Raw genomic sequence first — 71,942 nt, forward strand, 5'->3', positions numbered from 1 at the left:
CTTGGGTAATGATGCAACAGACAAGGCAGAGAGTTTAGGCCCAGTTCAGACAGAGACCAAGGGAAGGTTCTGCTGTCTCAGCAATGCAGGTAGTGCTGTTTGAGGTTCCTTCAGGAGCTAGAGGCATCTGGCTGATGCTGGCAAGCATGGCATAGCACATAGGGAAGGTATTCAGTTTCTTGAGCAGCAGTTGAAAGGCCAGGCAGTGTAGGGTAGGGCATCTCTGCCATTTTTTAGGCAGCTGAGTCACACCTTATCTGTCCTTTGTTCTGTTGTGTAGTTCAGATGTTATGAAGGGATGGAAAGTAGTTTTTCAAATTCATTTTCTGTGCTAGTTTGCCAAATATTGGCCCATGACTTCTTGGCTTCTGTGTGGAGAATGTGGGAGTTTGTGAGGACCTGACTAAACTCAGGGCTGCTTTCCCCTGAGACCAGATGGAGTCTTCCAGTGTGCAGAGGTGTAGATGTTAAAGGAGAGGCCTGAGCCTTTCAGTTCAATATCCTGTTCTTCAGGCTGGATCTGTTCTGCAGAGGCTGCATGACAGTGCTCTGACTGGTATGTATGGGTGATGTACATAGCGTCCATGCTTTTCGATCTGAACCAGATTTGCATGGTTCCAAAGAGTAAACCCATCGCATATTTTTACTCTCTTTCTGTAAACCCACCTCACCAAATCAAAGAGGAGTCTCTCCTGTACTTTCTTGTGAAGTAATTTGAGACTGCTTGACCGCCTCCCCAGAATATAAGAACCTGCACATGAGTGGTCTGTAAAGCTATTTGCCTCTTCACCTGCATATGGCAAAGTTGGACCAGATTTGTTAGTTGCACAGTTTGGTCATGGTGAGCTTGCTGAATGAGCCTGCAAATGAGATTAATCCTGGTAAGGGTAGCCTATTAGATGCACTTAAGGGAATGTACTTGATGTAAACTTTTCATGCCTGTCTTCGTGAGACATTTTTATTTTTCCCTCTTGGGTACCTTTGCTTCCATTTATCTTTTGTTAGGGTTTTGTGTGTGTGTGTGTGTGTCTCACTGTGCTTTTTTTGTCTAAGCCAGTTTGAGATTTCTTGATCATTATTTAACTAATGAAGGTTAAGAAGATTGTTCCTCTCTGTGTCTTTAACCCTTTTGGGGGATTAAGTGAAGAATCCTCAATAAGAAAACTCTTTTGAATTTTTGTCTTTAGAAGCAAGTGTGGTTTTGTCAAAGAATGAACTGTGGCCTCTGTGCAGGTCTGCCATCAAGAAGGGAAAATGATTATTTAAGAAAGTACCAAGAGATTCAGGAATGGAAGGGAGAAAATTGGAGTATAAAATATGCAAAAAGCCCTTAGTGTGCCCTGTTGCTTTGAAGGGAAATGGGAGACAGTTGCTAACAAATCTGTAATAAAAATAATTTTACAGAAATGAAGATTGGCTCTATAACCCATTGATCTTTTCAGCCTCTACACTTTGTTTCTGAAGTCACATGAAATAATTATTTCAGTAGTCTCCTCCTTTTTCTGAAACTGTGCCCTGTTAGAGTTTTGTCACTTGTGAGATTTCCTTCTCATACATTTTGCCTCCACTGCATGTTAACATGGTTATGCTTGAATTAGCTCTAAGAGACCCTAGGGACTGGCAAGAGTCTAATGGTGGTAGGATGGATCTTGGTGCTGAGTAATTTATTAGTTTTTTTTGTCAGGCTCAGATGTGAATGTGATCTTTATGTGGTCAGGATATGTGTAAAAACTTGAATAATGCTGTTCGGCCAGGAGGTCAGGGTTCCAATTGTTATGGCTGTGCATGCGTGTCGTGGTTTAACCCCAGCCAGCAACTAAGCACCACATAACTGCTCACTGTGCCATCTCAAATTTCATAGCAGGCACCTGAAACCGTTTCAGGATAGAATCATTGGAGCCTACCTACCACGCCAGTAACTTGCTAGATTTGCTTGAAATTGTTATTGTTAATTCATTTTCTTTGACAAGTGTTTTAATTCAAGACTGCTGTAAAATCAGATTTGAGAGTGGAAGAGCAAGAGTAGGAGGAAGAACCAACAAATGGTAAGGAGTGAGAAAAGACAGTCTTCTTTGGCAGCATTTATTCTGCTCCTTTTTGGAGGATTAGAATCTGTTATTTCCATGGGGTGCTTTTGTCATTCTGATTCCCTTTTAAGATTTTTCTCTTTTGGTGCAATTAATAGTTGTGCATGTTGATGATAGTAATGCTGCAGCAGCCTCAGGGAATACATACTTACAGTTCCTATGCAATATTATTTCTCTCTTTAATATTTTCATAACAGCTTTACTAGTATATTTGCATTTGTTTAAAAGAAAATATTTGCTAAGTCATTCAATACAAAGTTGCATCAAATACTAATAAGAAATGGGGTTTTTTTACCTTTACAATTTTTCTGTGGTATATCGTCATATTATCACGACTGTGTCTGCAGTTTAGGTATTGGGAGACAGCTACACAGTCTTGCAAGCTAGAAGGTATGCAAGTGGATGACTGACTGTTGGAGCAGCTGGCACATTTAAATAAGTAAATATAGTGGTGATTGGTTTTCCTTTTTTTTTTTTTTCCTTTTCTTAAAAGAACAGAAACAAAAACATTTTTTGAGGTGAAGATAAGATGAGGTGGAAGGATTGTTATCAGATCAATGACAATAGAAGAATGGAAAAGGACAGACAACTGCGGTTGGGTTGTCCAGCTGTACTGTTAGGAAGATTTGGGGGAAAGAAGAGAAGAAACTCCTGAAATATGGCTAAGGGATTATGCTATAGGGAGAGAAAAAGAGGAAAGCAAAGTCTAGTCACATCAATGTCTGGGAGCTTTGTTATAGTCTTATTTGAGGTCTGGACTCTTCCTTTGGGTTTAAAGGAAGTGGGAAGGGAGAAGGGAAAAGAAAAGTAGGCTTAGAGGGATGTAGGAAAGTACTGTATGATCTCAGTGTAGTGGTAGTCTGGAAGTGGCAAAAGATGCAACAAAACTTGGAGGAGGCCAGTGACTGTGACTCTGAAGTAACTCACTGGTAGGTAAATGCTGTGTTGCCACTAAATTAAGTAGTTAATATATGTACAAGGTTTTCTGTTCCTTCCCATGACAGGAATGTGATTTGCGTGAAGTTTAGCCTTGGGAGATGTGCTAAATGAAGTGTGGAGCATCCTGGTCGCTAGTTCTTGGACATCTAAGTATTGAACACATTTTCCTACTCTCAAAAAAGCAATTTTTGTCAAATGTCATATTCACTTGAAAGTGGCAGTTAGGAAAAAGGAACCAGATGGGAACAGTTCATCTCTAACTCAAGCATTTGGTGAGGCATGAATAACTTTGAAGCTTAAGATGATACAAATCTCATGGCAGTTCCACATATATTTTTTCTCTTGTTCTGTTCTGGAGAGACTGTAGAGAGAAGGAATAACTGAAATTACTATGTGAAAACAGGAGGAGCAGGCAGGTTAAAAACTGCAAATGGATGCAGTGATATTGTGAATAAAGGAGTGAAGAGGAAGAGAAAAACTGGAAAATGAAATCTAGCATCATGGCAATCTTTATAAAGCTTTATTTTTGCAAGGGATCCACTTAATAAAAGAGAGTTTAATAACAGAACTTCAGGGATGGGGAAAACTGTGCCATTGACTGAGGAAGAACATACTTTGCAGACTCAATTTCGTCAGCCCTAAATAATTAATAAAATCTGGAATTATCTAAAGTCCTATTACTATCCTAGAGATGACATATGAGATGGGGAGGCTATCTCTCTAGAGCAGACTGAAGTATTTAATTTTTCAAGCAGGACACTTACTATGTATTGTTACTTCTGCTTCCCAGATCACCAGCATGGAAGTTAAAACCAGCAAAGGTCATTTGAAAGTCCATAAAATGAAGAAGAAGGTATTGAGGAAGCAAGTCAGAGCTCAGCATACATTGATGAGACATGAGGGCATTGAATGTATCTCCCATGCCACACAGGTGAGTGGTAGTTCTGATTTTGATGGTAGTGTGAAAATGCTTCTTATCTGTGTTCTATTATTCTCACATATGCTTTGTCTAAACTGCAGTTCATGAGATTGAGGGTTTTCTGTGCCTCTTTGATTTCAAAGCCGAACTGTACTTAAGCAGTTTAATATCTGTGGAGAGACTTTGATAGCCTTTGGATAAGGTGTTTAGTTTTTGTGGGGTTTATGTTGTTTTTTTAAAATCTGAAACAGTAGTTCCTTGGGTTGGGGAGGAGGAGGAAGCATGGGAAATGTTACCTTGTTAGAAGTAGATAAACTTTTCTTCTCTGCCTCTTCGTGATTTCTTTTCTTCTATGGCTTTCAGCTTTTGTATCTTTCTTTCCTCTGTACTTCTCTGTCAAGTGTAATTTGACTTGTCTAAACTCCCTGTTAAAAACATGTCTATCTTAAAAATCTTTTCCACATTGTTTTCTTCACCTAATTTGATTTAGGCTGTGGTTCTGTGGGAGTTGAACTGATTGACTGACTTGCAGCTCTTGAAAAGGGGACAACTTTCTCTTCCCTTGCACAAAATGGGGCAAGATAGGAGGGAATTCTGCTTTCTTACGATGCTCAATGAACTTTACGATAAGCCGCTTTATTCCCTAACCTAACAGAAAACTACTTGGCTTTTTGATTTGTACTTTTCTGCCACAGTAGAGAGTTACAGCAGATCAGAGGGTGACCTAGCAGATACTGGGGTAGCAAAAAGTGACAGGAACTTGTAGACAGAAAAGGAAGAAGTTAGAGTTTATAATTTCCCTCCGTCAATTGTAGGGAGAAGCTAATGGCTTGAAGCACTGTAGAGCAGTGTCATTTACTCTAGCCTTGTTCATCTTGATCCTGCAAGTTCTTCCTGTTCAACTATGGAAACATCAGTTAGATCTTTATACTTTTTTGTAACAAAATTGGGCTTAGTCTTCACTCAGATTTCACACCATGTGGACATACGCTAAAATGACCCAGCAATCTTGTATATATTGTAAGCTCTTTGGAGCAGGGACTGTGTTTTTCTAGTGTAGCTTGGAAATGGGTCTGTAATCCAGGACTTGTTCCCCTCGACACCGTCCCACATACCGAATTATCCATCTAATCTGGGTCCAGCAAGATCCTTGTGAATGACAGAACATTTGAGTAAGTGATGTATGAAACAAAATCATAGTGCTAGTGATGAACTTGTGTCAAAAATACAGAAAATGCTTTCAGGCTTTGTGCAAGAGTCTAATTATATTGAAATTGTTCAGTCAGGAGAACAGGATCAGTTGCTGTACATGCTGCTGTTGTGTAGTGGTGGTCTTTGTAGATGAAGTGCCTTCATGGAGCCAGTGAAATAACTGGTTTAAGTCTCTGCATTTCCTTTACACACATGGGCTTCTCCATTAATAACATTCTAGAAAATAATAAGAATTATTAATGTGGTCACCTTTGAAAAATGTCATCATGGACAGCCTGATGCAGTGCTAAGAAAAAGTGTTAGTAGAGCCATTGCAATAGGTATAATCACAGCAGTACTCACTATATAAATTATTTTTTAAATAATCCTTTTCTTCCATTTTAAACCTAATTTTCTGTCTTTTAGAGGAGTGAAAAGCTATCATTTGAAACAATTGAACGCTTTACCAGCTGCCTTCAGAAAAGGTCATAGAACATTTATAGACTTTAAGGAAAAGATTGAAAGCTTTCTGGAAAGGTATTACATGAAGTCAATCTGAGTAAATTGTTGCTAGCTGTTTGGAGTCACTTAAGCTCAAACAAAACTTTAAGACTGCATCTTCATTTGGTCTTAAAAAGGGACTTAAACTTCTTTCAACCACCGTGATTAGATTGAACATCTAGTTATGGCATATAGCTATTTAGGTGTCAAAATAACTTGTTAATTTATTTTGAAAAGGCCTATGTATTTTCAAAGTCTATTTCTTGAATAATAGTCCTTTGAAAGGTTCTGTTTTGTTGTTTTTTCTAATACTTGACAAACCAGCAACAGTCCTCAGAAACTGCATACTCCTTGATAATTTTGGACATAAATCACTGTGAAAGCGTAGAATGAAGCATTGTGCATGAAGTAATCTGTGTTAACTAAGGATGGGACATAAATCCCTTTTGTTTATAAAAACAAGAGGGAGAATTTTCAGGTAAGAGTGTTGGAGCAGAACTAGATGCTCTGTTTCTAGAGGCTGCTGCTTTTATTTGGTGATCTTGATGTATGGGGGACATGACGTAGGACTGGGCATATCAATCTCTATGCTTGGAGAGACTCCTTGGCAAAGATGAGAAAACCTTTCTTAAAAAAAAAAAAATCAGTCTTCAAAGGTTTTTCTGTTTGTTTTTGTTAGTGGTAATGGGTTTCTGGAAAAATTCCATTTTGGAAACCTCCAAAATTATGATTGCCAAGTGTCACTGTTTGCCTGCAGTACACTTGATGCACACATGCTGGTTCAAAGCTTAAATGCTCTTGTAATAGTAAATACATACATTAATTGAGGAGGTATCTCTGATAGAGTTTGCAAGCCTTTCTGCCAGAATATGTGCTGGGCGAATAAAGGTTGTCTTAGCCTCATATACCAAGCTCACTGAAATGTAAATATCTTGGGTGGAATACATAAAAGAGTACTTATGGGCTTAATTTTTCTTTATAGAGCTGCTCTCTTGGTAGAGGGTTAGTTTTAAATGAACCAACAGTAATCACTAATTCTCCATTTTATTTTTTTTAATTCTTCTTCAATCAGAGCCTGGTTATTGCCAATGCTGGTCTTGGTAATGGGATGAGTAGACAGCAGCTGCTCAGAATAGTAGAGGAATATGGATTGGTGGAAACACTCTTAATGCCACCGAATAAACCATATTCATTTGTGAAATATGGGACAACAGAAGAAGCCAAGAAAGCCTTTGATGCCCTTAATGGAAAAGAAGTAACACTGGAAGACTTTGGCCAAAACATTGTTCTATATATTAATTTTGTGGAAAAAGGTATAATTTTTCTGCTCTCCTATATCTGACTTCCTGCAAACTGCTTCCCTTTGCTTTCACTTCCTAGGTTGTAAATACAGCTAAAAGCACACTAGTCTTTGTGAGTAGACACAGAAAATGAAAGCCAGAATCTAAGATTCAGGGTGTAAAATGATCTTTGCTCCGTGTATTTCATGATAGGATACTCTAATTTGAACTCGTTTACTTGGATGCAAAAGGAAAAAGGATTTAGGTAGTTTTCAGACCATTCAGTACTGCACATGAAGGTTTTGTGATTAAGGAACTAAATTGGGACCCAGGACATCTCTGGACAGTTCACTGGATTTCTTGTGTGACCTTAGTCTTGCAAATCTCTATCTCAACTCCAAGAAGGAAAATAGGCACAATAAGATTTCTGGCTTTTTTTTTCCTCTTCTCTCCAGGCTTTTTTTGTGGCTGACTTTAAGCTATTTAGTACAAGAACTGTTGCTCTTTCTGTGAGCTTTTATGGTGTCTAGTGAAAAGGGTTCCTGATGTTGGTCTGTACATTCTGCCAGCGAATAGCTTTTTTTTAAGCTGTTAGGATAGCAAACAATGTCCCTATGTCACCAACATTTTGTGTTCACCTAGGTATTGCATTATACATCTCCATATTTGATTACAGATTGCTTCTCTGGACAGAGTAAATTTGGTAAATCATCAAAGTTCTAGAAAATTAAAATGAAATGCAGGTAGAATCCTGAAGTGATCAGGAAATTCTTTTTACCATTATTTTGACAGGAGAATCACAAGTGGTTTTGCATTTGAACAGTGTGGGGTCTTGTTGCTCTTAGGCAGTAAAATTTTTAGAAAGTGCTTTGCATGATGCAAAACTTGGGCCTTATTCTGTTTTGTCATACCAAAAAGGGATCATTCATTCACCAGATAAGACCCCAATGAGGGCTCCATCGTATCATTAAAGTAAATATTTCTACAGCTGTACTATATTCTCATACATAGTAAATATCCCTGTAGGGAACATATGGTTTTGTTTTCTATAAACAGTGACAATATTCTCTTTTTCTATACACCTTAGTTTTCTGGCAGAATGCTGTTCCTACAAGCTTGCCTCCAGGCCTAATGGTCATTGAAAAGGTTATTTCTCCAGAGGAGGAAAGGAGGATGTTGGAAAGTATTGACTGGATAGGAGATGAAGATACTCAAAATGGTGGGCAAAACCATAAAATGTAGACCTTCCATATTTTTATGCTGTTTTTTTCCTACAGTTTAAGTTTACAAGAAGTCTACATCTTGGTAGATGTATTGTTTGAAATTATTCTGTATTTGTTCTTAGTATTTTAGAAATTGTGTCTTATATTACAAGTGATAAGCTCCTGGGGGCAAGCGGTCTGAATTGATATTCTGGTATGGATTTACTGGAATAATATTCCTGCATCCAGAAACAACTAAACTCTTTAAGTGTCTTATGCCAAGCACAAGACTGTTCTGGGAAGGTTACCGTTGTAATTTGATGTCTGAGGAGCTGTGTCTTCTCCTAAATCAAAAAGAAGTCAGTGAGACACACATTCCAGATACTTTTGTGCTTTCACTTGAACTCCATGGAGTTAACTCTTTTAGTAAATGAATTGTTCTTGGAATTCACTTCAAAGTTTCTGTGTAAAGTTTGTTCCTTGGAACAACACAAAGGGTTATATTGACCTTAGCCAACATGTAACTTGGTGATTGGTGAAAGTGAAGGATCCTGCTATATCCATAGGATGTTAATCAAGTGCAAGTTCACAGATCAGGACAAGAATAAAGATGCATTAAACATGGCTCAAGAAAATTGGTACTCTCCGCTTCTTACATATACAAAAACACCATCAGTTTGACTCAAACACCAGTGAATATGATGCTTGATGAAATACAAAAGGTCATAAGGGAGAAGTGTGTGCCATGAAGGACAAGGGTTTTACATTGTTTTAACTGTTAATTAAAGAATGTTTCTGTTTAACAGGTCAGATGGAATAGGGGAGCATAGCAAATTGCCTATACTGTTTTATGTAGTCTAATCTTTAAACTTGTGTGTTTTTACAGCCCAGAAGACTTTAAAGCATAGAAGAGTAAAACATTTTGGATATGAGTTTTGCTATGATAACAACAATGTTAATAAAGACAAACCTTTACCTGGAGGTGAGATCTTGCCTATTAAATCATACTTATGTTGCATTGATGTTTGAACCACTGTATAAAGCCTTTAAGCCTCACTGAGATAGGGATGTGAGATCCTAATTAAAGGAGAGGTGAGATCCTAATAAAAGGAGAGCCTTCACTGTATCTTAAGCACACACTGAACAGTGCTTTTAAATGAGATCCATTCCAAATTACTGCGAGTGCTTGAAGCTTGTTTTGCAATCACTTGCAGCCAGGAATTGCTGCCCTTTGTTGAGGTCCAGTCAAATAAGGTTTTTGGGACTTTAATTGTCATTCTTTTTTAGCTTTTGTTTCATAAAACAATTATGTGTTACAAATTACATATTCTTTGTTTGGGAGTTGTGCTGTATACTGTTATGTATATTTAACTTGATTAGCTTGAGGCTTGCTGGATGCACACCAAAATAAATTTTCCTTTGGACTGAAAGCAATTTTACAAAGGCTTGAATAACTCTTATTTGGAGTTGAGAGCTGTGAGTCAGAGCAAAGCGAGTGAGTCATCTTATAGTCTTAGATTTAAAAATGGTAAAATAGGGAGTTAACACCCAAGTTTTATAGGAATTTTAAGGTGATGCATGTGTACTGGGGTGGATGTAGCTTCCAACAGAAGGATTCTGGTTACATTGTGATTTTAACAGTGAAGCTATATAATCATAAAAGCATTGATATTTGGGCTGCTCTCTAGTCTCACAGCTAGACTATTTTGTGTGAGAGAAGCATAAACACTTCATTAGAGGAGAACAATTAAAAAATAAAAATCAATAGATTCATGGAAGGGCTGTTACTGACATGTTTGTGAGTGTTACCTCCAACAGAATTTTACAGTAAAGTCCTCAGGTAAAATAGCAAACCAAAGATTCAGTGGAAGCCTGTAACTTTCATTCCTGTTTCAAGACCAGTTTAACTTCAGCATGTTTTTTTGGTGATATTTAATCCAATTCAGTAACAGATTTTTAGGGGGTAAATTTTTTAGAGAGCTCTCTGCACAACTTCTGACTTTATGTATAATAATTTTGCTTCTTGACTGCAACTCTTTTACTGTAGTTGGTGGAAACTTTGCCTCTGATTTGATATGCTTTTATTTATGTGTAGAGATAGGGCACTTTGCATTTGTAAGGAGTGATCTGCTTCTGAATGCAGAGGCTTTGGAGGAATGGCCTTTCTAATGTTGAGGTGTTAAAAATACATCGACCTTGCAGATCAGGCCTCCAATTCTGATGTGTGTGTTACAGCAAATGCAGAGTGATCATTATTAAAGATGGACTTGCATATCTATGAAGCTGTTTCTATGTATTTTGTCCAGTTATTATGTTTATTGTAAAAAGAAAGGATAAAAATGTAAAAAGCTATCCTGTCTTGCTTACAGTTTTGTTTTGTATAACTAGGTCTTCCTGAAATTTGTGACCTGTTCTTGGAGAAGTGCTTGAAGCAGGGTTATATCAAACATAAACCTGATCAACTGACTGTAAATCAGTATGAACCTGGACAAGGTAAGTTTATTTGTCCTTCAAAAATTTTGAGCTCTTTACCTTACATTGTGGTTTAACCCTGGTAGGCAACTAAGCACCATACTTGCTCACTCCCCCCCCCATTGGGATAGGGGAGAGAACTGGAAAGATAAAAGTGAGAAAACTCATGGGCTGACATGAAGACAGTTTAATAAGTTTAAAAAAACCCCCAAAACCAAAAAAAACCCCCCCAAAACCCCAAAACAAAACAAAGAAAAAACAAGTGATGTAAAAAAAAACCCCAAACAGTTGATCACTACCAGCCAACCAATGCCCAACCAGTCCCTGAATAATGGCATTCCTGGTAAACTTCACCCCTAGTTTTATTACTGAGCATGATGTCATATGGTATGGAATATCCCTTTGGTTGATGTCCCAGCTGTGTCTCCTCCCAACTTTTCTTGTGCCTCCCTGGCTGACTTGCTGGCAGGGAAGCGTGAGAACTGGAAATTACCTTGATGCTGTGTAACTAAAACATGCCTGTATTATCAACACTGTTTTGATCACAAATCCAAAACATAGCCCATACTAGTTACTGTGAAGAAAATTAACTCTATCCCAGCCAAACCAGTACAACTTAACTGAAAATCAGAAGAGAGTAGCATCTAAATGTGACATGGTGTAGGGACAGGATTTAAGCACCTGCTTAAGTGTATTTCCTCTATGACCAGAAAGTCTTCATACTTATTTCTGAACCTGGGAGCTTGTGTTTAGAAGTACAGTTTTTGATACCACTGTTATGGAAATTGATGGTGTTTCAGAGTCCAAGGCTGTAGCATGGAAACTAACTGTAAAAAGACACAGGAATAAATAGTCATACTTGATTTTGTAGTCAAGTGCATTTTTTCACTTCAAACTCTTCTTGCTCCCTGTAATGTGCATACAGTCTCCAGGAAACCTCTTGCTGTTAGTACATGTAATGTAATGTTAGTATATGTGATATATGGACTCTTAAGTATGATCCAGGCAGTGTTCCCTTATCTGAGGAATAAGAAACTCCTCTGCTTCTGTAATCTTTCCCAAACTGGAGACATCTGAAGAGAAATTTGCTTCTAATCACAACTCTAGGGAATAAATCAAGTGCTGTGCTTTTTGCTAAGGTCAATCATCAAGGCTAAATATCTGGCTTGTTTTCTAGAGTGGATATCTCATTTGTCCATAGGAAGAAAGGACAACAGCCTTTTTTTTTTTTTTTTCCCTACTTTTTTCCCCAGAATTAATGTCTGACAGCTAATGCAGTATCTGCCAAACAAGGGTCTGAAAAGCTGATCCTATTTGTTTCTGTATCTGACAATCTGTTAAACTGATACAGTAATGTACTTCTGGCTGGGACATCAGAGGAGATTAGTTAGAATTGTAAATTTCTATCAAGAATAGAAGCAGAGTTTTTTTAAAAAAAACAAACCCAGAGAAAAATACCTTTTCTTAAGTGCAAATTGTTAGGATATGAATGAGCACAGAGTGCCATCAGATTAATACCTTTAGTATCTGTGTTCCGAGCCAGATTGTCGCTGGATGTTACACTTGAGATTTTAAGAAGTGACTGGTGACTTTGGGTATCTAAGCTGTAGGGGCCACACTTAAGACACATTAAATGAATTCCTTTTTGAGGGCACTTTTTTCATTCAGGGTCCTAATAATGCGTAAAGTTGTAGATTTATACCTGAAAGTTACCATCCACTTTTGAATGCTTAGGTGACTGTCTGTTACTATGTGCTGCATATATGGTATATAAACAGCAGGTAGGTAGGTTGGTGTGGTCTTGATTGAATTGTCTGGGTGATGCTGAAGAGATCAGTCAACGTTCTCCTGTTGCGCAGTGAATTATACTGACTTCAGTGTGCATCTGAAGGCAGAGTTGCAGTGCTTTATACTGAGGCAAATTTATGATAAGCAAACACAAACAGATGTGTGTCCTTGGTTTTCAATTTGTAAAAGGGAACTAGGCCTTAAGCCTCATTGTTTCTAAGACTAGTCATATCAGACATATAACTAATGATTAGAGATTTAGATGTGATTAATAGAATGCAGGTACTTATAAAACAATATGCATAAGTTGCTTATTTGTCCCTTGTGTAGCCCTCACCATGGCTGGCTTAAAACCCAGTCAAGCTGAATCAACAGAAAAAGGATCATACATCTTAGACCTAAGACATAAGAATAGGTAAGAGTAAGTGATTAACTTTAGAGTAAGATGAATTAATAAAACAACCTGAGAGATTCTCAGAAATTCAAAGGTGATCTTTGATGTGTAAGAAGATAAGTGGCTGTGGTGACCGGAGACTTCTGCCTATGACCACTAACTTCAGAAGAACCAGGACAAGACAATAAGAATCAGTGGAGACAGGAAAATGTATTGGACTTTTGAAACCACTGGAGAATAGAGAAGTGAGAGTTCATGGAAGAACACCTAGAACTTCTTTTGACAAATCATCAATTGCATATTGTTTGCTAAAATCATATAGGTGTTTTTGAGTTACCTTTTGCCATTCACTGCGGTGGTGGCCCAACTCTGAGTTGTTAACAAAGCAAACCTAGAGAAACCCATGACTGAAAATTCTTTAACACAAGTCTTGCTGATTTTTCTATCAGATTAAATGTTGACCTCATAAAACATTTGTATTGCTTTCACTGAACCTAATGGAATTCAGAATATTACATCTGGAGGTAGAATCTGGCATATAATAAGGATACTTTATAGGGCTGACTGACAGTGTTAGGAAAAAATGTTTTCAGCTCAGGAATTTGATAGTGTCCAAAATTAACGTAGGTAGAGTTTTTAATAAGCAAATATAACTGTTTTGGTTTGGGTCACATAAGAGTTACTCTATCTGTCTGTGCCTGCTATGGTGTCAAAGGAATGCATAGTTGCAGTTCTCCCAAGCTATCTGCTGACCTTGCTCTGCTGCTGACTACAGTTCCCCACCATGTGGTGAGATCTTTCTGTGGCATGCAAACTGCTGTTTCAGTGCTTGGTGTTAAAATGTGTGGCATGAGCTGCAGGAAATGGCAGTTTCTTTCCAATTAGCAGATCTGAAATAAAATAAAAAATTAAAAATTGCTGTCCCTTTGGCAATTCTCAACTGTGTGTGTCTACTCATACACATGCCAACAGATGTACTACCCAAGGGGTGGCCTAGCAATGGTGTGTGGAGTTCTCCTGGGAACTGCAAAGCAGTGCCTGCATTTATGGTAGTAGGTCCTAAGCACCTGAGACCCTTAGCACAGTCATTTGCTTAGCAATAGAGGGCGTATTTGGGATGATTCCTTCTCTGTGAAGAAAGTGAGGGAGAAATACATTATCACAGATGAACTAAGGCCCAAAATCACCTAACGTAGCATAACTGCTAGTGCTAACTGCTAAACTGCCTAAGAGGAGAAGATAGTGATTTCAGGCGCTCTCTGCAGCGAGGAAAGCAATTTGGTGTCTTCAGAGGGTGAGTGGGGCCTTTGGGTGCCCTGAACTGTCTTGTAGATATTTCCACTGATGATACAGGACACTTGTGTTAACTGTGTGCATCTAATCTGGGCATGTAAATCGGACAATTGTCCTGAATTCTTTTGGAAGGCAACTCCCTCATTTATGATTTTGTTTTTTTCAACTGTACATCCCAGCTTTCTATATGGACATCATAGAAACAGAGCTTGCTAATAGAGATAGAATTCTATTATTATTATACTGACTTTTTACTTTTTTGGTTTTTCTTATGCAGGAATTCCTCCTCATATTGATACACATTCTGCTTTTGAGGATAAAATAATCTCTCTCAGTTTAGGAGCTGAGGTAATCTTCATGTTTGTATGTGTTTTGATGATGCTTTACTGAGAGGTTTCATTTTTATATTGTTTAATACAAGTTAATTTGATTTTCCATGGTGTCTGTTCACACTCATCTGAGTTTAATATCAAGCATGTAAGGTAATGTGATATGCTAATTAAATAAGTAACTGCAATGAGATGTCACTGGAAGTTTTGCCAGTGATATTAGTGATACTCTATTTTTAAATCTTAGCATCCAGTTCTCCATCGACCTTCCTTCATTTTGTATTCATCTTAGAAAGCGTATCACTCCTGTTTATGTTCCTACTTCCATTTTTCCCTGCGTCATCCCCTGTTCCCTCTGGTCTGCATAAGCCTGCCATTATTTTTATATTCGGTACATCTACAGTAGGCTAATGTAGATGTATTACCTGTAGAAGGTCCAGTCAAAGTCTGAACCCTACTGAGATAGTTGTGGTGCAGGCAGAGATAGACTCTCATCTCAGCAGCATCCAACATATGCAGATGATGTAGAGAAGGAGTGGGAAGGGAAGCGGAAGAACAGTTGACTAGCATGAAGTCATGCAACATATCAAGAGTAGAGCTGAAAACAGTCCATATCATCTAGTCTCAGTGCTCTGATTAGTGTCTTTACTTTTACTCTATTTGGATTCATCTGCTGCATCTGTGCCCATCCATGTTTTACAAATTTAGTGTTACCTTCTCTCCCTTAAGCACTACTGCAGCAAGTCTTGGCTACTTGGCCTTCTCTATTGGGTTTGCGTGGCAAGGTTTTGGTAGCAGGGGCTACAGGGGTGCCTTGTGAGAAGCTGCTAGAAGCTTCCCCCCATGTCTGATAGAGTCAATACCAGCCAGCTCCAAGTTGGACCCACTGCTGGCCAAGGCTGAGCCCATCAGTAACAGTGGTAGTGCCTCTGGGATAACAGATTTAAGAAGGGGAAAAAAAACCCCAACCTGCACAACAGCAACTGCTGCTGGAGAGATGAGTGAGAATATGAGAGAAACAACCCTGCAGACACCCAGGTCAGTGAAGAAGGAGGGGGAGGAGATGCTCCATGCGCTGGAGCAGATTCTCCTGCAGCCTGTGGGGAAGACCATGGTGAGGCAGGCTGTCCCCCCGCAGCCCATGGAGGTCCACAGTGGAGCGGATATCCACCAGCAGCCCATGGAGGACCCCATGCCAGAGCAGGTGGTTGCCTGAAGGAGGCTGTGACCCTGTGGGAAGCCCGTGCTGGAGCAGGCTCCTGGCAGGACCTGTGGCCCTGTGGAGAGAGGAGCCCACACTGGAGCAAGCTTTCTGGCAGGACTTGTGACCCCGCAGGGGACCCACGCTGGAGCAGTGTGCTCCTGAAGGACTGCACACCATGGAAAGGACCCATGCTGGAGCAGTTTGTGAAGAACTGCAGCCTGTGGGAATGACTCATGTTGGAGAAGTTCATGAAGGACTGTACCCTGTGGGAGGGACACCATGCTGGAGCAGGGAAAGAGTGTGAGGAGCCCTCACTCTGAGGAGGAAGGAGCAGCAGAGACCACATGTGATGAACTGACTGCAACCCCCTGTCATGAAATGGAGTGGTTTGGACCACTTAAAGAATCACTTCCAATGGTATTAGTAAAAGAAAAATTATTTAATAAGAATTTATATAAAAGTGCGACTTCACAGAATGCGATGGCAAGGTTCACTCTATTACTTAATACATGGATGAAATGTACACGGGAAAATTAAGTTAGAATCAGACTAAAATTAGGTATACAGAGACCAAAAATGCAATAGGGTAAAAGAGAAATATACAAAGAAAAATGGAGTTAGAATTAATTTCTTGTGATTTTGTACAGAGATCAGGAATGTAAAAACGGAAGGGAGACCCTCCTGTTAAGTCACGAGGTTCAGAGAAGACCCACTTGTTTTCTAAACTCCTGTCAGAGTCTAGGTGCGGCTGGATCAACTCCTAGTCCCAGACTTGGTCAACGGTTTATATCTAAATGGATTATGAGTGTAATAACAGCCTGAGAGTCATTCAGTTGAATAAAGTTCATGACAGTAATTTAAGTATAGATTTGAAAAGTGTTAACTTGTAATATACTTGCTATAGTGTATTCAGGTTAGTACACATACATGCATAAAGGCACTAAGAGATACATAAGCAAGTAAAAGAGGTACACCTATTAAAAATTCCCCTTGAGTTCAGTGAAAATATTCATGTCAAATGCTTTGGCATCCTTCTCAGCAGGTGAAGGGTCAAGCCTCAAGGAGCAAAGAGTATCAGCCCAAGTCTTACTGGCTTTCGGTGACAGACCTCTGGTCTTCACAAACTTAAAAGTTTGCGAGCTCTGAGAGGTGTCTCGCTGAGAAGGAGATGCAGCCTGCTGCAGTCCAGGATAGCTGAAAGGGTCTCACTTAGTACTGCTGTTTTGAATCTTTATTCTGGGCTTTGGCATCGACTTCCTCTTTTCTTACAAGTTGTGTAGTGAATGTGGAGCTCCTGGGACTAGGGGTGAGTCTAAGGAAGGATCACTTTTTCATTAACATGTGTGGCAGTGGCACATGTGTGTTCTTGGTTGCTTGAAAATGGAGTGTCAGTGTTGCCAGTCCTCTCAGCCTGACCATGGATGTATTTGTCCACCATTCACAAAAGCATCCACTCTAGAGAGGAACGTCTGGGATTGGTTGTGAGGGTGGTATGCACAGTGGCAGTAGAGTTCTTACTACTTTTGGAATGTCCCAGTCTAGGGGCTACTTCCTCATGTGGCTTCTGCACTTAGCCTTGTCTTGGAGATCATGTATTCTCTTCTGTTCAACTGCAGTGTTGTCTGTAACAGTGTCAACACCTCCATGCTAGGTAGCACATGGGAACATCCATTTCTCTGATGCAGTTCCTCTAGGAGAAGGGCTCTAATTGATCTTCTGTGCAGTTTATCCATCCGAAGTTTAATTTTTCTAATACATGCTGAGCATTCAGAGCAGCACAGCAACAGCAGATGATCCCAACTTACAGCTCTTCCTATGTTGATCTTGTAAATAAAAAAAAGTTAGTTTACTTTATAAAAACTATATTGGTGCTGTCATTTCACATATTCTGCCTCAGTCTGCAGGCCCAGGCTTTCTTACCCTTTCAGTTTCAATTAAAAGGCTGACTCTGGCACAAATGCTCTGTTACATCATTGATGAGGCACCATAGGCAGTGCATTTCTATATGATTATATTACAGCACACCTTTGTTGTGGTCTTGGAGATGGGCAAAAGCAGAATGATTTTAATCACCTGAGAAGCACAAGCCTTTCTGGGAAGTGGACTGCCTGGAGCATTATGATGCTGTTAAAACTTGGAATGTGTACATTTCAATCAGGGAAACAGCCAGACTTGGGCCATTTGTAGGTATTTCAGGCATAAGCATTGGATACAGTCTGTTAGTTAGCTCCTAAGTTTCAGTGCCTTTTCATAATGGGCCATTAATGGGCTTTTCAGGTGCAGACAATCGAAGCACATGTGTAGTAAAACAGGCCAGTGGCCCATGAAATGCTGCATTATTTAATGGCTTTTCTTTCTGGTACTTTTACAACTTTTAATGATTTCTTTAATGTGTTTTTGTGCACTTAGCTCTTAATCTGATTCTAAAATGTAAGTATCAGTTGCAGTAATATGTGAGTTAGCTATTTTAGGAGTGAAGCCCCCTACTCTATTCCCATTAAAGCTTACCATGTACAAAATTTACATACTCTGATAATAAATAATTGGAGTTGCATATACAGCAGCAAACTTTAGTAATGTATCTTCTTCTCACTATAGCGTGATGTTATGGTTGGTTTTTTTTTCACCTGAACAGATTAGGCTGCAACATAATGGAAAACATACATAAACAAAGTTGTATGTCTTGTCCTCTCTTTATTCTCCTAAACAGTAAATGCATACATTTAAATAAAAAGTGCCATAAAGAAATAACCTTCCAACCCAACTGGTTCTGTATCCTATTTCAGAAGTTGGCTAACCAGACACTTCAGAGGAAGAAAAGAAAGCAGGATACCTCGTATAGTTTGTTCTTACGCTAAGTCATGAAAGAACTTTTATTTTGATTGTCTGTGCGCTTGTTGTGGTTTCACCCCAGCTGGCAACTAAGCACTACACAGCTGCTTGCTCACTCCTTCCTGCCCCCAGTGAGATGGGGGAGAGAATCAGAAGGAAAAAAAAAAAACAAAAGTAAAACTCGTGGACTGAGAGAAAGATAGTTTAATAGGACAGAAAAGAAAGGGAAAATAATAATAATAGAATATACAAAAAAAGTGATGCACAATACAATTGCTCACTGCCCACTGACTGATGCCTAGCCAATCCCTGAGCTGTGGTGGCCCCTGGCCAACTGCCCCCAGTTTATATACTGGGCATGATGTCATATGGTATGTGTCGTGGTTTCAGCCCAGCCGGTAACAAAGGACCACGCGGCCGCTCGCTCACTCCTCCCGCCCCCCTCCGGTGGGATGGGGGGAAGACGGAGGAGAGGAAAAAAAACAAACCTGGAACCTCGAGGGTTGAGATAAAGGCAGTTTACTGGAACAACACAAAGAAATTACAACAACAACAACGCTACTAATGAAAGGGTATACAAAAAGAGTGATGCACAGTGCAACTGCTCACCACCCGGGACCCGACGCTCTGCCACTTCCCCCACCGAAAAGAAGAGCCCACCCCCCGTCCAGCTCCCCATTTATATACTGAGCATGATGTGACATGGTATGGAATAGCTCCTTGGCCAGTTCAGGTCAGCTGCCCCGGCTATGCCCCCCACCTCCCAGGTTCCTGTAAAAAAAAATTAACTCTATCCCAGCTGAACCCAGGACAGTATGGAATATCCCTTTGGCTCAGTTGGGTCAGCTGTGCTTGCTGTGTCCCCTCTCAGCTTCTTGTGCACTCCCAGCCTCTGCTGGCAGGGCAGTTTGAGAAGCTAAGTCCTTGACTGAGTATAAACACTACGTAGCAAGAACTAAAACATCAGTGTGTTATCAACTTTATTGTCATCCTAAATCTAAAACGCAGCACTGTACCAACTAATAGGAAGAAAATTAACTTTATTCCAGCTGAAACCAGGACACTTGCCCTTCCAGGATTTGAGTTAGGCAGATTCTAGTAACTAGTAACTAAGGTAAATGCTTTGGTTTATGAAAAAGAAATCTGTGGCAGAGCAGGGGACTAAACACAAGTGCCTTCCTAGCCTAGTGCCTAGTTATCAGCATAGCTTCTCAAACTTCTTATGTTATCTTCACAGAACCACAGAATTGTTTAGATTGGAAGGGACCTCTTGAGGTCTCTGCTCGAGCAAGGTCAGCTAATGCAGGTTGTCCAAGACTGCGTCCAGTTGTGTTTTGAATATCTCTGCAGATGGAGACTACAGAACTTGTCTGGGCAACCTGTTGTAGTGTTTGACCTCTGTCACAGTAAAAAAACCCCTGTTTTCTTGTGTTTAGGTGGAGTCACATGGGTTTTAAATTGTGCCCATTGTCTCTTGTCCTGTTTGTGGACACTACTAGGAAGAGTCTGGCTCACTCTTCTTCATTCCCTCCCATCAGCTATTTCTACACATTGATAACAGCCATCTTAACTGAGCCTGAGCCATCTCTTCTCCAAGCTGATTGGTGCCAGCTCTCTCAGCATCTCCTCATATAAAGATATGCCTTAATCATCTTCATGGCCCTGTGCTGAACTTGCTCCAGTAAGTCCATATCTTTCTTGTAGTGGGAGGCCCAGTCCCAGCACTGGACACAGTACTCTAGATGCATCCTCACCAGTGCTGAGTAGAGAGGAAGGATCATCTCCTTTGACCTGCTGGCAGTGCTCTTCCTAATGTAACTGAGGAGACTGTTGGCCTTTTTTTCTGCAAGAATACGTTGATGGCTCATGTTCAACTTCTTGTCCACCAGGACCCCAAGGTCCTTTTTGACAAAGCTGCTTTCTAGCTGATAACCCCCCCTGCATGTAGTGATGCATGGGGTTATTCCTGACACGGTGCAGGACTTTGCACTCCCCTTGTCGAGCTTCATGAGGTTCATGTTGGCACCAGTTGTCCAGCCTGTCCAGGTCCCTCTGGAATGGTGGCACAACCATCTGGTATATCAGCCACTCATCCCAATTTTGCATTGTCTGTAAACTTGCTGAGGGTGCATGCTGCCCCATCATTCAGGTCATTAATGAAGATGTTAAACAGTATTAGCCCCAGTATCAACCCCTAGAGTACTCCACTAGTGACATGTCTCCAGCGGCACTTTGTGCCACCACCCTCTTCAGTGATACCTTGCAACTTAAATTGCGTTATTGCAAATCAGTCTTTTCCTCAATGGCGAATGACTTTATCCAGTAACAATATGCTTTGTACTATTTTGTTAGAGGAATTATTTTAAGTTTAATTTGTTTGTGCAAACTTGATTTATGTTGATTAGCCTGTGGTATATATGTTCATTTTAAATATGAACAAACAATCTTGAGAAGAAAATAAGGGCATGATTCTTCACAACACTGCATTTGTCTTGCACCAGATAACCCATGGCAATCCAAGTTCTTACACTTGTATGAAATGAGGTGGAAATGTAGGTATGAGAGTCTCTTCCCATGTTCAGTCACATGGAACAGCTTTGTCAAGAGGCACAGAGAAACCAAGTGGCTCAATTTTGTTCTAGTTGGTGCAAAACATTGTGTTTTGGGGAGTTTATAAGACAGATTAAACTTGATTTGAAGGAGAAAAATCTCACTATTACTTTGTACTTCTGCCTAGCTTATAAAAAACATTAAATAGTTTGAGGGCAAAGCAGCGATACGTCTTGTACCTTAATACTCCAGGAAAAGCGAGGGTCTCAGCCCAATCACTTCTCTGTTTTTGACCCATTTCTTTGGCATCTCCTGGGAAACTGCAGAATAAAGTGAGACTTCCAGAATGTCCTGTGGGCTTGTAATGGCATTTTATAAATCGCTACATTCACCCTTTCTTTATAGGAGCTGATACACTGAAAATGTTAATGAATATCAGTTTCAATGTTGTGTTATTGAATACAACTTTCTTTAATTCAGAAGTTGTCATAGTAGGAGAAGAAAGGCAATGGGGTAAATGTAGTTCAGAGTGATTTTTATTAAGCTTAATGGCAAACCATATGTCCTGTGTCCATGAATTTGAACAAAGTACTGCAAAACAGGGAACAGTCCTTTCTGTTGAGAATTTTTTGTTTTTATTTGAGTTAGGTGTTATTTTCAGTGCCTCCATTTGGTGTCTCTAAAGATATGTAATTTTACAGTACTTCATCTTAGGAACCTGGCCAAGTTTGCAGCTGTCTCAAAAAATCCTACTTAAAGCCTGTGCCAGATTTCCTTTTGTAGGTTTGCAGCAGGAGCTTGATCAATATTGAGATTTCTGTTTTTCAGCTTTTCCTAATTTGCCATTTTACATTCTGTCATGTAAGCCTTGATTCATTAGAATTTTAGAAATAGAGAGGTAGCATTTCTATAATGAGCTAGGTAGTGTTATGAGTGTATCCAACCCAGGAAAGAATTTTCCCTTCCTGGCTGCATATCTTACCCCCAGTAGACACCCTGCAGTCCCTCCTCATCAGCTCTGCCCCGTTCTGTCCAAGACTGCTGTGGGATACCCACTGCCCCATGCCAGAGGGTGAAGTGCAGTCATAGTTTTCCTGAAGGGTGCATTGTGTTGGCACCATACTATGATTTATGTTGTTCTGTCCCATTTTCCTAATATCCAGCCCTGATGTGGAAGCCCCAGGCTTGTTGTTGTCTTCTCCTTAGCTTCTGCTTTTCCTTCTTGAGTGCCTTACTCTGCTTCCTATCCCTGTGCCTTGGCCTGGCAGAAGGCTGGGATAAACACCGAGAACTGCTGTGACACGCTGGCTAGGACCCTGACCTAATGTCTGTGAAAGGGAAGCTTCAGGGTTTTGAGTCAGATCTGTGGCTCAGGGTTAAACAGTGGGGCTGTGTGTGGATCATCCTTGACCTCTGCCTAACTTCTGTTCATCTGAACACATATTCATCATGTCTTAGCTTGCAGATATTAAGTGCCTTGATCTGTAAAGAAAAGATGTGACTCTTTTAAGCCTTGAAAGCAGAGCAATGTTAGAAAGAAAAACTCCACCAGACCTTTTGAAATATGTGACTAATGGTTGTTCTAGAACTGATAGAGTGAGGTATGCTGCTATTACTCATCTCTCAGGCTGATAATTGACGATTTTTCCAACACTTTTGCTTCTTATCTGTTCTATTTCTAATCTGTCTTGGTTAATAAACAGAAACCTGTAGTTGTTACAGCAGGAGCTGTTTCTGTAATAGCTGCTTGAGAGACTACCAGAAGCCTTTAGAAAGTCTAGATTGTACCCAGCCTTTGACAGTTAGCACCTGTTTTGTGTCTTGTATGAGCTCTAACAAGGTAGGCAGGCACTGGATATTGTTGTGTTAACTTTGTGGTCCCAATCTTATTTTGCTTATCTTGGTTAGTTGCTGATTTAGTTTAATTTATTGTTTATACTTACATTGCTTTATTTTTCTTTTAAGGGAAGGCAGAGAGCATCTTACCTACTTAAAGAGTTACTCTGGTAGTGGCTACGCCAAAGTTTTTTCTCTGTCCATGCTAGCAGCATGATTGTAGTAGGTGAGAGCGGAGTAATAGCGATCAATATTTAAAGAGAGATTGGATTTGCAGAACCAAAATGTCTCTTAACCTAAATGGAAGGCATTAATTTTAATCACTACAACCTAATGCTGAGTTCAGAAGTTTGTTCAAGTGAGTCTGGTGGGATTCCTGAAGCTCAATAGTGTGCTTTTCAGATCTGTAAGACACGTTTCTTGAGCTGTACCCTTCTTACAGTTATGGATTACATCAGTTCTTGAGAGTAGTAATTTGCAGTGGTTTCTCTATCATTTAGCTGGAAACCCAAAGGGACTGTATTTATAATTGTATACCAAATTTAGTTGGTTTGTTCAATTTAAACCAGTATTTCATTTTTGAAAACTACTGAAGAGCTTCTCCATGTGAAAGGTGTCCTGAGCACCACAAGTTAAATGCATCAGGCTTTGTAAATCTGTCTCTCCTGTTTGCGTTTGCTCTGTATAAATGTCCTGTGTGTTTCCGTCCATGTCATATCATAATGTAGTGTCATTGAGCTTGGATCAGATACAAGACCTGTCAAAATCAAGGGAGAACTTTCTGTTGATATAATTGAATGTTGAATTGTGCCCTCTGAGATAAGCAACAAAGCCTGCAGCCCTTCATGAGAATATTTGTAATAGTCTTACTGTCTTTTTTGGGAAAGGTGAATATTCAGTAAACACACTGTTCTGAGTTTTTATTTCTGTGCTGGATGTCTCTTGCCTGTTGGCATACAGGATTCTGTTCACAGGTATCAACATGTCCTGCTGATGTTTCCACCTGATCAGTTATTTTCACCTTTGTAAGGACCTTGGAAGCTCAGCTTTCATGTAAATTGTTCAGAGGAAACCTGTCCTGCAATACCTAATTGCCTCCTTCCACAGCCATGGTTGTTTGTAGGCTCTTACTTTAGCGAAAGGTAGCAACAGCAAGACACCCACTGTATGCAACTAATGCAGACAAGCATTTTTCTCTCAGGTGCTGTAGGAATCTGATAATGAATCTTGATTTGCAGTGAGATGCTACAAGAAGAGCATTCAGACAGAATTGCCCCCAGAGCAATCATACTCGCATTATTTCTCTAGAAGCTGTGTGGCAGTAATTTGTTGAGAAACAAGACAACAGCATGGAGATCTTACCTTCTCCGCTACCTCTTCATCTACTTGGGAGGAACAAAATCAAAGCTAAGCTATGACAGAGCCTGTGTTTTAAAGTTTTGTATGTAAAAATATTCTTTTTTTTTCTCCCCTTTCATATTGGAGAGACATTATAGTTTCCAGGTGCCTCTTTGTATGAGTTGTCCCTGTGGTAAGTCTATGAGTTCTGGAATTTACTACCAGGGGGCTAATACTGGGCAAATAGCTCTGCAAAGCTCCGTTTCCTATCTCCCTTTTGTTGGATTCATACCAGCCTTCCTTCGTCTCCCCAAAAGAAGGAAACTTGTCATGTACCGTGCATTTCCATAAAGCTGTTCCCCACTATGCAAGGCATAACAACTCCTAAATTGGCTAGTATCCTACTTCATTGTTGAGGAAGGAAGGGCAGCCTGTATGATTGCTGTTGGATCTCTGATCTGCAGAATATGCTGTGACTTGCTGAGATACTTCTGGGTCTGCGAGAGTGGGAAGTTGCCTTACTGCATTCTGTATAGCACTTTTATGTGTCTTGCATGCGGTCCATTATTTTGCCTGCTGTTGTGGTTTCAGCCCAGCCGGTAACAAAGGACCACGCAGCCTCTCGCTCACTCGTCCCGCCCCCCTCCGGTGGGATAGGGAGGAGACGGAGGAGAGGAAAGAAAAAAAAAACACCTGGAACCTCGAGGGTTGAGATAAAGGCAGTTTACTGGGACAACACAAAGAAATTACAACAACAACAACGCTACTAATGAAAGGGTATACAAAAAGAGTGATGCACAGTGCAACTGCTCACCACCCGGGACCCGACGCTCCGCCACTTCCCCCACCGAAAGTCGAGCCCACCCCCCGTCCAGCTCCCCATTTATATACTGAGCATGATGTGACATGGTATGGAATAGCTCCTTGGCTAGTTCAGGTCAGCTGCCCCGGCTATGCCCCCCACTTCCCAGGTTCCTGTAAACATTAACTCTATCCCAGCTGAACCCAGGACACCTGCTGAGAGGGAAGGCAAAGCTTCAGCTCCTTCTGGTTCATACCACTTTGTTTTCTTCCCAGTCACCTGGTTGCTCTTTTTAGCATCCTGCGGTTTCCTGGAGTTGGTAGTGTTGAGAAAGGGATGTGGGAAGAATGTTCTCGTGGTCTCCTGAACATCTCTGGGCAGTTGCATCAGCAGTGGATCTGAGGTGAATGTGGAAAGAGACAAAAGAAATTGCAATTAGGAGGAATTTGAAAATGAAATCCACTCAGTATCACATGGAAAAATACATAGAGATGCTATGAAAAATGTCATATAGTTCCAGTTAGTTTTCTCACAATCACACCAAAATCCTACTGTGGGTGAAACAAAGACTTTCTAAAATGTTTGAAGTCTGCAGTAGGCCTTAAGATTTTCTGACTGTGGTCATAGCTGCTAAATAATGAAGGAAAACTTTTGCATACTTGCTCTATCAACTTGATTCTGTTTGAACAGAACCTGTTGTCTCCAGGCTTTTGCTGTTCCTGTTGCGTGCTTATTTTGTATGCTGAGGCAGCATCATTTCATTTCCAATTCTTAGACATCTGGCTGTTATAGCTTTACTGTGACACACAAATAGAGATGTTGAATTTTTCAGTGGAAGCAAATGTACTCTCTAAAAAATGTCTTGCTATTGCTAGAGTTTTCTAGCTGGTTTTCATGTGGTAGGAAATTTGTAGATAGATAAAAATCTTGAAAAAAATAGATTATTATGCACGATATTGCTTTTTTTTAAACTAAAACTTTTTTTTTTCTCTTGTTCCACTTCACTCCCCCCATGTACTCTTCACTGTGATACATGAACTACCTTTCAGTGGTGGTGAGATGAATTAACTGTTTAAATATGAAGTTGCTATTTACTCCTGTGAAAGATGTAATCATTGCAATAGAAGAAAACTAACAGCATTTAAATTTACATTTCAATTAATATTTTTACAGCTGAAATTATTTCTGAATCAGGTTTTGGATTGTCATTCTTGAAATACAGTTCAATTTTTTTTATAGAAACCTTTGTGTAGTTTTTTGAGTAGTTACTAATGTCTTTATATTTTTAAAGAATTTTTAATTTCTGTGACAGATTTATCAGTGGAAGTTATTTCTATTCTCCATGATATTTTTAGAAGATAAGTACTTGATTCATGAAATGGAATCCTGGTATCTGCCACAAATTAACAGCAAACAGACTGAACTCTGGGGCATTAAAAAGTCATTATCTTTAGCTGTTACATTTCAGCTGTACTTCAGTTCTGGAATTCAATAAAGAAATCTAATTTCATTAGCCAGTGATGTCATCTCTATTGTCATAGGAGCCTATTTTAAGACTGTGGCAAATTTCAGGTAGAAATGACAAGTAGTCAGTCAATAATAATAATCACAAGTAGTCTGTAAGGAAAGAGACAAGCTTAACTTGTTAAGCTCCTGCTGTGGTGTATTGTCTCTTGGCTTTGAACTGGACTTTTATAATACCAGTAAGTGTAGCAAATAGGGTTTGAAGTCTGTCTGCATTTATATTAGCTTTACATGAGCGTTTTGCATACTGTAATGTTCTGTTTCTGTTTTTCTTTCCAGCTATGTTGAGGGTTTCAGGAGGAGTTTCTCCACAGACTTATTTCAGTAGAGTTGACTCTGGAAATTTTCATTGAGGAACTGGCAATTTAGAGTGGTTAAAAGTATGCCGGAGCCAAAGCTGTCAAAACTGTGATGCTGATACACTTGACAGAAAGATTCCAATTCAAGGCAGGGGGAGAGGTGTGCTCCTAGATGAGAAGCAAGTAGGCAGGCATCCTCTTGGTGCAGTGCAGGGGCAATGCAGGTGAAGCTCTGGTCTGTTTGCTGGGGCAACAGAAGAATGGTTGGGAGGAACCAAGGTTGATGGTGCAGTTGAAAGCAGTGAAAACTGGACACTTCACAGTTCCTTGTGAGGTGTTCTTGTTGTTCCTCCTCTGTTACTGTGTACCTCTATCTGCAGTGCACGTTCATGCAAGCCATTGTAAATCAGGGCCAGATGCTGAGGCCCTGGTAGAGTCCTTTTGTATAACTTTTTGGCTGCATTATGTTGACGTGCGGAAAACAGACTCCACAGTCAGTGAGACTGTAAAGTAGGTATGTTCATTCAGCGCTGGGCAGCACGGGGGGTAGTCGTGTGTGCCCGACTCGGCAGTTCGCCTCAAGTTTATACGGTCAAGTGTTACATATTCACAATACGCCTATACATATGCGTGACCTATCCGCGCTTCATATTAAAATTAGCTCCGAGAGGTCATTTCCATAGTCTCCTCTCAACTGCACTTGCGCAGTGCCTCTTTATGGTGGTCGTCTGGTGGTCGCAGAGATGAAGATAGATGACTCCTCTTCGTCACCGCTAGTAACCTCTTTTCTTGTGCAGGCTCAGTGATTTCTTGGTATTCACCCAAGCCGCAAGACCAGTCTTGGCTGGCTCCTGGGGCCAGCTCCTCCTTCTTATCAGGACCTGTCTCTGCCTCATTGGCTGGGTCTTGGGACCAGCTCTTCTTATCAAAGACTGTCTCTGCCTCAGCTAATTTCAACAATGTAAGCGCTAAACATCATCTTTTATCCCCCTTTATTATGTCTACTGAGATTCTTTTGACTCCCTTGTCTCAATGTGAAGACACTCATTGGGCTAATGAAGCAAACGGAGGGAATGAGAGAAGAAAGACATGATGTTGCTTGTGATGAAAATCAGCAGTGTTGAAATACTGCCTATCTAAACTTCAAAATGTGTTTTTCCTTTTTGATTGTTTTACATGCTTTAAATTAATGTGTGTATGTCAGATGTGTGGTACTTCTGTGGGGTGAAACATAGCAATTGAGTGAATTGATAAAACAGTTTTCTTCAAATTATTTTAAAGAAGTCTTTCAGTGTCATGCTGTGTTTTGAATTATACTTTATGGCCCTAGGAGACGTCATTAACCAAGAAGATGGCTTTCATTCATTCTTTGGTGTTTGGTTTGTTGTTTTGTTTTGTTTTTAAAGCATTGCATGCTTTTATCTGCTAAGGAATGACTTTTCTTTATGTATTTAAGCCATTTCTGTAAATTTATGCCCAGATCTTTGTTCCTCAGTAGATTTCCCTTTTAAAGTGAAGATGTAGAGGATTAAGAAACAGGCCATATGGTAGTTTCTATAGCAATAGATTAAAGACTGTGTCTTGTCAGCTCTTGTGAGGTACGATGCAAGAATTAGTTCAGGAAGGCACTGTTTGCATGTGTTACATTTTGGCAATTCTCTGCTGTGGTAGTGGTCTCTGGGACAGTTGTTAGATGGAGTTGTGAGAAGGGCTAGTTGACCTTTGTTTCAGACTCAGGCTGAGTAAACTCATCATTTAATCTTTTTGAATTACAGATATTCAGCACTGGACTATTTCCATACTACTTTCTCAGTATGTAGAGGGCAAGATGAGTGATAAAGTGCAGGAAGAGGTTTTAATTAGGGCAGGACTGTTTTAAACAGAGTTGAGGCATCTGCTGAATCTATACTTGGGTGCCTTATTTAATAACTTGTTGTCAGTGGTATTCTGTCCAGGATTAAGACACTGAAATTTTAGTGTGTACAAGTAGGTGTGTACATGTGCACTGCACGCCTGAGCTCCTCTGTAATAAATGGGGATAGAGTCAGTCCAGCCTAGGGGGTGATTCAGCTCACACTAAACTATACATCTAGTCTCTGGTTTCACAGGTTTCCGTTCCCTAATAGGATTTTAAAAAATCTGTGCCCAAACGTAGATGTCTTAATCTTGAACTGAATTGACTATTCCCACCCTATGACTTACATTTAGCTTGGATTCCTGTACTACAACATTACAGGCAGAAAGCTGAGACCTGCAGAGGAGACTGAAGTCTGATGAACAACCCCAGTGTTTGCAGAGAGTGAGGGAAGATAGTTTTCTACTAGACAGGATAATGAACATGCAGAATGTTTTACCCATGCCTTGAAATACCCTGGAAGTGTAAGGGCTTGGGCTATTACACAACAGCTGGTTGGTCTGTGCCACACTAGTACATGGTAAGAGTGTACACCCTGAATGTAACTGTTTCAGGTCCTCTTCCTGTAAATGACTCTCCCATTACTGTAGGTGTTTTATTCCATGTTTGGCAGTATTACTGAGCCAAGGCCTGGTTTGTCTTGTATCAATTATTGTTTATGTTACGTGGAGGCCGTATTCACAGTCCCTTACACCACTTCTGTTGTAGAAAACTTGCAATTAGAGGCTATAGTGGTCGACGACAGGATGATAAATGTACAGGTAGGGTGGCATGGACATAAAATTATCATTGAAGAGAGGCCTGCTACATGTATTTGCAACCTCAGTACCATGGAAATTGCTGATTATAGTGTGTGTTTCCGTAGATATTTGTAAATGATCAATGATTTAAAAAGGTGATATGCTCTTCTTGAACCCTGAAGTGTTTCCTTTTCTACTTAGATACTGAAAATCTGTTGAGAACTTGCAAGTTTTTAATGTGCGAAAGAATTACAAATTCCGTAATTCTGGTGTGTACCAGAATCCTGTAGATGTCATCATACTTGCATAAAAGTTGTACTCATTACGGAACAGCTGTGTCTGTGTTGTAAGGACTTGTTCAGTGATTTCTTGGTAGACATTTGGTACAGCACTAAACATGTAAATAAAGATTATTTGCTTTCAGGACATAGAGTAATACATAAGTGCAAGTGTGAGGAGATGTATTTGAGGATGCAGAACTGCTTTCTTGTGATGTCTGGGCATTATTTCTTGAACAGATTAAGCCCTCTGGAGGCCACTAGGATCAGGAGGTATAAGAGTCCTCTTGTGCTCTTCCATTGAACTGTACTCTGAGAGCAAGTGATACAAAATCTTGGAAATGTCCTTTCGTTTGGAAAGGAAAATGAGTGCTTTCATACATTTGAGGCACATTCTGCCCTGGTGTAGGTGGATGCAATTCCCTGTATGTCAGTGTAGAAGCACCCGTGGATATGAGGGAAGTCATATGACTGAAAGAATGGAAAATATTGCAGAGGAGGCTAAGTCAATGAAAGAAATTAAATGAAGACTAACAGCATTAGCCTCTTGCTTTCTTTGTCCTAAAGGAGTTTAAGCTAGGAGCTAGGGAGGCGATTTATTAAAGGATGAAAATGGAATGTTAGCAAAATTGAATAAACCGGATGTTGTTGAGAACTTGACTGCTTCTTTGTCTCTGGATTCACAAAAGGACATCAAGGTTATATGCTGGGGTTGGATAGCATTTTCTGGAAAGGAGAAATTTATACCTGTGGTGGCAGAGAGAGGGTTGCAGTGGTAATGCAACTATTGCTTTTTACTGTAGGGATTGAAAAATCTCTTATGTAGGAGTCTAATATTCAACATTGAGTTTTAACACAGGTAATGATCTGGGAAGGTGCAAAGGCCACAGATAATGTTCTGTAATGTACAAAAGGAACTTGATACTTTCAGAGTTAGTAGGAACTGGCATACTTGATGGATAGGCTTTAATGGATTAGATTTGTTGTGTTCTTCTTTTAGTCTGGCTGTTCAATCAGCAAGATTAAACAGTAACCCTGGATTTACAAAGAGGCTTTTGAAACAAAGAAGAGTCAGCTTGAGAAGACGTATGAGTGAATCATAAAAATTTGTAGCAGCAGTGAGAGACCTTGGAGTGGGAACAGCAGCAATCCGAAGTTGGGGTGACACTGCCAGAAGTACCACCAGCATCCCAACCTCTGCCGAGGCTAGACAGAGCAGCCACCCCATTGGACACCAAAAGGAGCCAGCATCTAGCTAGTGGGGTGACTAATAACTTCTAATAACTTGGAGTTGATGAACCTCAAGAGGTGCATCCCTGGGTACAAAAGGAGAGCGGTATATATTCCAGCTAGCTGTGACAGGGCCTGCAGAGGATTGGAAACTTCTCCATCCAACAGGAGTTAGCTTGGACATTGCAGTAGTTTTCCTCTTCCTGTGCACTACCCAAATCCTGTAAACAGTACAGACAACAAGAGGATTTGTATCATGGAGTCAATGGCGTACGTAATAGCTAGGAGAGATACTGGTATGCTGTTCAGTGGATACACTCTCCTCCTTGGGATTATGAAGAAAATCATAACAAAGTGAGACCTCAGAGAGAAAAGAATGAAATATTGTCCGTATATTGAAATAATCTTTAAACATTCATATGCTAGACTTCAATTAAGAGGAAGAAATGTATAGATACTTAAAATGACACAGAAAATTCAGGAAGATAGTAATGCATTGCATGGATGGAAAATTGAATACAATTTTTGAAGAAAACCTAGTAGGTATAATAAGCATCTGACTAGCATCACTGTAGTGCCAAAGTGCCTGCTGGCTTAGCAAGAGGTGGTATGCATTGGCATAAATCTGATATGGGGGAGGCCTGTGCATGTGTTGAGAGATTTTTGAGGTAGGCAGTACTGAAGTATTTCATCATCATGATTGTCAATGTTGCACTCATTTTCTGAAGTATGGCTAGAGACCATGATGTAGGTTGTAAGTATCAGCATAGGTTACATAAGATAAATTTCCTATGATGTGGATTATTTGGAGCAGATAATCCCATTCTGTGTTCCCTTAAAAGTCAGCATTTTTCTGAATTCCAAATTTTGGAATTTAGCATGGTTTATGCCCTGAAAGGCACTGTGTGTTACTGATTGATTGCCTCAGTCCTGTGTAAGCCAGCAGGCTCTTGTCTCTGCATAGAGCCCCACTGTGTTGTTCAAGCTCCATGTGTGGGCTTTAAACCTCTCAGCTGTCTTTGAAGTAGACATTCTTTTTCATCTATTTTACTTGTGGGAAACTGCTATGTAGGCTGATAAGGTCTTTGTCTTTGTGCTCTGAAAATTCAGTAAATAATGTCAGAGACTTGAGAAGCGTTCGATATTGTACTTTTTTTAGCTTTAGAGTATGTTTCGTCTAAGGTGGTCTATTAACATCAAATACAAATTGCATCATAGCCAAAGCTTAGAAAAACATTGTCATTCCACTCTGTAGCAGTGAAATCCTTATCAACATTGTCCTTATAGCCCTGTTGCATTATTTCTGTTTTGCCTTTGGATTGTTACTTATTTGATAGACCAGTTATTCACCTCCATCCTCCTGCTCTTTCATGAAGTGCAGTACGATTGCACTGAAAGGCGGTGCAGACTTCTCATTCCCTGAGGAGTTAAGAGAAACATACTTTCTTCCCTTTTTCTTTTATGTTGGATTCTTTTCTGGTTTTTGCGTTTTGCTGTATTGTATGCCACAGGAACAATGTTCATAATGTGGGTGTCCCTTTGCTTTGATGTTTAGCTACCCTTGAAAGCTGTTTACTGCTTCATGTGCTCCCTCGTCAGGAACACTCTCTCTCAAATAACCTGGCATCATGACAAGTTATTTAAAACCGCAAGTAGGTATTATTAGCTGTTTGTTTCTTTTAAGTTTTTTGGTATATTTAGAGACACACTTTTTCTATAGTACAAAGAAAGAAGGTAAAAGTTGTATAAGATCAAAGCATCCACTATTTTTAGTTTTTGAATGTAATCCCTGGATGATGCACCATGGGATAGCTGGAAATTTGATCTTTATTGACTCTGCCATCTAAGAGAAAAAAGAAAATAGGTAAACCCAAAAGTAGTAATTGGAAATAGCTCCTGTGGAGCAAAGCTGTCATGAAGCAGTGTTGTCATGAAGCAGATTGATTCAGCAGTGGCAGAGTTGCTTTATTGGTTGTGAGTCCTTAGTAAATTAAAAAGAGGACCAAATGCGTTGATCTTTTGTGTGTGTGTGTGACAGTTTAGAATGTTCTGGCAGGATAAAGACACATATAGGATTGTGGGAAAGTTACCTACTTCAGTCAGTAATAGGCTTGGCAAAGATAAGAACAGAGTTCTTCCAAAACCCTTCTGGGTTAAATGTTCTTCACCGTACTGTAAACAAAGGATGGAAGTACTCTTGCTTGGTTTTTTTAAGCATTCAGGTGCAGTTAGTCTAGATAAAGGAATGAAGCATAGGAATTACACTAATTTTCTTAAGATATTCACAGTGGATTCCTTAAATTTGATTCTCTGTCTCAATTGCAAGGTCAAGTTTGTTGTTAATAGAAAAAGTGCAAAACTTTAGTATATTCTAGCTGAGGATCTCTTTCTGCTTCATAAGCAAAAGTCGGTTTTGGATTTGGATTTTTGACTCTTCCAGTTACTTCTAATTACTTAATGTCATTGCTCATTTCCAAGTAAATTAATCCTTTTTTTATATTTTCCTCTCCATATCATCATGGCTTGTCATAAGGATGTAATCTGTTTTGAAGGGAAGCAGCCACACAGTGAGACATAATAGTACAGAAGCTTTTCCTCCACATAAAACCAGGGGGCAGGGATGGAGCTGGGATCCTATGCTGGCGAGGACTAGACTTGCCAGATGTTACATAGATAAATCTGCTTTTCAGCCTCAAATTCTACACCATCAGAAATTTTGTTTCACATATTTCTTGTTGGCTTAGCACAGCTGAAATTCAGCCAGGAGGACATGCTCTCCTCTTTTACTGTCTAGTTTCCTGCCACTTCTGCCTGAAAATCCAGCTACTAGGGATAGCTTTGTGGCCTCTCATTCCCAATGTGCTATCTGTTATAGAGTACTCTGAACATCTGCTATTTTGGATGCACAGTTGTTAACAGGACAGAATTTGAGGAGCATCTTCTGTGAAGAGACTCTGGGGCCTTGCAGTTGGTGGGGGAAAAGGAATTGGAGATGCATGAGGTAAAGCAGCGGAGAGGGCTGGGAGCTGGAGGAACTGTTTCCCACCACTTCAGCCTGGCATGCAGAAGTGAAAGGGAACGAGGTCCTCTTCCAGGCTCTGGAGGGAGGTGGGAACTGGAAGTGTAGGGGACCCCACAGAGGTCTCCTCGTTGACTCTTGGAGAAAGGGCAGTTCTTGAACGTCATCTGCAAGAACAGAGCTTTATAGCTACTACTGACCCAGAAAGAAGGACAGTGGGGTAACTGAGCCTCCAGGAAGGATTCTAGACAGAGCCTCATGTTCAGTTTATTCAGCCATACTTCTGAAGAACCCAGTCTCTGTCTTGACCACTCACACCTGTCCCCCAATAGCAGTGAGCCACAGGGGCAAAAGACAGACCGAGATACCATCTCACCCATTTCATCCAACCATTTCACTCCCCACTTCTTTTCATGTTTTTCCTTTCTTTACTTGCTGGTCCTGCTTAGTTATCCTCTGGTTTCTTTGCCTTGCCAGATAGCTACATCTTTTTACAGAGGCTTGCACCTAGTCATGCTTTATGGGATAGCCTCCCCATCAGATCTGTGAAGCCACTGTGTTTTCTCCTTCTTTGAGGATACCTAGAAGAAATTGCTAAGTGCAAGGGAAGGAGTACATTAGCAAGTGGCTGCCATTCATCTATTTGTGTAGCTACTGAAGTGTTTCATAATCATTAATCAGAACTTATAGGTAAGCTTTATTCCTGTTCCCCCATATCTCTTTCCCCTTTCAGCCCCACTGTTTGTCACCCTCATCGTTTCTTGCCTTAAATTTAGATAGCCCAACAGGAGAAGCTGTGTCACTCTATGTGGGTGGTAGTACAGCGTAAATAGTTTTTTTCCTAAAAATGTAAATGCCATTGTAGTTTGCTCCAGTGTGCACAACGTTAAATGGTAAATGTTCTAAGTGGTAATTTGTAGTGTTTAAAAGTCTTGCTTATTCAGTCTATCTTGCTGTTTTTTTGTGCTGAATGACTGATCATTGCACCACTGTTTTCTTTGTTAAACGCATCTGTATGCAGAAGCAGAACTGCTTAATTTGTTTTGATCTGGCATACTGTAGTAAGTCTGCTTTTAAATTGCATACTTAGTAGGTTACAAATCAGGTGGCAGCACTTTCATGGTGCTTATTCTCCAGTGTAGCTGCAACCGCTGACTTGAATACTTTTTGACGACTTTTCTTTTTTGGTAAGTCTTCCGTAACTCGTTTGGCTTGCTTAAATGACCTGCTCCTCATTTTCCACAGCAAGAGTTTCTCTCATTTGGGAAATGTAACATTCCTAGCTCAAGCAGAAGCAAAATGTAGCGCTGCCATCTGGGCTGCGAAATTGGAATAAAGCTGAAAGTGTTACCTCAATATATTGCCATGGCTAGAAGCCAGTTGGCAAATAATAAAAGGATGATCTGGTAGTTGGCACATTAGTCAGGATCTTGGGAGACTGCATGTGCTTGTTGTGCTGCAAATCTCCAAGAATGTGGGCAAGTTGGAGATTATTTCTCTCACCTAATACTGGTTATCTAAATGTTAGCTATCTACTTGGAGTTAATTGTCTCAGATCAATCTGCTGTGAATGGATGGGCATTTCCAGAGGGCATAGGGTCATTCCACATCACTTAGCTCTACATTTTAGAGTAGGATGAATCACTTCTGTGGAGATCATCATCATAGAATGGTTTGGGTTGGAAGGGACCTTAAAGATCATCTAGTTCCAACCCCCCTGCCATGGGCAGGGACACCTTCCACTAGACCATGTTGCTCAAAGCTCCGTCCAACCTGGCCTTGAACACTTCCAGGGATGGGGCATCCACAACTTCTCTGGGCAACCTGTTCCAGTGCCTCACCACCCTCATAGTGAAGAACACCCTTGCATCTAATCTAAATCTACCCTCTTTCAGCTTAAAGTCATTACCCCTTGTCCTTTCGCTACATGCCCTTGTAAAAAGTCCCTCTCCAGCTTTCTTGTAGGCCCCCTTTAGGTACTGGAAAGCTGTTACAAAGTCTCCCTGGAGCCTTCTTTTCTTCAGGCTGAACAACCCCAACTCTCTCAGCCTGTCTTCATAGGAGAGATGCTCCAGTCCTCTGATCATCTTCATGGCCCTCCTCTGGACTTGTTCCAACAGGTCCATGTTCTTATGTTGGAGGCCCCAGAGCTGAACGCAGTACTCCAGGTGGGGTCTCACCGAGTGGAGTAGAGGAGGAGAATCACCTCCCTTGACCTGCGGGCCACCCTTCTTCTGGTGCAGCCCAGAATGCAATTGGCTTTCTGGGCTGCAAGCACACATTGCTGGGTCATGTTGAGTTTCTTGTCAACCCACACCCCCGAGTCCTTCTCCTCAGAGATACTTGTCTCTCTCTGTGTAGACTTCATAAAAAGACGGTGGCTGACTGCCTTAACCCAGGTACCTCACTTTTGGATGCCTGAGCAAATGAGCCCTCTATTCCTCTTTTGCACTTGCCTTTAGTTGAGGGTTAGTAACCCTTTTCTACCTCACAGGTACACACAGAGATTAAATGGTGCTACCACGTTCTCACAAAGAAAGCTATTACTGTGAAAAGGAAAGAAAAATATATTTTTAGTATTACAATTATCTGTATATACACATATATTTGTGACTGCCTCAGATTTTTTAACACAGTGTTGAAAGGGAGAAATCTTAAGGACAGAGACCTAGAGGCTTTTGTATCCCTAGGACATACATAATTGTTTCGTGACAATATTCTGATGAGAACACTGAAGAGGCAAACAAAGCTAGGACATGAGAATGCCTGGCATGGATATGAAGCTCCGTAAGTCATGCTCATTCATGGTGGCTGGTTTTATTTCTTTTTAGATTGTGATGGATTTCAAACACCCTGATGGCCATACAGTGGCAATTATGCTGCCCCGATGCAGTTTATTGGTGATGGCTGGAGAATCCAGATACCTGTGGACACATGGGTATGTGTAAGAGCCCCTGTATTGCTGATCATAGAAGAATAATACGAGTTGTTTGGTTGGTTTGTTAATGAAATTCTGTATTTAAAATTGCTCTGAAAGAAATCAAGTCAAGTTTTACAATTAATATACAAATTCACTCCACTGCTCAGATACTGCTCAGGTTAAATTGGAAAAAATTGGGGATTTTAGGAAGCTAATTGCCAGTCCCTGAGCTGCAGTTTCCTATTGCTGTCACAAGTTAAGTTTCGCTAGGAAATTGCTCTCACTTAAATCTGTGGTGTGAAAGTCCTCAATGACTCTGAGCTGGCAAAGAGTTGATTGTAGTGCAATTGGCTTCCCCGTTTCCTTTCTTTTCAGCCCACAGCTTTTCCCATTGGATCACATATGCCAAAGGCTTTAGAGAAGGGCTGGTTTAAGAGGGTGACTTCCCCTGGGCAGAGGGCAGGGGCCATGACGGTGAGACAAAGGGGAGTATTCCTGAGCTCTTCCCAGCTGCTTTAGGGACAGTTTACTGGTAAGGCTGCATTGTACTGAGCAGATTTGGGATCCTGGAAAAGAGATATCTTGAAATACGTCTTGAGGCTTTGCTTATTGTAGAGTTTAAATACATGCTTTTTAAATCATGCACCACTGGGAGATACTTACAATAGGAGCACTGAAATTGGCAAAAAGGTTAAAACCTTGGCAAGCTCTGAGAGTGACAGTAGTGCACTTCAGGAGAATATGGAAACCCTCATATTGGACAGAAATGCCCATGGTAAATGTTTCTTCCTTTGTTTGACCCAAGCCGTCACGGGTTACAGCAGTCAACTGGAGACACTAATTACATTCTGTGTAAATTAAACATGAAATCCTTTTATTGGCAGAAAATTTTCTGCCTTTTAATTTTACTGGTTAATTTGTATTATGAAGAAGGGTGAATATGAACTCCCCAGTGACCTTTACATTGTTTTTTTATAGACTACTTAAACCACCTGTATATTCCCTCATTAAATTAAATAGTTGTAAAAAGCAGCTGGTATTTCTGATGTGCATCATCATAGAAGCCCAGGGCAGTGAAGTCCTTTGTTTTTTGGTATACAAGACTGAACATGGATACCAGTGTTATAAGCTTCTTATTCTGTCCTGTCAAATACCATCAGTTGTCTTTTGGAAAGGTTATCTACAACTCTGAGAACATAGTGCAGTTTCCATGTCAGTGACATTGTTGGCCAGGGGAGCCCCGGGGGGCAGTCCCCAACCCTGGGGCATCAGGCAGCTCCATGGGTCTGGGCTGAGGCCAGGTGGGGACGTCAGCCTGGGGCTCAAGGCCCGGATCAGTGTGGCAGTGGCTGTGCACAGGCAGAGCTGGGGATGCATCTGGGGCTGTAGCTGAGGCAAGGCCCAGTCAGACAGCCTCCATTTAAAAGCAGCTCCCAGGGGAAGGAGAGATGGCCCTTGCTGAGGCTTCTGGCTGTCTTCATGACGGGTTTCTCTAAGGCCACCAGCTCTGCTCTTCCCAAGCTGGCCCTGGGCAGCCAAACTCCCAGGAGGGGGAAGGATGCATGCAGGGCAGTTGCAATACTTGCCAGCAGGCATTCAAGTTGGGGCAGTATACCTGCCTACTAAGAACTGGAAGGAGATTATTACTTAATTTACTTGTGCTTTCAAGTGATGGTTGTCTTTTGAGAACCAATGACGTAAACTGCATTTAAAATGAAGATCCCAGATCTTTCTACTCATGTTTAAGTTGTTCCTGTCCCATTGCTTGTCCACCTTTCCTAAAAATAGTTTTTCTTTATATTTTTAAAAGCAGTAGTGGGTCAAGTTACTCAACTGGAGTAAGCTTTCCATCATGCTACTGCAGCATACTATTGTCATCAACAAGATTAATCATTCAGCGAGCAAGTGTAGTTAATTCACTTGCGTATGTAACATCAAGATGTATTTAAGATCATTCGTGATGCCTTTTATCTACTCCTCAGAAGTCAAATTAGAGAGCAAAAGGTTCAGTTTTGGAATTATTCTGGAAATGTTTTCAGTGTGTATGCCAGGGGAATTAGAGACTTCATTTTGACCCTGTTAACAAAGTGCACAGGAAAAGGATTTTTGTTCTGTTCTTTCTGAAAGAGAAGTATGTGGTTAAGAAATAAGCTATACAGTATCATCAAGGACAAAAGACATGTGCTCTTTTTGTCTCGTAGGTGAAAGTAAAATTACAGCTTTTCTGATGAGGTTCATTTGTGATGTTTTTTCTGATGAGGTTCATTTTTGTTGGGTAACCTGGCAAAACACCATTCCTGACACTGCAATAGTAAAACAACTCTGTGCCAAGCAAGAGGATGTGCAGCATTTTATTTCTGACTTTGGAAATCCTGTCTTTAGCCCAGCCTTTATCTAGAGCTCTTGCTTGTAGTATAAGCAAAAGGAAATGATGTAGTTTGAAACTAGAACCTTGAAAAAGAAGACTTATTTCTGAAAATATTAGCTGCCATGCTTGGGATTTGAAGTTCCCCTGTCCATGGAGTCTTGGGCACCCTCAGCTGATTATTTCATCACAGCTTCATTATCCACCATGAACAAGGCAGTTCTTTGTTAGATTCCATCCTTTCCATGGCTGCCTTTGGGAGATTCCCGTTCTCGGGGCTGCTCCATGTCTGCTTTTTGCAACATTTAGAAGGAGCATCAATGTGCTGCTTCCTGATTTCCAGACTGAAAGGACCTGCACTCTTTCTCCCTGGGACTGGATTAAAGATCAGCTTCCCTGTGGTAGGAAAGATGGCATACAGCAAAGTATGGGAATGCTGATCAAGCTGCAGGCTGCCTTCTGAGCATTCGGATCATTCTTCTTGGTTACGTACAGGCACTGGTCAGCAGCTTCATGTGACCTGCAAAAAAGTTCCAGTAGAAATTTGAGATGAGACTGAATGCTCTGTTTTATTAAAAGATGTAAGACTTTCCTCCCTCGCCCCCCCTTTTGGCTCAACCTATGAGGGTTAAACTCAGCTAACCAATATCGAAGTCAGTTTTATACTGAGAGTTTGTCTTGCTGGGAGTCAAGTACTTTGAAGTCAGAAGCTCTGAAGGGGCTTCACTGAGAGGCCAATTCCTTAGAGATTTATTTTTTTTTCCTTGAGGAAATTTCTGCATTAATCTCCTTGATGACTAAGTTCAGGAAGCGTTTCAGTGTGACAGTAACAGCTTTGAAGTGCTAAGCTGTTTCCCCGAAGAGTTTCCATTTTGTTCCAAGAGTATCTACTTTTTTCTATGTGCAAGTGATGGGATACTGCGTGTGGGTGCAGCTGTTTCTCTTCTCTCATGTTATGTTTTGCATTTTAGTTTCTCATTTTCCTCTTCTCAACTTTGAGAGAGATCTGTTTGTAGAGCTATTAAAAATTCTTGGGTTTGGTACTTTTTTGTAATGTAAACCACTTCATAAAATTATTTGAAACTTTTGTCACCCCAAGAAAGTTCCAAATCACTTTCATTTTATGAATTTTGTCCTTGCAAAAATGTTTCTGTGTTCCATTAAGATCCATGCCAAATCCAGAAGTAGCTTAAGAAGTTTTGCTCCCAGTTTGATTGATTGATAGATTTTGGTCAAGAAAGATCTACAGCAGAGTTTCTCCCTTTAGGCATTTTAGCAAATCTCATATAAGTGCTACATTCCTTGCATCTTCTGTTGTCAATATATGGAAAAGCAATTCTGTTGCAAAGCAGAATTCATTGGAGAGGCCCATTTGTAACAAGAAACTTCAGTCTGCTAATGTAGAGCTCAGACAATTCTGTGCTTTTATACCTATAGCCACAATTTATAGTAGTGTATTTTATCTTTAACAAATATATTTTTTTATATAAAATAAATATCTAAAAAAAATAAGTCCTAGAAAAATAAATAATCAAACTTTATGGAAGGAAAGGAAGGAAGGGAAGGGAAGTGTAATTACTTGCAATTAAATAACACTTTAACATCATTAGTTTGTGTCAGCTCCTCTTTTTTTCTCTGAAATTGAATAAGTTGAAAACTGAGAAGCAGCAGTACATTAAATAGCATGTTATAATCACACTTGTCACAGTATGTAAGAATAGCGTTCTTATAAAGATGGATTTTTTTTTTCTGATGCAAATTGATTTATCCTTTTATTTTGTGTTACTTTGTTTTAGGATTACACCCCGAAAATATGATATCATTCAAGCATCTGAGCTTGGGCAAAAAGTTGGAACAATCACTGCTGATGTTGGAGATTTGACACTAAATCGCAGGGAAACAAGGACATCATTTACATTCAGGAAAGTGAGGAGAAGCCCTTGCAATTGCAGTAAGTGTCTTGAGGTGATCTTCAAGTCAAAATCATTATTTATCACCAATATCTAAGCATTTTTGGGGGGGCAAAACGGTTTATCCCTTTGGGTAGTTTTGGCGGTCCTGGTAGCCATTCCTGAATGGCTCAGGGTTAGGTGTACTATATGGCTTGAATTGGTTGGATCTGTGTGGTTGCTGGAGTTTTTACAGGAAGGCATTTGGCTTGCTCCAGAGCCCAGCAAGTAGTCTGGAATCTTGCATTTCATTGGGACCTCAAGTGCCAGAATAATATAACAGAATAGAAGTAGCTACTGTTCTTCAGGTTCTCATCAGTATTGGTTGTTTTTTGTTTGAAGGGGACTGTAATTTAGTGAAAATAAGTACATTAGAGAAGAAGCAGACAGATCTGCAGTGATAGAGCCATGTAAGTGCCTTAGGGCAGTACAGATAATAATAGATAGGTGCCTCAATGCTTACATGGAATTGAAGTCCATTTGTGCCCTCAGAACAGAATTTCAGAGGATGAATTGCAGTGATGTCGTGATCTTTGGTATTAGGGACACTGTCTCAGTTTTGAAAACATAAACCTTGTTAACATAGCAGGATGAATGATCACTGCAAATGGCCTCTGGTACATGCGGGCAGGTTGCTTGTTTTAATGTCATCAAACACTTCTGCAGTTTGACCTGCATTTCAGTTTTTAAAAGGTAAAGGAGAAATGAAGCATTTTTTGCATTTTAATATTTCACTTTTAGTTTTATTTGGCTAAAAAGTTTAACCAACAAGGAATTACTTTAAAAAACTTTATTTTTTGTGTATCTGTTGCTATATCTAGTTTACCCATCTGTCTGTGACAGCCAGAAAGGACAGCAAAGACAGGTACAAGCTTCATTTCCCCACAATGACATGGAGGCCTCGAAGCTGGAGCAAGAATGTGTACACAAGGTGTACGAAGAAATTGCCACACACTTCAGCAGTACCAGGCATAGCCCATGGCCCCGAATTGTAGAATTTCTCAGGTCCCTACCAAAAGGGTCAATAGTAGCTGATGTTGGTTGTGGTAATGGGAAATATCTAGGCATCAACGAGGATTTGTACATGGTAAGTAATAGCTACTGTCATTTGTTTTCATTGGTACTACTGGTTATTCTATCGTGCAGTTTTAGCATGTTGGAGCTTCAGTTGTGGGAAGAGTGCCAAGAACAGAAAGCTGTTTCCTGATCCAAGATCAATTACCAATTGTGTTAGGTTTCCACATCCATTCACTATTTGCATTACCCTTTCCTTTTCTCAAAGCCACTTTTGCTTTGCAAGTCAAAATATGTTAATAAAAAAAAATTGGGTGTAGTGGATTGAAAAATTTTAGTGGATGCTTTAGCCTTTTTTGTTGTTGAATAAGCTTATTAAAAGGGAAAATGGTTAGGCAGTTTGAATGCTTCCAAAAAGTTTTTCACTTGTCTGGTGCGTGGGGAATGCAATGTACATGTCCCTGAAATCTTTGTGGACAGCACTACTTTTCCTATATCACTTTTCCTATATCCTCTTCAGTTCCCTTTGGCCTGGTGGTGTGGCTCATTTGTGACTGCTGTCATGTTTGGCTGTCCCACGTCTGACTCTGTGCATAGGCCCAGTAAATATGCCAACATAAAATTCATGGGAGAGTCTCAACTTCAGCACAGATTTCTGGTCTTTCACTCGCTCCCTTTTCTTCACTTTTAGACAGTTTTGACATCATTCTTGCTGATGTTCTCATCACCTTCCCTGTCTCACAGTCTGTACTTAGCCCAGTTTTACTTCTATCAGGGAGACACGAAGCACATACAAATATGAACCAAGAGATAGTTCTTATTGCATTGCATATATTTAAAAGACTTTTTTGCAAAGGTCAAACTTCCTGTTATTTTTGCCCAAAATAAATCTTTCTGAGAGGTGTGCATTATGATATCTGCTCTCCCCTGTTCCAGCATTGTCTGATTCTTTCGCATGCTTGTACTGTGAAACACTTTGAAATCCATCAGGCTTGAAAATTTTATATGTAGGCAAAACATTCATTATTAATAGTAGAAGTCAGACTTGTTTATCTGTTTCAGAAGTTTCTGTCCTGCTATTTATATTCAGCTATAAAACCTAAGTTGTTATTTACAGCCCTGTCTGTATTAGTAATGGATTTATTTGCGTTACTGTTCTTATAAGCTAGAAATCAACTGATTTATAAGTAGGCATGTTTATGCCTGACTGCTGTAGCCTGAAAATAATTATTAATGTTCAGTACATTTCAGTCTTTCACTCCTGGCTCCTGTAAGAATAATCAGCAAACCTAACTGGAGAGGAGAAAAGTTTTATCAGGGTACCATGATGGTCACCTGGCCTTAGAATACATTTGGTAAATTGCTGTTATGTAGGTTTGTGGTAGACTTTTAAGGTGAAATCTCTGCAAGATGCTGTGTTCAGAAATTGCCAGCACCAATCTTTTTTTCTGGAGCCCACAGTTAACCAACTAGGGGAAGGAAAGATCCGTATTTACTGGCAGTCAAATGAAAGCCAGCCCCTCTCCGCTGCTACTTTAGGAGTTACCTTGCATGTGCGCTGGCAGGAGAAATCCAAAACCTGAAAAATAACAGTGAAAGGGAGGAAACTTTTAAAGAAGCAGTTGAGACAGTTGAAAAACAGAATCTGGGAATTGCTTCATTCAGTTGGCCTTGCTTGACTTTTTTTTTCTACTGGTGACAACTAGCTGTTCTTGATTAGAGCTAGACTCTAGACTTCGCATTTGCTTATTTTTATCTGCAAGCCAGCACAGAGTCTCAGGAAGGTGGATGTGACTCCTTCTTCCTACTATATTTATCTTTATGTGTCAGCCAAAGTGTGGTTAAAGAAAAACCGGTGTATATCGTGTTTACAGATTTTTTAAACTTTTGACAAGTTATCTCAAAAAGACTAAGAGAACTAAATTATCATAAGTGAGAGGAACAGTGTGGTGTTACACTGGTTTGGACACAAAGGAAAGTAGGACTGTTGGATGTCATTCAGTACTGCTGAAGGGTTATCAGTGTCACATAGATCACCTAGTATAGATATACGTAGTTGCTGCTAGTGGGAACAATGAGGTGATCCAAGGGGACCTGATGGTTTGGGAGCAGGTTAAACTGCAGCAAACTGTTTTCTGCTGAGAAAACAAAATACTTTGGGCACATTTGGTGCCATTTGTCAGATAGAACTTATGGTCATAAAATGCCAGAAAGCCAAGCACTGAACAGGAGTCATAAGGAGCCAGTCAAATTCTTCTAAGAGACATAAAATCACTTTGTTCATAAGTAATACAAACCCTTGTTCTTTGACCTGAAGGAACGTGCCAATAGACAGGAGTTAGCAAGACATTTTTCTTATGGTCAGCTTTTTAGAGAGTGAACTGTCCTGATGACTTTTTGTGCATCTTCCTCTAAAGCAACTGGTAATGGCTATTACTTGAAGTAAGGTACTACTTTAAATACTTTCCTGTTTCTGTGATTGCGGAAGGTACTGACATCAGTTTTTTATTTTGTGGATTCTGATTTGTGGGAAATCAGTGCTCATTTATTCCTTCATGGGAAATCAATACTTGTGTATTCCTTAATGGGATTTTAACCTCTATTCCCTTGCCGTACTACACTGTAGGAAGTACTGTAGAATAAGTGTCAGCGATGTATTGGTATTATCACTGGTAGCCAGTCTCCTTGGTGTGGTGACTGTTGGATGAATCAGCCTGTTCAACTATTCTTTTTATCTAAGGGAGAAAGGAACAGTCTTTTCCACTTTTTGTTGTCCTCCTGGGTTTTTATTTGGGCTCAATAGAAAGGTCTGATTATGCAGGGCTGTTTCTCATACTGTGTTACTTCCACTTACCATGGGCTGGGCATGGAGCCGAGGGTGAGAGGTTACAGAATATGCTTCGTATATCAGGTGCATTGTTGGGATAAGGGGAGTGCTCTCTAGATGCAGGGCATCAGTTTCCTCCTTCATTTACTCCTCTTGACTTGGGGGCATAAAATCCAGGCAGAAAGTTAATCAATTGCTGCAACCTTTCCTTCACAGCAATTGCTGTGGCTCTTGGTAAGTTTTTATGCACAGTGCACCGGAGCTGTTAGCTTAGGTCCTGTTGGGAAAGAAGCAATAAAGCAGTGCTGTGAAATTGGGAGTTATTTAGGGGTTGGGTAGAGCACTGTTAGTACAGCTGTGTAGCTTGGAGTGTTTTGACTCAGAAATACTGAAAACTTGAGGCAAGCACTTTCTGAAGGTAAATGATGTGCTCTAATGGTTACTGTACATTTTTAGATAGGACACTTCAAGTAGCAGTGCTAATGGTAGATCAAAGCTAAGGTAGCTCTCTTGATGGTTTTAATCTTCAGGCACTGTATGAAAATGTCTCCACTGTGGCCGGTGCTATTTTATTTGCTTCAGTTTCTTTGGATGATTACATATAGCCTTATCTACTTGAGTATCGTTGTGTGAAAATGAAATGCACATGAGTCCAGCTATGCTGAACGAAAATGACAGTGCTGTAATGGCTGCATTATTCTGACACAGTGGAAGAGCAGCAATTTTATGACAAGTAAATTCAGATTTAGAATGTTTGAGCGAGAGATGGAATCCAAGTCTGGTGTAGTTAGGACAAAGACTGGAGAAAGATTAAATTTAATAAAGTTTCAGATTAGTTTTTCTTTTTTTGTCTTGCCCAGCTTTTTTATTGTTTGAATGAATGCAAAAGGAAGAAATGGTTTTAGGGTTGATTTTACACCACCCCCCCCCCCAACCTCATTTAGGGGAGCTATTTTAACAGTTTATATTTAAGTGCTTTCAAGCTTAATATTCACATCTGTAAGCAGGGCTGCTATTTTTGCAGAATGCTATGTTTCAGCCTTACCCATCCCCTCCATCACCACAAGGGTTTCATTCCAGAGCCAATCGACATCATTGCAATGTATCTCATCAAATTTATGAGCTTTAGCTCTGTCTCCCAGTTTCCAGTGTTCAGGTAGGTGTGGTGATGTGTAAAACCCCACAGGAACGTTCAGCATCCTCATGGGGCTAGGGTGTGAGTAAAAGACATTGAAGCCTTTCAATTTTGTGGTTTACATTTTTAATTGAACTGATAAACTGGTGGGAAATCCAGTTACAAATAACTGAAAATGCCCTCAAGTAGATATTTTTTCTTTATCTATAAAGAATTACTCTCCTTGCCAGAATACTGATGCTAAGAAGAAAAATTATGGCAGTGCTGGAGCCCAAATGGTTTGCTTTAATACGGACATTCCTATTTCTGTAGTGTGTGTCATTCAAAGGCAATCAGTAACGTAGCTTGTATTTCACATGACCTTGTAAGACACCCTTTTGCTGCAAGATGTCCATCTCTGTTTTCAGCATTGCTGTCCCAAACTAGCATCCACTGGAACTGTATAACCAGGGTGTGGGGAAGAGGGAGGGTGTTTGCTGCGGTATGGTTGCATAATGGTGGGTGGGTTTTAGTTGCACTGGGTCTGTGTTGATTGAGAACAGATTCCTACTTAGTAGTAGTGGGCAAAAGCAGGAAGGGCAAAACTAATTGGTAAAGGTATATCTGGAGCAAGTTCACTGTATCTTAGGGATTGGAGGGCGAGGCAGAGGAACTTTGCCTGCCCTTTTCTCTCAATGAATAGGAGTCATTAAAATGATGGGAGATCTGAGAAGAGAGCTCAGAAGGAACTGGGCAACAGCAGCACAAAACCAGAATGAAAGCTGAATTGCTCAACTTGGTTCTGGTGCTTTGTCATTGAGAAATGAACTTCATGTTTTAGACATAGCACTTTGTTTCCACAGACACCCTGACTGTATGCAGTGGAAAACCAAAATGCTATGTGAAAGGAATGCTAAAGGCCCGAGTCGGACCAAATGGAGCAAGGACATTTATCTGTCTGGCTGTGGCTGTGCTGGTGTCTCTTTTTCTATGTATGTGTGTGTTTGCTGGAATGTAATTTGGTTCCTTGAGGCTCTCATGCTATTACTTATAGCTGAGGTGTTTCTCCAGGGAACGGCATAATTCCATTTGGTGGCTGGATTTCAGAATTAGATGTCATTTTCTTCATCAGTTTCTAATGTGATGAATCAGTCAGGTTTCCAGATACTTAAATGAACTAATTCTACCAGGTAGAGTTAGTTATAATGAGATAATGTAGAAACAAAATATATGATGGTGGGCAACATCGACCTGTCTTTACCTATCTTTATTTAAGCTTGCAAGAGGATTTATCTCTTGCAGATTTGCGGCACTGTTATAAAACAAGCTATTTATTTAGTGTCTTTTGCCCCCTAATGATCTATTCCAAACCACTGCATTAAGTAGATTTTATAAAACTTATTTTAGCTACTCCTGGCTGAAACAGTGAAGGTGCCTGGGAACGCAAAGGAGCAGGATGAGATACCTGCCTGTGTTATCCAGTTCCCAGGAAGCCAGTACAGAGCTGCTGCAAACTCAGACAGATTGCAGGTGTTACATTTGTTTCTCCCTTCCATTATCCTCTTTTATCTTAGTCTTTTTTGATACTTCCATTAGTCTCTGGAGTCTCTGGAGCTCCTGTGAGCCATTGTCCACATCACAAAAAGTAGTGAAGAGAGGGGTGGAGGTACCTGCCAAAAAGGCAGGGATGTGGGAATGGCTGCCTCGAGTGAAATCTGAGAAACCTGAGAAGCCAACCTCTTTTTGGGAAATATTAAAAGGTGTAGAACAACTTGCTGAGGGGTGGACTTGCTAAGAGGTGGATTCAGCTGAATAGTCAGCCATGCTATTTGAGATATATATGAGAAGTTGGGTGGTTTGAGCAAGGAATTTGATTTGGAAAACTGGGAGAACAGGTATAAGAAATGATTGAGAAGACTCACAGATAATAAGAAATAGGGAACCTCAAAAATGTATACAATCTGGCTCGTGAAGAGATGCACTAGATTCTCTTGGTTTTGGACACTGAACTAATAGTAATTCATCTGCCTTTCTCCACTCTTCTAGAAGAGATGTCAGCAAGGACAGTATCCTGTGCTGAGCATCAAAATTAGAGATATGAACTGGCAAAAATTAAAGCATTCCAGTTATATTTTGAGAAGTTTTTTTTAAATGTTTTGATTACATTTTTAATTAGAGAAAAATAAACCTATTCTAAAGCAAAACATTCCTTTCAACTGTTTTCTGTAAACAAAGCTTCATCACATCAGAGCTTCCACATGCTTCAGAATGTAGAAATCAGTTAGTAACAGGATTGGGAAAAGTTGAGTTTGGGGTCTCTGCCCCTTGCTGTAAATGCTTTCTATACTCATAAAAAAATCTGATATGCTTATTTTCTAGCTGTAAGCTGGCATTGCACCACTGAAGTTAGCTACTTTTTGCTAGCCTATTGTTTTCTAAGCAAGTGAAACCAATATATTTTGGTTTTTAATGAATGCATGTTTCTTGTAAGCTAGAAAATGCAAGAATGTGGTGATGATAATTCTTTTAAAATATCGTGCAGAGGTAGTTCTAGTAAGGATGCTAAATTTGCTTGGCTTTAGCACCAGGCATGTCTGTGGTGACTCCTTGTGTTCAGCAGTTATGCATATATGCATAGCACCTCTTACAATGTTTACATTTAAAACCACATAAAGTTTTAGCCTAATATACCTATTTTAGAGCAGCTGTGCCTTCAAAGTGATCCATTTCAAGGTCTCCATTTTCATTATGAAACAGAATCTTTTTGCTCTGGATGTAGATTCACTTTAATAAGTATGACAATACAAGTAAGCCTGACTTTGTAGTTATTTGATATAATTTAGATGCAAATGAGGACTTCACATTCTGGCAGTCACGCCTTTGTTCTCATTCTCAGTTCGTTGGATTTCATCAACATACAGCGGAGTCCTCTTCAAGGTTGTTTTGGGAGGGGAGGATTGAGTTCCATTATCCAGCCCATTTTTACTATAGACTTGCAGGGCCAAAGCAATTTTTTCTGGGAAAGCTTGATGTCAGTGGAAGTTGCAAGTATTCTTCTCCCTCCTGTTACCAAAAAAGCTGGTCAAAGAAACTCTCTAAGACTCGATTTGATTTTGGAGTTTTAGAAAGCAGGCATTCTTCATTGCAGCGCTGGGTGCACAGGGGATTGCTCCACCTATCGTGCACACCATTACCTGCAGCAAGCAAAATTTATATTATTCCAGTCATACGTATTCATATTATCATTTACATAGTGTCCACCCTTTGATCAAACGCAGTGTGGGTCATCTCTTTCTCCTAGTTAACTGGCCTTGGCAATTTTTAATTACAGAAACTCAGTAGAACTCAAAACTTATCATCAAGACCCAAGGCTTCTTGTCTGTTGACGCACATCAGGCCCAAGCCTCCTGTCTGTTGGTGCCTCCAGCACATACCATTGACAAAGCTCAAGGTTTTCTTACCTAATTAGTACATGCCAAAATTTTGAAGTTTGCAAGCAAGCAAAAGTTCGTTAGTACAGCAATACAGTAAAATTTTCCTTCTCCTGCCTTTGTTCAAGGCATCACTCCTACTGCCAGCAGTGAATTTGGTCCTTTGAGTTTTATTAAATACTGCATGCTAACGTCTTAATTGCAAAAGTAGTTGAAGGCACTGGTAATGAAGCATGGAATCTCTAACATGCAGGTTTTCAGCTAAATCCATTCCATGATGAGAATAATTTAAAGACACTTCAGTTGGCTTCCACTGTGAAATTATGTGGATTTATGTTTACTTCCAAGTAAACAAGAGTTTCCTTTTTTTGTTCGTAAATAACACTATTCACCTGGTGCTTCAGTGAACATGGAGAAGAGGCCAAGGAATAAATGGGAAGAAAGCAATGCTAGGATTGATCTTTTCAGGTCTGTTTAGAGCTAATTGGCAGGACAATATGTACATATTCATAGTACTGTTTTTGTGGAGGATTATCTTGGGTTGTCAGGTTGGCATTGTCACAACTTTTTCAGTTACTTTGGACCAAAAGTCAGGGACCTGACTAGAAAGCAACTCACCTGAAAGCTTTCAGAACGTATGACTGGAACAGAATCCTGGTTTTCTTCAAAACTGTGATGGTAGACTGAAGGCTGAAATGATTTGAACTGATAAAATGAAAAGTTACAATGGAAAATAAATGTATTTTCATTAATCATTGCAAAAGAGATTTTTCATTTTAGCAGTACTGTTGTCTCTGCTGGGTTGATTAACCAGAGCAAGTTGTTTGCTATTCTTCTTGCATCAAGGATGCTTCAGTATTCTTTCTGTGTCAAATGCAGTAAACACTGTTAGCAGTAATTATTCAGGATTCTGAATCTGTTTTCTGCTATCTACTTATTGCTGGTCATTGAAAACAAAAATAAATTAAATATTCTCATGCAAGCTGATTTTGATATATGACTTGGTAGCAGGGCTTTGGTTTGAGTATTCAATGTGCATGGCAGGCATGAAAATGAGGGTGGTGCATGCCTTGCTCTATTTGTTCTTTCAGAAGGGTCTTGATCAGTTTGGATTTATTGTTTTTATGCAAGCACATAAAAAACCTCTTCTAGATGCTTTTTCTTACCATCTTTGACCTGGACACTGGACCAGGTTCAAAGGGGAAAAAAAGAAATGTTTTATGGGGTGTCCTGAAATGGTTCCTAGGGGTCACTTCATTTGGACTGTACAGAAACTTGGAAAATTATGTTGTGCTTAAATTTTTGTGGATTGTGATACTGAGGGTGAAGAGGACTGTACCTGAACACTTCCTTACTTAAACTGAAATGACAAAACCTGGGTGACTCGTGAAGCTGTGCAACATACTTCAGTGATGCCACCAAAGTCACCAGATTGTCGTTTACACTGGTAGATTCAGCTTTTGTGAGTTCAGTATTTGGCTGCTTCAAATGTTGTCAGGTTACAAATAGCAACTGAAAGGACAAGAAAATACTGAGGTTAGGTCACCTCTCGTTTTGCTGGTTTCAAGATACCTTAAGAGCCAGTTTTGAGGAAAAGTGAGGTTGAAATCTGTTCTGTCTTAAGCTGGTTCAAAATCAGGGTGCTATAATGAGCTGTCTAATATCCAATCTGCCATCTTTGTTTTAAGTAAGCATGAGGGTTGGGGTTTTTTCGTGTATACTTGGGAACCATATATTCCTCTTACTTAAGGCCATTTTCTCACACTTGCTCTTGTTTTTATTTTAAACTAAAATGTGTTACTGTTACAAATATTCTGATAAGTTAAAATTTTATATAAGCTGGGTTTGATCAAAAGGTAAGGACTGTAGAATATAGGGGTTTGAAGCTCGCGATGTAGTCATCGAAACTTAGGAACATACAAAATGTGCTGTATACAGTCATAAGAAAATAAATATTGTCTAAAATCAGTTAACCATAGAAACTTTGACCGATTTGTTAGTTTGTAGTGTTTTGTCCTAAGAAACTAAGAGAGATCGTTATGGACCTTAGTTCTGTTGCTTAGAAACCCCACTTTGATCAAGATTCCAGTTAGTGGAATTAAGTAAGATTAACCAATGAATGTTTTAGTATAAGAATATTGAAAAGGTGGTGTGACTGAGGGCCAATCACACGAAACGTTAAATTCAAGAATTAACATTGAATGTACTTTGTATGTAAATCTAATACATGATGGCAAAAATCGTACTGCGCAGAATCACATAAGAGAGGTCAGCTATCGGACAAAGTGAGGAAGACTATGGAAGACCACCAGAGGGCTTCTGAAGACCACCAGAGACTTCACCACGCCTGCGTAAAGGGACATTTACATATGCTAATGATTTATCGGACAGTTGATGATTATGTATGACATTTCCCAGAAATTTAGTGAATATGTATAACAGGTGTGTATTTAACCTGCATGATTAAACTAGACAGGTGCACACACTAGGTGGAGTGATCCCCTGTGTGCCCAGCGCTGCAATAAAGAAGTGCCTGCTTCTTAACTTCTCATTGCTGTTAAGGAGTTTTATTCCGGATTTCAGCAACATTACCTCAGTAGGAGACTGTGATGACTCTATTACTGTAAACATCAAGTGAAAGTCATTTTCCAGTTTTGTAATTATCCTCTTATGAAAAATTTAATGAAACACTTTCTGTTGTAGGTTGGCTGTGATCGCAGCAAAAACCTGGCAGATATTTGTGGAGAAAAAAATTTCCAGGCTTTTGTCTGTGATGCCCTGTCGGTGCCAATCTGCAGTGGTTCTTGTGACGCCTGCATCTCTATTGCTGTAATCCACCATTTCTCAACAGCGGTAAGTCACCCCTCTCTGCGTTCCACTGTACTGTTGTATTGCTGTGCCGAGCTGCTAATACTACAAAAAAAAAAATAATGCTAGTTTGGGCTAATAAAAGCAAAAGGGAAGAACAAATGGGGAGAAATCGAAGGTTTGCATTTGGTATAAGCAGTTGTCAGAGCAGAGTTAAGCTGTTGTGCTGCTGCTGCTTCTTAGACTTTCTCTTCGCATTCTCCCACTGCTTGTAAAATGCCTTTGCTCCTCCTGGCACTTCCATCTAGGTGTTTGTGTTTCATTTTCGTCAGCTTACAATTAATGATACTGGAGAAGGGGGCTCTGCTTTGGGAGCCAGGATATGTTACTTCCCAGCTCAGATCCTGAGCAGATCTCGTGGTTTTTTTTCTCTGTGCCTTCATTGTCCATCTGCAAGCAACAGGGACACTACTTGCTAGTCTGCCATATCTCTGGTCTGTGTAAGCTTCTCCTGGCAGGAACTGTGTGATTGTAACAAGCTTCCAGACCATGGTGCCATAATCTTAGGTGGGGCCTACTGGTCTCTCCATACCAGAAATACAATGAATATTTCCAAACCCAATATAAAAAAGTAGAAAGAAGTCTGTTTTGGAGAATGCTGATGTATCTTTGTTCGGATGGTCAGAGGACCTGTTTAAGCTGTACATCTGACTCCTTCAGCTGCAAACTTAGTGTGTGTATCATCAGGTATGGTAGATTTGAATCTGGGATTTTAAATACTGAACAACCTTCTTGAAGGGGCATGTGTCATTTCCAGCTGGGCTGATATGTCCAAGAAATCCTGCTCAGCACAGCACTACTTTCAAATGGAAGGAGAATCACAGAATCATTTAGGTTAGAAAAGACCTTTAAGATTATCGAGTTCAACCATAAACCTAACACTGCCAAGTCCACCACTAAACAATGTGCCTAAGTGCCACATCTAATGTGTCTTTTAAATACCTCCAGGGGGGGTGACTCAACCACTTCCCTGGGCAGCCTGTGCCAATGCTTGACAACGCTTTCAGTGAATAAATTGTGTTTCAGTGAGAATTGTGTTTAGGAAAATGTCTTGGCTTGCACATAGTGATGGACTATATTACGAGTGAGTGAAAGTGAATAGTGGAAAAAAATTCCTCTGATTTTTATTGTATCCTGAGGGGGGACATTCCATTCTCCTGTCTTTTTATTTATGTACTAGCTTCACACTTTTCCTTTTCCCTTATAGGAGAGGAGACTGGCTGCTATCTGTGAACTAGCCCGGCTTCTAAGACCTGGTGGAACGGCACTCATTTATGTCTGGGCAATGGAACAAGAATACAAAAACCAGAAGTCTAAATACCTTAAGGAAAAGAATGATAGTAAAGACAAAGAGGGGGAAATCAATATTGGCGGAGGCCAGAGACCACTTAGCGATCAAATGCCTGATAGCAGCAGCCAAGACTCAGCATGTTCTGACGGACTTCTTAATGACTTGAATGACGAAGGCTGTGCTGCGAAGTTAGTAGCAGACTCCAGACTGCCTGTTCACACTAACCGAACCTCCTTTCACTCTCAAGACTTGCTAGTTCCCTGGCACCTGAAAGGTGGCACTAAAAAGAAAGGGGAAAGCATTGATACAGTGTTGTGTCCAGCTGGCTCCAAGGAATCACAAGAGCTCAGCCCTGTTTTCCACCGCTATTACCATGTGTTTTGTGAAGGGGAACTGGAAGCAGCATGCAGATCCCTGGATTGTGTGAGGGTTCAGAAGAGTTACTATGATCAGGGAAACTGGTGTGTGGTTCTAGAAAAGTTGTAGCCTGTGGTGTTTCCTCCACTATCTGTGGCATTTTGTTTGTTTTTTTACAGCATCAAAGTTATTTTTAATGCAGGCTACAGCTATTACCTCTTTTAAAATAGCAGAATAAAGATTGTTTATTGCGTTAATAACAGTAACTAGCACTTTGTGCATATGTTAACAAAATAATGGCCAAACTCGGATACTACCTCTGCACAGCGTTTATTTCACTCTTTTGAATTACAGCAAAGAGGATTAAGTAGGAAAATATGGCCATGGAAATCAGTAAGGCCAGTGTTGAGCTTTTAAAGAAAAAGGGCCTGGTTCTCCCTTCTCTTATGCCAGTTTATGCTGGTGTAGCTGTAGTGGCTTCCCTGCAGCCCACAGCTAATTGGAATGGAGCTCTGGGCAGGAAAAGTAAAGCTGTTTGCTGTATAAAACTGTGGGTCAGGGAGGAGGGAATGAATGGCATGTGAAGGAGTGAAACAGGGAGCCAAAGGAACCTTAGTAGATATAGTAGATATATGGATGTAGATAGGAACTGTTTAATAATTATCTAGCTTATAGTGAAGTTAAAGAAATTTCAGTAGAGGTAGGCATGGCCCAAGGGGATGAGAAGTGAAGCTTAACACCTGCATTGTTGAGGCTGGCTGGGGCAGGATAAAGTCCCTGATAAGAAGCAGCAGTCGACCCCAAGAACCAGCCAAGACCGGCCTTGTGACTTCTTGGAACTAATTTTAATATGAAGCGGGGATAGATCATGCCTATGTATAGGTGTATTGCAAAACTTTATGTATATGTAACACTTGGCTGTATAAATTTGAAGCAAACTGCCGAGTCAGGCACGCACGACTTTGGTGGGACTACCCCCGTGCTGCCCAGTGCTGAATGAACATACCTACTTTACAATCTCACTGATTGTGGAGTCTGTTTTCCGCACGTCAGGAGTTTAGCTGAAGAGTCAAAACATTGCCTGAAGTTCAGTCCAGCCTGTTTTGGTGTCTGTCAGGGGTCACAGATCTCTCAGTTTGGAATTTACTCTTTTCATCATGGTAATAATGATTTCCTCAAGGGGAACTGGAGAGCCAGTGGGGATACCACAGCCCTTTTTCTCTTCCTTCACCCTCAAGCACCCACAGTTCATGCTGTCACTCCCCAGATTTCTCTAGGTCTTCATTGTAGTGTTGTTTGAAAGCTCCTCTGAGGTGTCAGTTGCACAGCTGGAATACCCTGATGAGCTCTGCTAAATGCCTGCATTCCTGTGAGTGCAGGGCTCTATGCCTGTAGCACCAGGGCTCATGGTGTGGAGTGACAGTGCAGATGCCCCTATTAAAAAAAAAAAAAAAAGGAAAAAGATTAAAGTGAATGCAGTATTGGTGCAAGTTTTCTGCAGGGTAGTTTCAACCCCTAAATTTTGGCAGTGGAACAAGTTTTATTTATTGTACTTCAGAAGAACAAAAAACTGGACTGGAGGGGAACTGATGCTGGGCTGGCTGACTCATAGCAGCCATTGCTGCCGTTGCCTGCAATGACTAGCACAATTTATTTAACACAGCTCTTGTGCTGTCAAAGGAGCGTGCTACCTGGAATGCATTTCCAGAATTAAAATATAAGGGACTGGCTTTTGCAGGGTGAGTGGCTATTGGTGCCACTGGAAGCCATTACTGCTAGGCTATGCCCTCATTGCGCTTTTCATTGTTTCATTGCCTGTAGTTGTAGCAAGATCTATGGTATAGGCAGGTCATTGCTGCTGTAACTAATGGCATCTAAACCGAGGTGCCCATCCTGAATCATGTGGGGACTTGGAGGGCAGCTGTGTGCCGTTGGCCTACTCCTGCCTGCCTCAGACTTGCAGGTTAGAGGCTGCTGTGCTGGCAGCCTGCTCCCAGTCACCATTTCTTTTAGACTCTGCAATTTTCCCCCATCATATAATGGAGAAAATCTGAGAGGCATGACAGTGGTAAGAGAGGAGCTTGCTACCACCACAATTCATCTGGTCTGTGCCTGGCTCACTATCTGCTTCCAGAGAGCCCTTGGGGAAGAAGATCTCATTCCTCAGCTGCACATGTTGTCCATGTAGCAGCAGCCCTGTGCTAGGTGATTTCTTTTCTTTGGGCCACATGGAGGTATGTCCGTGGCAGATGACCCTTCTCGGGCACATTCAGGAGTTGGTTTGCACACAGTCAGTAAATACCATATAGCGTTGGACTTCCCATACGTGTGCAGTTTGGCTCTTCTGGTATTGCGGCAGCTGGTGGGTTTATGCAGGAGGAGCCTTCCTGCCTGATAACATCTGTGGTCAGGCTGTTGGGCATTGCTGATCCAGACCTAGTGATGTGAGCAGGCCCTTTGTCAGGAGAGACACAGTGCTGGAAAGTGAAGACCTTAACACTGACGGTTGATTGTGCAGTTTCTATTGTGGGAGCAACTCACTGAACAGTGCTCTGGGCGTGCAGGCACACAGGGGAAGGCAGTTGTCACTCCAAGACTTGATTTAAGCAAGAAAGTCCAAGATGAGAAGCAGAAACTGAGTCCAAAGAATGAAGTAAACTGGTTGGTGCCATAGGCAGAGATGGAAATGTGATCCCTTCCCCAACTGCATTGCAGGATCAGGCACTACTCTAATCTTAAAGCTTTACAGCATAGCAAACTGTTCATTTCTCACTTCCAGGCAACTGTGTCCTCCCAGCCCTTGCCCAGGGTGGGGCTTCCCCACACTGTAGGAGTGAGAGGGGGCTAATCATGGCTCTTGCAGTCAGTATGGAGGTTCCCATACACTAAAGTGTAGCCTGTGGGCAGTGATCACATGTGTTTGATATTCATTAGGGCTGGCACCTGTTCTCTGGCTCTGCTTTTTGCTCCTCCTCTGCCCCTTGTTTGGCTCTTACCAATCATTGTTTTTGCTGTCTCCTATTTTCCTCCTATTCCTTTGGCCTAGAGGGGAACTTGCTTGTCCTTGCTTCTTCTCACAGCTGACATGCAACAGGCAGAGGGTGGCTCTGGGAAGACATGGAGGAGGGTGCTATGCTGATAGTTATCATGAGTAAATGGCAACACTGAGTAATATATTTTCAAACTAAGAAAACTTAAGAAAGCAAATCAACTGTGAGACTTGGGTTGTTATTTTACTTTTACTTGGCATTACATACTGCTGAGAAACCTGCCCACCAGTTATTAAGACTCCATTGTGTTTTGCAGGGGTTCTCCAGTGTGCTCTCTCCCCTCTGGGACACTTCCCAGAAAGTTGCATTTCCCACTGGGGACCAGTTTTCAGAAGGGCCCTGCATGACACAGTTTTGCATTGAGGCCCCTGAGCTGGCTTCAGTACTGGGACACCGCGTTTGGGTGCAGCAGTGCACCCAGCTCCCAGGTGGGCTGTGGGACTGGAGCTAGCCCAGATGGCTCCCTGGTGCAGTGCCACATGGTGTCCGTGTGTCACTGGTGACAGAGGGCAAGGACAGCCTCTGCTGGGTGTCTGTGCAGTGACTAACTCACTAAATGGGGCTGCCTGTTATTTCTCATTACTGTGGATTGTGTTAATGTAGAAGAAAGCAGGAGGACTGTATCTCTCACGCTCTTTATCTGCATGGTCATGTGTTTGTCGGTGCCTGGATTCCTGCTGAGCACACAGCAGCTGCTGTTACATTTCCCTGTAGGTGCATTTTCCATAAGGATATACAACATGCTGGCAAGAAATGCAAGCACTGCTTGAAACAGTCCAAAGTGTTGCCGTATCTTGACCTTGTGTGACAAATTAGGAATCAGGTCTGCAGTAAAGCAATGTACTCTTGTTCTGGCTGGGGAGAGCTCAGAGGTGCTGCGTCCTCTGAGATGGGAATGGCGTTAAGCACTGTTCTAACCAAGTAGGCATAAACCCAGTTGAAAAACATAAAACAGTTGAATGTGGACTTCATGTAACAAAGTCATCTGTTTTTCTCAGGCCCTGTGGCTCCCCTAGAGCTCTGCTTCTTCCCTCCACTTCCCTGGCAGAGGCAGCATTAGGCAGTGTCTGGTGTTGCATTAAGCATTTCTTGATTACCAAGGCTGATTAACATAATTTCTTGACTGCTGCATAAATGAAGCAGTCGGATTCCCTCTTTCACCAGTTCTACGGTGAAGCACCTCAGATGTCTGAGAGAAGAATCAGACTTTGCTATCAGCCTTTGAATACCATCGGTGCTCCTGCTGCAAGGTATTCCTTTCAGCCAACTGCTTTTAGCTAAGTTACAGCAGCATTTCCCATCTATTTCACCCTGACCCAGAGCAGACAGTGTTGCTCTCCCTGTCCCAGCAGTGATGGGTCTCAGCTGGTCCTGGTTCTGGCATGGAGAAAACCAGCTTGGGCAACGCTGGTGTGTGGGTCGAACATGCAGTATATAAAGCATTACCAAAGACAGTTTTCCTGGCATTCCCGAGGGCTGTGAGCCAGAGGCTGGTCCCAGGAGCATGTCAGCTCTTCAAAGACATTAGATGAGTTGAAAGAACTCTGATGTGCTCCAAGGCCTGGAAACATTATGAAATATTTCTTTGATTAAAGTCAGGCAGTCTCTTCAGATGCTTGGAGAGGAATCAAGTGGTGAAGGAGAAAATGACAAGGGAGGACGGCAGGTAGGTGTTAACAAAATGTATTGCAGAGGTTTATTGAAGAGCTCATTACAACACAGAATTATGTGCCACCATAGCTGCCCTCTGCAGTACTTGCTTGCCCCTTTCTTACCTCTGGGAAGTGTAATGAGCTGAAACTCTTTAAGGTCAACAATTGGATTTAAATGTTACAGGTTTCACAGTGCAGTGGTTTTCATAATAATTATGTTCTTTTTTTTGGCCTTATTTAAATAACAAATGTGCTTAAATGGTTATTCATTTTCAGTTTAGGAGATAAAGGGAAAGCAGAGCTCCGTGTGGGTATGACCTGTGCTGTGAATGCCAATGCCTCTCCTGCAGCAGTCCTCTCCCGTGTCCCAGTCATTCTCAGAGTGTCTCAGAGCACCCAGGAGTACAGAGGTGGGAATTTCTGCTCTGGCCCAAATATGACCCTTGGTTTAGCCCTGGGCATGTGCAGGCAAACGTCTGGTGGTGTGACCAGAGGTGGCTGTTTGTTTTGGGTGTCACTGTCCCCCTTGTTCCCAGCCTTCTATTCCAGGGACCACCAGGTCACTCCACCTGACCCTGCATCAGACAGACCTGTCTGCTGATGTGTTGCGCTGTCCTGCCCTGACAAAACAAGTGCTTCAGAGCATTTGTGGGCTTAAAGCTGAGTACACAATGATGTGATTTGTTGTCCCGCGGGGGCAGACAAAAAATGAAACCAAAAATGAAACCACTGAGGGCTTCTCTTAAGTTCATAGAGGTCCTTCAGACTGATGTCCTGGTGCAGCAATGCCAGTGACAAAACTCCCCCAGACCTCAGAGAGGCTGGATTTGCCTGGAAATGCTCAACTTAAGCTTAGTAGGGAGAGGCTTAGGACAGCAGATGGCAAGGGATGAGATGCTGACTGTGTTAGTTTGCTGACTGAGAGCCCCAAAAAGCTGGATGGGGACCACGGCTAGCTTCTCTTCAGAGAGCTTGAAGGACTGCCCTCAGCAGAGTGAGCAGAAGATGAGCTCTTGTACTGCTCCTGAAGGCTATATGGAGTCAGCATAGAGGAGAATGTGGTGGGAAAGGCAATTTTCCCTGTTTTGGAACTTCTCCAACAATTTTAATATGATGGAAGAATTCTTCATAGATTTATATGTCAGTCCTTGATCAAAGCATCAAAATCTACTTGAGAACCTATTTCTGGTGAAGCTTCCAAATGATTGATCTAAGAGAATATTTAGGTCTTTACTGAGCAACAGAAGTCTCAAGTTTGCTACTTGCCTGTTGGGTTTTTTTCTGTTTGGTGTTTGTTTGTTTGGTTTTTTCAGAACTGTTTGTCTATTCTTAGTGAAGTTTGCCAAGATCTTTATTTTTGTGCACACAACAATTTTCAAAATGATTTTATTGAAATCTGTGATGAAAAAATTGTGGACGTGTTAGTGAAGTCCTGCATGTGGGAAAAAAAAGCCATTTCCACATGCAAGAAACAGTACAAAAAAGTTTTACCTTTCATTTTAAGTAAATTCCTTGTTTATCAAACATGAAAATAAAAAGCCAATACAGAAAAATCCCAAGTACTCTCCCCTTTGGCAAGCCATGCTTCAGCCATTGGACTGGCTGGTTAGTTTGTTTTTTCCCATTGTATGTGAATCTGGGAATAAAATTACAAGAGATACATGATTTGTAGGAGGAAAGAGGCCTGAGACTGATGAGATTGCCCCAGCTCAAGGTTATTCCATGGACCCATGCAGGTCTGTACTGAGGCATCCAGATGGTAGGACGTGGCATTTGACCCCGTCCCAAGCTTTTACTTTGCCCAATCTCCTTATTTTTTACAAGTATATTGACATGTTTATAATAAGCTTTTTTAAGCAGTGACAGCTGAATTACAAACCATTGGGAGAGAGAATTCACACATTGCTGTGTTAGCAAACAGCATTCCAGTTTCTTTCTTCTGGAAAAGCTATTGCATGGTAGGAAATGTTGAAGCAGGATGAGGGCTTAGGAAGATGTGCAGTTCAGAAGAATCTGCTGGGTATTCAGCCTTTAAACCTGCAGACCAGCTCTTAGCAGACAAAGCAATTAATCTGTACAAGAGATGCAGATACTTAGGTCAAGGTCTTTTCTCCCAATTTATGTACTCAGAGTGGTTTGAGAGGTACAGGAACAAAATGTCTAGAGCTGGGAATAATTCATCCTTGTCTTGGACACATTGCAGACTTGTTCAAAGGGGCAGTATTTTAGTGAGGGTTTGACAAACAGAACGGTAGTCAGATGTCAATGCAGAGAGAAGCCAGTGGTAGTTCATGTTGAAAATAAAGGATCTCCTGGGCAGAATGACACTATTTATACTGCACCTGCATGATGGGTCCAAATCAAGCCTGGCTGCTCATACAGGGTGCATCTCTCTAGCCTGAACAGAGCCAGGTCTCTCACATCCATCCATGCTATGACTGATTCATGATTTGATCCAGAAACCCAGCTCATGTTTGGGGTCAAGAGCTCTGAAAGGCTCTTGACATAGGAGCTTGGTCTCCTGTCTCCTGGTATGTATTTTACAGCATCGCACATGGCGAAAACAGAAGTTGACCACACTTCACAGGAGGGGTTAGTCCCATGGAGCTGTGATGAGGATGCCTTGAGAAAGGGCCACCTCCTGAGGCTTGGGCACAGCTTTGAAAAGTAGATAGCAGGTAGGTGAAGAGCTGCTTAGTAATGGGAATATGCAAAGCAGAACTGCAAGTACCTCCTGCAAACACTAAGGCCTACAGGGCTATTGCGTGGGAAGTTTTCTCATTGCAATTTTAGATGTGTGTTATTTTGGATCTATCTCCATCTTCCATATTTCTGTGTTGCTAGGAATCAAGGTGCAACATGCATTTACTAACAGGATAGCTTGTTCCTTTCGGGGTCAGGTGTCCTTGGACCAGCTTTTGTTTTGTATCAGAGTCAGAGGTGGTCAAGTAAAAGGCTCCGGGAAGCACATTTGGGCTCTGGAGTGGCTGTGAAATAAAGGCTTTAGAAGAAAGAGCACATCATATCTCAAAACTGACAGAAGGAAAGAGCATGGATATGAGGGCTCTGTGGAATTGCTTTGCTTTGATGTTTTCTGTTCAGAAACGTGCATGGAAAGCTGTGCTCTTCTGAGCTCGCTGGGGACCTGCCCGGTCTGCGTGGTGCCGTGGGGAAGATCACTGTGCTGGTGTGTGCACAGATGGAGATACAGAAATGTAGTTGTTATTCTTGTGATGCTTCTGTCTCTGCTCAGAGTCAGGTGGTTGAGAGGGGCATTTGCTCACTTTCTAGCTGTGCAGGGATGCAGTATGACAGAAAGGGCAGGACTGGTGGGATTCCCTGAAAATGAAGCAGCTTGTAGAAAGGGGCTCCCAGCAGGGTCTCTTAGCTCAGTGGTCTGAAAGAGAGTGACTCTGAGACAGAAGGACTTGCCTGTAGGATTACATCTTTGATTTTCCTGGAATATTTTAAAGACCAGGCTCGCAGCCTAGCTGTCCAAGAGAGATGGTCAGGGAAGTGGTGTGATGCTATCAGTGGGAATCCTTTTCATGTTTTGGGAAGGGGAGGACTTACCTTCAGGTGTGGTAGGAAAATCCCTTTTAGAGTAGTGGAATCTGGAAAGACAACCCTCACTACTGCTAAGTCACCTGAGTGGCTTTGTTCCCTGGTGTTAAGTGGTTGTCCTGGTTTCAGCTGGTATAGAGTTAATTGTCTTCCTAGTAGCTGGTAAGGTGCTATGTTTTGAGTTCAGTATGCGAAGAATGTTGATAACACTGATGTTTTCAGTTGTTGCTAAGTAATGTTTAGTCTAAAGTCAAGGATTTTTCAGCTTCTCATGCCCAGCCAGCGAGAAAGCTGGAGAGGCACAAGAAGTTGGCACAGGACAGAGCCAGGGCAGCTGACCCAAAGTGGCCAACGGGGTATTCCATACCATGTGATGTCATGCCCAATATGTAAACTGGGGGGAGTGGGGGGCAGGGGATTGCCGCCTGGGGACTAACTGGGTGTTGATCAGCGGGTGGTGAGCAATTGCACTGCACATCATTTGTATATTCCAATCCTTTTATTATTACTGTTGTCATTTTATTAGTGTTATCATTATCATTATTAGTTTCTTCCTTTCTGTTCTATTAAACCATTCTTATCTCAACCCATGAGTTTTACTTCTTTTCCCGATTTTCTCCCCCATCCCACTGGATGGGGGGGGGGAGTGAGTGAGCTGCTGCGTGGTGCTTAGTTGCTGGCTGGGGTTAAACCACGACAGTGGTCACGAACAGATGTGCCCAACAGGAACTGGTCAAGTTTAGCAAAGACAAATACAAAGTCCAGTTCTTGGGGCAGAACAACCGCATGCGTTGGCACAGGCAAGGGACTGACCGGCTAGGTGGCATTTCTGCAGAAAAGAAGCTGGGTTCCTGGTTGACGATAAGCTGAACACGTGTCAGCCCTGGGATGCAGCCCAGAGAGCTTGTGCAATCTCTGTCCATGGAGATTTTTAAAATTCTGCTGGGCAAAGGCCTGAGCCTTTTGGCTGGACTTTGAAATTTGTTCCATTTTGAGTGAAGTTGGACTATGTGAGCTCCTGATGTTCCTTCCAACCCAAATCGTTCTGTGACTCTGTGACCACAACTAACCTCCAATTTTTTCTTGTTATTTTTCCCCTGACCCTTGTCAGCAAATTGCTCACCCGTGTGGTTCCCTCACTGATCTGTGTCTCTATTTCCCTTGGTTCAGACTGATGCTCTTCCAGTGTCTGTGCTGCTGGCACAGCCACGCCAGCTGTTTGCTGCAGCAGGGAGGGGACAGCACAGGGAGCAGCAGAATGGGGCCAAGAGCTTCCCGTCCTGTTCACAGTCTGATTCCCTGCAAAGGTCCTTCGCTGCCACAGGGGACAGGTGCTGGCAGTCTGGCACAGGACCAGGATTTGAAGGGGATTGTTTTGAAGTCAAGGAAGAGAAAGAGAAATATCATGGAGCAGTGGGAGGGAGAAAGTGACACCTCTGTCTGCTTCTCTCCCCTTATTGTCACCTGCTGTCACATCCCAAGCCTCTGGAACATGCAGGCACTGGTGGCACATACCATGCAAAGGAGTACAGCTTACTGCAATTTCATCCTGCCCGTCATCTTTGCACTTTTCTCATGTGAAAAGATATCCAGACTTAAAAACTGTAGAAAGAAATGGCCACTTCTAATATTGCTAAGTGCATCTTTCTCTGAAACTAATTCACAAGGATGAAGCCAGCAACTTCTAGTTTTACCTGGATCTTTCTAATTTCCTATGGGTGTAAATACCTATGATAGCCCTTGGTGTGGGGAACTTCACCCAGTACTTTGTCTAAGTGCTTAGGGTCGGCTTGGATGTGTGCCTCCAAGTTCCTCCGAGGCTGAGGAGACGGATTTGTGGTGGGGCTGTAAGCAAGCCCTCCGCTGGCCCTAAAATCACCAAGCCACGAAGCAGCTCTGTGTTAGCACAGCCAGCATGTACACAAGGCGGACCAGCTTCCCGGGCAAGTGCCGGATCTCCCTCAGCCACGCAGCTGCCACACTAATCCTTGTATTAAATCAGACAGGTAGGGTTGAGACCCAGCCTGGCACCACCTTCTGCCCAAGACTGCCATCCACAGTGGGCTGCCAGACCCCCTTCTGCCTCATGCAACCCCAGGAGAGGGAAAACAGCTGAAAGTCCCACAGGGAGAGATATGTCCTGTATGGCATTAAGTTAAATGTCTGTGTCTCCCAAGCGCAGGGTCAAGACACCATCTGAATTTAGCCCTCTGATATCTCTTTAGGAAGTGTGGCCATTTGCCATGGGCCACCAGGGTTGTGCTGTGTCTCTGGGAGCGGCTGGTTGAGGACCTGGTCTTCACAGTTTGTCTTTCTGCAGGAACATGTGGTAGTTGAGATAATAGAGCTACAGACTTTCCAAAGGTTTCTTGACCCCCGTATTATATTGAATTACGTGAGAATCGGAAGGAAAAATACAAGCCTTTTTCTTGGCAACAGATCCTTTCACTGCTATAGCATGTTTTCAAAATTTAGGGTAAAGTCCTCCGAAATGTCCTCTGGCAGGAAAAATTTGCATGGTTTTCTGCTCTACAGAAACACGTATGTTACTGTGCAGACAGAACCAGCCTGCAGTGCTGGACAAACACACCCCTCTCTTTCCCTATTTCTGATCTGAGACTGAATTGTGTTCTAAGTCATGTCAGAAGGGGCTTTGAGCAACCTGATCTAGTGAAAGATGTCACTGCCCATGGCACAGGGTTCAACTAGATGATCTTTGAAGGTCCCTTCCAATCCCGACCTTTCCATGATTACAGATTCTCCCATTACGACTTGATTCCTTATTTTGCTCCTGTGGCAACTCTAGTATTCCTGTCCCACTGTCCGAAAGCTGGAACAAAATTGCTTTCCCTTCATTTCATTGCGTTTGTCCAGGTCTGGTCTGTGTGCCAGCCGATGGCCATCAGTTGTTGCCTCCTTTAAATAGACATAGTGGTGCTGCTTTGCATACAGAGTAAAGCCACCAGTACAATGGTTGAACATACAACCAGTTTATAAAAAGGGATTAGAACCCATATGGTGTTGTGTTCCCCAGACCCTCCCTGCTATTACCAGAATAAATGAGGAGACAGCAAAGAACTTGGCATTTACCACATCTAATACAGACTAAGGTTTTGCAGACTAAGGTAAAAACAAATTTTCAGTGGGTGTTTGTGTGCATATCTTTTTCTTAAGCGGTTAGAGGAAACATCCCTGGCAACCTTTACCAGATGTGTTTACAAGATGCTGTGTTGAAAGTTACTGCTGCATCTGGATGCTGTCAACTGAACTAGATTTAGCACTTTGCATTGCAGCCACTTGCTTCAGTGGTGCCCTGGGTCTCAGTGTGGTTTCAGGGGGATTCAAAAAAGAAATGAAATAGCTCAACTACATGCTTAGGTTTTGACGTAGGCATGTGGTTGTAGATCCTTTTTTAAAATTCTTCAGGCTGCTGCTACTCACTTTCTTGTACTAATCCCCATTGGGGGGAAGCTTATTTTTTAAAGATGTCTTTGAATAGAGACTAGGAGAATAAGGAATGGGCAAAGATTCTGCTAGTCTGACTTAGTTTTAGTTTCTGAAATGCAGTAGAAGATTGTGTTGCTACAACTTGAGGGTGAAAGAGAAAAAGAAGATAGTTTTATGCCATATTACTCTTCTGCCCTTTCCACCCCCCTTCTTTGTTCTTAAAGGGCTATTTTAATCAAACAATCACAAGGTTGCTACAAAGCTGTGATCTCCAAATATCACTGACTTATGGGCTGGAAAAATTAATAAGTAATTTGTTGCAGGTGATACTGTACTTCGCTTTTCCTCCCTGTCCAGCTTGGACTACAGTGACCATGGGGTTTTGTGCCTGCAAACTGGTCTGCAAAGTCCTGTGGCCAGCCTGTTCTGCCTGCAAAGCCACAGCTGGGGGTAGTCAGCGCTAAATTGTGCTGGTTAGCAGGACTTCTGCTGATGCAAATGTGCAGCCTACCCCTCTGAACAATCCTATATCCCTGCCCTATGGAAACTTATAGGACAGCCAAGGATTTTTTTTCTTCTGCTGAAACTCCGGACTATTTATACAGTTATGTTTTGGGATCTCTCAGTACCAGAACACTGCAATACAGCTTTGGTGGGAGTCAGAAATCTCTGCCACTTAACACAGAAAAGGCTACATCTTTCCACTAGTACATGTCGTGATGCTGTCCAGAACGTGGACTAAGAGTGTGTCCACCAACGGCATCTCTCCCATGTGCCTGGACAGCTGGGTGTAGAGAAATCATGGTTCTTCTGGTCAAAAAAGAGGGGATTTCTTTTCAGCAGCTTGACTGTGATAGATGATGTAGCAGCATCCCTCACAGCTGATCCTCCCCTTAAATCCCTGGAGTATGTTGGAAGGCATGCCCAGTTCAGGCTGTTTCCTATATAATACATTAAGCTTATAAAGGTTGGGTGTTGCTTGATCAGCTGTCTACAGAGGACCCTAGAGAAAGCAAAGAAAGGTGAGGAAGGGGGGCACTGGTTGATAGACCCTACAGAAGAAAATAATTTGGAAGAGGAACCAGTGGAGAAACCATTTCACATGCTGTTAGTAGTGAGGTTCCTGTGGTGGAAGAATATGAAAGAGCAAAATAGGCCTGGGTAGGAGGAATGGTGACAAGAAGAAGGTTAAGAGTAGTCAAGTGTAGAGGCAGAGGCTCCCTCAAAAACTGATGAACAATGAAGCCACTGAGATGGAAAGATCTATAATGTTGTCCTAAGCATAATGGGCACTTTGTGCTTGAAAAGCTGCAAGTTGGAGATTGGAAAGGAGGAAGCTGTTGGTCAGGGCATGAAGAGTGGTGTAACATGGTGTAACAAAGCGGGGGAGGTAGGAGTAGAAAAGGAGATGGAGATGAAAACTCTGAGTCAGAGACAGGAATGAAACTTGTGTAGCTGGGAAGGTAGAAATAGCAAAACAATGCAAATGGCTGATAGGGGGTGTTACAAAGTGCCTGAGGGCCAGGCATAGGATCATAGAAAGAATCAGGTTGGAAGGGACCTCTGGAGCCATGTAGTCCAACCTACTACTCAAACCAGGCTTAAATTCAAAGTTAGAGCAAGATGCTCAGGGCTTTGTCGAAATAAATTTTTTTTCAAAGATTTTTTCCAAAAGTTGTGATACCATAACTTCTGTGGGCATTTCTCCACTAACCTTGATGAAGGCCAAGGAGGTCTTTTTGCTAGTGCTGACTATCAGTAAAAAACTTCTTCCACGTAGGCCTTTGTATTACCAGTTCCTGAAGTAATCCATGCAGCTCAGAGGAAGCACGTTCTGTTACACTGCTATATATCCCAAAGGGTGGCTAGTGTTAGGCATTGTGAAAATGTTCCTGTTCCCTTGTCTGAAGACTAGAATGGAGCATAATAACTTGATGTTAGCTATCTACATTGCAGTCACCCTTAAATCAAACAGCATTAAGGGAAAAACAAATGTTAAGTGTTTATTTATAAAAATCTAAACAATGAAGGTGTTAATGCCAAAAGGAAGAAACCATGTTTCATGTACTTCCCCAAATTCAAACCTGAAAGATTTCTGTCCTCTTATCTTAGAAGTGTTTGCCTTGCCCACATGGCCATGGACTACTTGAGTCTGAGTTTTCCTTTTGAGGAAAGGACCATGAAGAACAGTGCTAACTTTTATGCCCTAAATCTTATTTGGAGCTTGCTTTGGTCTTCATTGAAATAATCTCTCTCCCTTTACTCACTGGACTTTTATCTTTCTGATTTCCCTGACTTTTAATACTTGTTCCTCTGTCTTTCTTCATGCCTTGGGAAATGGTAATGTCCTGTTTTTATGCCAATACTAGGCATCTCCTTCCATTGACAGAACCATTATGAATATGAAATTTTTCCATGTGCTGAACCTTCTAGTCTATACAAATACAGATGTGTTTCATATGTACAAGTAAGATTAGAGTGTGCATCTTGCTACTGGCTTTTGACTGAGAGTTATTTCCATCACATCCATGTTGATACTGGATATAAGGTAACTAACTCACATTTCAGTCTTTAAGAGGTATAAGGCAGTGCAGGGAGTCAGGAAGTTTCTTTAACATACTAAGAGATGGAAAAGCAGAGAGATTATAAGAACAGGTTATAGGGAAGAGCTTGGTGAATACAAACTACAACTTAATATCAATAGAGCATGACACCAGAGAGTGGAGACTAATAGTGATCTGTTAAATGGCATGATCCCAGTGGGAACAATTAAAGTAAATGTCTATCAGAGACATTAAAAGTATAGGCTAGAAAAACAGCAATCAGTCTGAGTGATAGCAAGCTGCTGGTGTGCATACAGGATGAAGAGAACTTCTGAAAACGATATGGAAAGTCAGCTGTGTAGGTAAATCTCTCCTGAGCAGAGCTCAGACATGCTCCATATAAACTGAATGGCAGTGAGCACATTTGGGGAACCGTGGGCCAGAAATTAATGTCGTGCAGCTGTCACTGCATACTGCAAATGTTCTGAATTGTACACAGTATTCCCCTGACAATATGGGAAATACTGGGCAGATGGGGACCCATCCCAACCACTTATATTATGAGAGATTTAGAGTGATAACATTTTCCATACATTACAAGATTTTCAGATTTACCAGAATCTGGGTGAGTTTTAATGTCAGAATTCCAGTTCAGATATGTTATACCTGTAAATATCACAGAAACAGTTTCCAGTTGCAAAGAGAAACTGGTAAAGATTTGTCTAGAAATACTAAAGAAGATTAATAGTTACTGTCTCCAGTGTGCTTTGTTTTGTGTATTCTTGCTGCTACAATTAAAGATTTCTTGTCATTATCACTTTCTGTGTGTCACTATAGTTTTCTATAATTTATTGGGGAGAAAAGAGGGAAAGACATTTCATTCATCATTGCAAATTTCTTTTATGTGTGTTAATATGCTTTATATGAAGTGATTACACTGACAACAGCAGCATTTGGACCCTAATTTATTATGCAAATAACTTGACCTGCATTAACTAATATGTGCCCTCCTGGGGCAGAATCAGAATTGCATGGCTTTGTCCAAACTGCTTTGAAAGGCCATACCTGACATCTCAAGTGGACGCAAATTAATAATTTTCTTCTCTTGCCTGCCTCCTCACCAGATATTTGCTACAGAGATGCTTGTTAAATGTAGACAGCTTGTTCCTGTGCCTGATGGTACTCTCATCCATAAGCTAGATACAGATTTCTAGGCTGAGCCACGTCACCTAACTTTAAAAGACATCAGTGTTGATCCCTATATCTCACGTCAACAGCAAAACTCTCTGAACAGTTATCAGAGACAAATAAGGACTTTATAGTGTTATTTATCTGACTTCATTTTGTACAAAATATTCAATACATCTCCTGTCAGATGGTTACAAAATGAAGACTTTTTCTTAGTCAAAATTTTGAAGCCTCATCTTCACTGACTGACATTTTACCTTTGAGAATGCCAGCTGTTCTTTTGAAACCTTGTCCTCCCCTTGCTGCTGTGATGCTTTTCCTTCCTGAGTTTCCTGCATTTCTAATCACTTTGTGCATGTCCTTGAGTGAGTTTTCCTCCCTTCCCTTCCCTTCCCTTCCCTTCCCTTCCCAAAATTCCCTTCCCATTAAAATCATGGTTCTTTCCCTCAGCTACCTGGCAGACACAACTCACTGTGGCTAAAGCAAGGTTTGTTATCTTTCTCCAGCTGTAAGTTTTTATGACTTGCTTGCTGCAACATTTATTTTCCTTTGGCCTCAGCAATGTAATCTAACCACATTTATATCTGGTTATATACTTATATCCAGTGTGCTACTGCAGGGGTTATCTTCCCAGCTTCTCACTTTCACTGTCTTGCCACTCTTTACATTCCTCTACTGTCCCTCTCTGTCACATTCTGTTCGTCCATTGTTTTCAAGGTCTTTGGGATGTATCATGAACCAATGTTAAGTGAAGGCTAGAGGAGGTCACAAAAAGTCTGGGAAGTGAAAAAAAAAAAGGTGTATGTGATGTGATGGCCAGCAATACCAGCTTTCTGCATCTCAGACTTACAGAGGTGCTCCTTCTATTCTTGCCCAGTGTGTGTCTGTGTCTGGGCATGCAGGACCCTAGATGAGAGTAACAGGCTCCTCCAGGCTCATCTGATCCCTGCTTTACTTCAGACCACTTCTTATGTCCTTGTCTTTTTTTGGCCACTGAAGGGAACCCTTCAATACTGCTCTCCCCTAGGCTTCTTCCTTCACACCTCAGGAGCTGCTCTCACACTGAGAAAATGCCTGTATCTCACTTGCTTTCCCAGTAGAGGGGGAGAGAGCTCTACTCTTACCTTTTTGTGCTCTGATGCACCTGCTTGTGCAGAAGCAGCTCTCGTGCTTTATAGCTGGCAGGGACACCCTGCAGTTAATGGCTGCTGTGCAGGGGCAGCATGAGACAGTTCAGGGTGCTGTGCTGCTTGGCCTGGTGCACTTGGTGAAAGAGGTAAATAAGACTCTGAAAGGTTTTACTGATGGCGCTGAAGTTCTTGTAGATACGGACCCCACTGTTCTCAAGGTAAGAGCCACCCCTGCATCAGTGTTACTCCTTTCTGGGCTGAAATTAGGAGGAAAGAAAAGCCTAGTTTTGAACTGCGAAATAAGCAACTTGCCCTGTGGTCACCCCGATTCACCAGATTATCCAACCTGCATGTGAGTAGTATGAACATATGGGCATAACTGGGCTAGATGATGTCTGAGCTATAGTGAAATAGCAATATAAGTTCTGTATGGGTTGTCTAAGCCCCAGTTCTCTTACTCCAGAGAGTTGCACAGATTATAGTCATTCATGTCAATGCATTTGGTCACCAAAGCCCTGGATTTGTTGTTTGCTTTTATTTTAATGGGAAGTTTTTGCATGCAGATGGGTTGCTGTGGTTAATAGATAGCTAAGCTAATGTAACCAGCGAGAAGACTCGTAAGTAAAATCACGGGCTGCAAGACCTTTCACAAAATACCATTTGCTTTTTATTTGTTCAAAGGAAGAGGGGGTTTAAGGTTGCAGTATCCCTGTTGTACTTGTGCACTTGCAGCAACCTACTACTGGGGTGTTAATACTGTAAAATTATTACAAACTTTACAATGATTTTAAGCTATTTTCAAGGTAGCCTTGATTAAATTACTCTAACCTGTAACTTTGTCATAGTATCAAATAGCTGGTATTGTGTGAGTTGACTCTCAAAACTAGACATTTTTCCTGTCAACCATAGCTGTGGCTTTAAAGAGCTGAGGATAACAGAAAGAGTATGCTAGAGACATTGCAGTGGGATTTCTTGTCCTGTCTGTTTTTAATTCCTGTCGCTTCCAGTAAGTAAGGTGGTCTAAGCATTTTATTCTAGGACTTTTAGATAAAGCCTCCTGGGAATTGATGGAGAGCTGCCCCTCTGACTTTTGCAAGCTCTGGGTCAGGCTCTGGGGAAAGTGACTTAGCCGGCAGGGCTGGACAGGCCAGGTCTGATACAGCATGAGAGAGGAGTGGAGGTGCTCATAGGTCTGAGGGCATCAGGACCTAGCTGTAGGCAGCTCCTCCATATAGGCAGCTTTACGGAGGTACGTCTGGGCACTGACATG

General features: G+C 41.3%; 1 protein-coding gene across 2 annotated transcripts; it reads left to right on the top strand.

Moving 5' to 3' along the window:
* The first annotated feature begins 3,818 nt into the window (after positions 1–3,818).
* On the top strand, positions 3,819–54,442 carry ALKBH8 (alkB, alkylation repair homolog 8 (E. coli)). 2 transcript variants are annotated; one of them, XM_010562096.1, is made up of 11 exons: positions 3,819–3,957; positions 6,710–6,950; positions 8,005–8,136; positions 9,006–9,101; positions 10,508–10,612; positions 14,344–14,414; positions 36,794–36,900; positions 41,044–41,198; positions 42,018–42,283; positions 52,286–52,435; positions 53,658–54,442. In XM_010562096.1, exons 1-11 carry the CDS (start codon positions 3,826–3,828, stop codon positions 54,225–54,227), a joined length of 2,025 nt encoding a protein of 674 aa, XP_010560398.1. In that variant the 5' UTR covers positions 3,819–3,825; the 3' UTR covers positions 54,228–54,442. The 2 variants fall into 2 exon arrangements, with proteins under 2 accessions (XP_010560398.1, XP_010560399.1); XM_010562097.1 differs by lacking the exon at positions 8,005–8,136.
* The last annotated feature ends 17,500 nt before the right edge of the window (positions 54,443–71,942 follow it).

Source organism: Haliaeetus leucocephalus, unplaced genomic scaffold (assembly GCF_000737465.1).
Source record: "Haliaeetus leucocephalus isolate CR32 unplaced genomic scaffold, Haliaeetus_leucocephalus-4.0 Scaffold155, whole genome shotgun sequence".
Lineage (NCBI taxonomy): Eukaryota > Metazoa > Chordata > Aves > Accipitriformes > Accipitridae > Haliaeetus > Haliaeetus leucocephalus.

Bases quoted from the DNA above. Each gene is read 5' to 3' on its own strand.
- ALKBH8 (XM_010562096.1), top strand. From the start codon at position 3,826: ATGGAAGTTAAAACCAGCAAAGGTCATTTGAAAGTCCATAAAATGAAG. The intron at 10,613-14,343 runs GTAAGTTTATTT...TTTCTTATGCAG, and splicing joins TCAGTATGAACCTGGACAAG to GAATTCCTCCTCATATTGAT. The intron at 42,284-52,285 runs GTAAGTAATAGC...TTTCTGTTGTAG, and splicing joins TCAACGAGGATTTGTACATG to GTTGGCTGTGATCGCAGCAA.